At 41.8% G+C, this 64,802-nt stretch overlaps 1 protein-coding gene and 1 non-coding gene across 2 annotated transcripts; both read left to right on the top strand.

The window, feature by feature from the left end:
- The first annotated feature begins 20,128 nt into the window (after positions 1-20,128).
- FAS (Fas cell surface death receptor) lies at positions 20,129-48,753 on the top strand. The gene is made up of 9 exons (XM_006096645.3): positions 20,129-20,614; positions 34,200-34,365; positions 39,690-39,827; positions 40,906-41,014; positions 43,030-43,088; positions 43,243-43,314; positions 44,749-44,810; positions 45,975-45,999; positions 46,752-48,753. The coding sequence occupies exons 1-9, from the start codon at positions 20,585-20,587 to the stop codon at positions 47,087-47,089; spliced, it is 999 nt and encodes a 332-aa protein (XP_006096707.2). The 5' UTR covers positions 20,129-20,584; the 3' UTR covers positions 47,090-48,753.
- Positions 48,754-64,601: 15,848 nt separating this feature from the next.
- On the top strand, positions 64,602-64,728 carry LOC111827553. Its single transcript, XR_002831178.1, has one exon. It is a non-coding gene; the product is annotated as a U4atac minor spliceosomal RNA (small nuclear RNA).
- The last annotated feature ends 74 nt before the right edge of the window (positions 64,729-64,802 follow it).

The following is a 64,802-nucleotide window of genomic DNA, read 5'->3' as shown; positions in this document are numbered from 1 at the left end:
CTGCAGCTGAGTGGCTGGCAAGTGAGCGGGGAACGTGGGAGTCACAGCAGCAAGCTCATGCTCGCTTCAGTGCCTGGCTGCGGCGCCATCTTGGCTGACAGTTAATTTGCATATACTCACTGATTAGCCAATGAAAAGGGTAGCGGTCGTACGCTAATTACCATGTTTCTCTTTTATTAGTGTAGATATATATATATTATCCTAGAGGCCTGATGCACTAAATTCAAGCAAGTGTAGGCCTTCCTTCCCCTGGCTTCCAGCTCCGGCTTCCCTCTGGCACCCGGGACCCAGGCTTCCCTCCGGCCGCCAGCAGGCACCCAGGACCCGGGCTTCCCTTGCAGCCCCGGCTTCCTCCGGAAGGTTGTCCCTAAGGATGTCCAGTCTAATTAACATATTATGCTTTTATTATTATAGATTATTATAGATATAGGTATTTGTATTTAACATGTATGTTGTATATTATGTTTGTAAACATACAACTCAGATATGTTAGATTTAGTAACTCTCATTTATCCAGAACATCTGACTAACCATGGTATGTATGTTTTTGTACTGGCACATCTATGCATTTAATGAACTTCCTTATTTTGCAGCAATGTTCTTTTATGTAATATAGGTAATTTCTCTTAGGTACAAAAACTCAGCAAACTACATGTAGGGTCTCTGGTCACCTAGGGCTTAAAATTCATAACAGAATTAAAAACATGTTTGTTATCCTGTATCTATGACAACAAGAACTCTAATCAAAAACCAGCTGTGGATGCTGGTAACTGGGCACGCCACTGGCCTGAAAGAATGCGGGCAAGGTCTGTACTGCACACACATATTTGTCCATGGAGGACTTTTTTTGGTAGAGAGGAACAGAAAATCCTGGCTTCTTCAGAGAACTGGTGTGGGCAATCCCTCCTCCAAAAGTAGTCAAAATACCACTCCAGAGAACCTTGACTTTATAAGGGAAGGCAGCTTCTGAGTCACAGAAAGCCTGTTCCTGCCTAATCCTCACTGGCTAGCCTGGAAGGAGGCTCTGCTAAAAATGTTTCAGGCGACTGTTGACTTAGGAATTTCTGTCCTCTTTTCTAGTAACAGATTGTGAACATGCTGTGGAGATTCTGCAGGTCCCTGGACCTCACTCACCCCTTTTAGAGTCTCCTTCTTGGAAAATGCATGTGGATGGAAAAGTTCCCAGACTTTGAGAAGGCAACGTTTCAGTTTGTCAGAATTTTGTGTAGGTTTGGTATTTGGGGTACAACATTACATTATTTTGTTTGTCCCCAGACTACATACAGATGGATTCTGAGTAGATTTTTCTCAATCAAGAGAAACATCCCAGAAAATATCAAGTGTTTAGAGTTTGGAAAGCTGTTATCCATCTTGTAATAGGACTTTATTTTTTTTCTCCTCCCACATTGAATAGTACTCTAGACAATGTTAGAGGTTGGATCTTGATTGTTGAGCCAGGACGTACAATCCCAATTGGTGGGAGTTGGGGAAATTGGAACACATTGTTGTTTTCATCAGATTGAAATAGATATTTCTAATGCTCCATTCGACTTGCCACTTCTTTCACTCTCCCACCCATAAATTCGTTGACTTCAGTGTCAATATTCCATCCTTAAGACAACTGCTTTGGAAGAAATGAGTATTCCACATTCTTAGGCTGTGCCTGAGCCCATGCTGTGATCTGAGAGGTCTCTGATGTCTCCACTAGAAAGGAGAACACATGCCCAGAATGGCATATTGCCTGTCCTGTAAAGGACTCTCAGATTTTGCCTTTGCCTATTGTGCTCATTTTTTAGCTGTTTTACTCCTGCTCAGACTTTTCAGACCTCTAAATAATTTCTGAAGGAAGCCTTCCCTGAGCACCACACACCCTCTGAGCTGGATCTTGTTATTTTAATAGCACTCCACTTTCCCCTCGTAGTACTCATCAGTGTTTGTAATAGTATGTTTACATATGATTATTTCATTACCATCTGCCTTTCTCACTAGGCGAGGGCAGGGATCTGATTGCTCACCACTGCATAGGGCAAAACAGGAGCTCAGTAACTACCCCATATGTGGATGCTGATAAATGACAAACTCTTCTTGGACCATAATTTATGATGAATAAAGGCCTCTAGTTGTTCAGGAAATAGGCATTGTTTGAAAAATACACTACCAGCATCTTCTCACTCACAGGCAAAGTCATCACTCCATCTAAGTATTTCTCCAATAAGCACCTCTCCAGTCTCCTCCTCCTATTCTACTTTCAGGAAACACCTCGAAACCCCAGTAGTCCTGTTGGCCTGCTTTCTCTTGCCTTTGAGTTCCCTTGGGTTTCCTGGGAGCTCAGACCCCTGCTCATCAGAGAAGGCGTTCAGTTAGCAATGCTGGGACCATCTGAACAGATCTAGTTCTAGCTACGCACAGCTCAGACCAGCAGTGAGTACGAGGGGGCAGGAAGGACATAATAGCAGCACATTAAAATTGCATTTGGATCATTCAGAAATTAGACAGTCTAAACAGTTCTAGAATTCCTCATTTGATATTGATGAATCCAAAATCTGACAAAGAGGTGTATGAGTTTGTGTCTGTCATTAGGATTCCAACACCAAAAGATAGAACATAAAGACAAACTTTGTCTTCCTTCATCAGCATCCTTCAAAGGATATGGAGTAATGGAGTAATGGAGTCTGATTTTCAAGTACTTTCCAGATAACTGTGCATTTGGGCAGGAAAGGGTTTTCCAGAACACCTAAGCTGGAGAAGGTAGACATTTTTCTTACCCTCACTTTCCCTAAAGTTTAAAACTTCAACTGCTTGAATGGGCATCTCATTTCCAAGTAGGTATATTTATTTTGTACCCTGAAATTATTAATTCAGTAAAATAAGTCCAGCTAAGGAAAAATACAAACATAGAATGAGCCAACCCCACGCAGGATACTCAGTCAAGGTTCAATGGGATGGAACCATAAAATTCTGCCTGAGTCTTTGTCCACATGTCCCTTTTAAATTCAAGTTAGGGTCTGAGTGTTTGGGTAAACAGTATAAGCCTAAGAGCGAGTGGGAGACATATGTCCTTAAAGCTCATCTGCTAGAGGTTTAGGTCCAAATCTTGTTATTTGACTAATTCTTTCCTCTCTAGATGATTTGGGTTTGAACTTTTTCAGATGACCTTTCCAGAAGCAGAAGGGACAATGCTAACCACTTGAAGAGTTGTCTGGTGGTTTGTTTTCACTAGTAAGACATTTGTAAAAGCAGAACTATAAAACAGACAGTGCCACAGCATGTAGCATCTTCAGCAATTTGTGCGATCTCTCTCTTCCTGCCCTGCCCTGGCTGCACCATTTTCCCCCTAGAAAATAGCCAAGGAATGAGTGTTCAGAGGGGGGCATTCATATGGTTAGCTGATCTGTAGCTTCTCAACAGTTTATTTTAGCCAGAACTGTAGTTTCTGGAGAACAAAAAAGGTCCTGCCAATGGAACCACTTGTTAATTATCCATTTTTAATTAAATGAAGCAATCTTGTCCATTGCTAACAATTAAGAGGAGAGGATTTTTTAAATTCAGCTATTGACTGGCCTTCAAGCATCAGGAAAATAAAGAATTGGCTACTGTTAATCTATATTAAAAAAAAGGCTAATATGCAAATCGACCGAACTGTAGAACAACCAGTCGCTATGACACGAACTGACCACCAGGGGGCAGACTCTCAATGCAGGAGCTGCCCCCTGGTGTCAAGTGCGCTCGCACAGGGGGAGCGCCGCTCAGCCAGAAGCCAGACTCCATGGCAGCGCTGTGGGGAGCGGGCCCAAGTCATCAGTCAGACATCCCCCTAGGGCTCCCAGACTGCAAGAGGGTGCAGGACAGGCTGACGGGACTCCCCCCCCCCCCCCCCGCCGTGCACAAATTTCATGCACTGGGCCTCTAGTTTTTAATAATGACTGATATCACTATTATTGCTCCGGGATTATAATATACATCTTTACATTTTCAGTCAACTTAGACTTACTATTGTACCATTTCATGGACAATGTTGAAACCTGACAAGTGTGTATTTACTCCTCTCTTTTTTGCAATGTACATTGTAAATTCCATACAATGGTATAAGTTTTGCTCTAATATTCTCTACATTATTTATATTTTAGTATATGTGCTCTCAGAATGAGCATCCTATTATCTTTTGATCTGTTTCCCCAATCATTATTTGCACTGAGAAGCCTAAAGGCAATTTCATATAGCATTCTAGGTATTTTACATGGCAGATGTGATGACTGTGTGTGCGCGCGCCTGAGTGTGCTGAGCTATTGAAAAGAGACATTATAGAATACTAAAGCAGATTGAACCCATATGGAGTTTGTGGTTGTTTTATTTTAATAGCTAACTTTGTACGTCTCTAGTCTTTCCAAAAATAAATTATAACTTCTAAGTTTCATTTTTCTATTTTTATTTTACCTGGACCTTCCCTTCCATCCCCCTCATCCTTTCCTCTGTGTGACCCATAGAGTCAGGAGTTCCTCTGTATTGGGCTAATTCCTGGCACTGTTTTGGAGACAGAGCCCATGAAGATTGACTATGGAGATCCCTACCTAGACCTAATGGATTGCCACCCTTGGGGACCTCCAGGCTATCCTCACCATCCAACAGAACAGCATTAATGGACTCAGGAAGTGGGATATGCTAATACAGAGAGTGATAGGGTAGTCCCACAGATTGGAGGACGGGGGAGAATTAAGAACTCTTTTCATAAAGTTCACAATAAAAAGAACACTTTATTAGAAGTTATCTTACTTTCCCTTATTAGAAATGGTGTCTCTCTCCCCCTTTCTAATCATCCTGGTTCATCAATTTATCAAGAACTCATGGCCCATGGTCAAGGTGGCTGAGCTCAAAGGTCACACAGCCCGGGTCCTAAGTTTGGCCATGAGTCCAGATGGGGCCACGGTGGCATCAGCAGCAGCAGATGAGACCCTACGCATGTGGCGCTGCTTTGAGTTGGACCCTGCATGGCGGCGGGAGCGGGAAAAGGCTAGTGCAACCAAAAGCAGCCTTATCCATCAAGGCATCCGTTGAGGACCGACTCATCACTTCAGTTTTTATGTTTGCTTTTTTTATTTTTCTAATAAAGTCATGTCTCTCTTCTCCTTGGGGAAAAAAAAAAAAAGAACTCATGGATATAAGACAATGAGCCCTGTAGGTCCTATTTAGGATGCAATGCTGTGCTTATTCCCCATTCCCTTACCTCAAAGTCCTCTTTAAAATGGACCATTCTTTCTTCAGGCACCAAGTGCTTAACTGAACGAATCCCAGCTGGTCCTCATTCTTTTATAGACATTTGAACAAAATCTATATTCATTTTTGCAGCTGAACCAAACCCACCTGGCAAACTAGTTTTTGTCAGGCCAAATATAAATAAGTATACATACACTTGCATACATAATTACTTGTTTGTTTTTCAAAGATCTATAAACATACTATCAGAGCTATAAGTTTTTGTTAAATTTTAAAACTAGGACTAAACCAGGCCTTGCGATGAACTGTAAATATAGCCTGACTACAGTGATATTTCATTTGGCTTGAATCTTTACTAAAGAAACTGGCTCCCAAACCCCTATTTAGGAAACCAACAGCAAATAGAAAAATGTTCCTGGTATTTTTCCCAAAATAGATGTCCAAAGAATTTGCCCTTTAAATGGGATGCTTTATGTATTAAATGTGAGATTGAAGCTAAAGCCCTACCCAATTAATTTTTTAAAATGTGAGAAAAGCAATTGTCATAGCATGTAATTTATTAAATGTTGGTGATCTTTTCCAAAATGAATTTCTCTGGTAGTCAGATAGATCCGTTTCTGGTTATTAAGTTAATAAAACTGTTTTCGTGAATTCCACCTGACCATTGACCTTGGCATAGCTTTACTGAAGACTCTGGTAAAATAAATCTTTCTTTTAATTAGGAAGTATTTTAGCGAACCTAATGGTCTATATGTGGAATGTGGCCCCTCTTTTAAATAATATTCTCAGTGATGGGCAGGAGCAAGGCAACGTTCAGGGACAAACAGCAGAGGTTATAAATGGTCTAGAGCTCAGTCTCTAGAGTTAGCTGAGCCAGTTTCAAACCCCAGAGCAGCGACCTGCTGGCTTTGTGGCCCTGGACAATTTACTTCACCTCTCGAATTGCATCTTTAAAGTGGGGAAGATAAGGTTATTTGGGCAATTAAATGAGATAATGCAATTTGTTTAGGGCAATGTCCAGCATGTAATTAATGCTCATGCACTTAGTAGTAACTATTATTACAGATTGTATTAGTATCACGTTAAGTTACCAACTGACGTCAAAGGGAAACAGTGTTGTAAGTCACCCATTATAAAAGACAACTCTCAAGCAAGAGCAAGCAATGACATCGCCTCTGTATTTTCTAAACCTTTGAACATTTGGGGATTTGTGAAGAAGACTTTTTATAAAAAAGGGTGGTGATAAGTCAGAGGCAGAAGAAGCCTCACGCTGCAGTGAGGTACTGGCCCCGTGAAGAGAAATCAGTTAAGGACATAAGTTCTGTGATTTTTATTAAGGAAATTGATAATACACAAGGGTTTGGTTTCTTGTTTGTTACGGATTACAGATAACAAAACCTTTTCTGTCATTCTTCGTTTCCCAGAACTCTGACACGTCGAGCATCTCAGATGGAAAGGCAGGGAGAACATGGATGTTCAGAGAATGGAGTCACTAGGAAACCAATCCGTGGGTTCTGGACTCTGTGAAACTGGGGCCTGGCCTGCTTTCCCCTGGATTGAAAGCTGCATAAAGGTAGGGAATTTATTTTCAGTCCTGCATCTCCATGACATAAAACCGTGCCTGGCACACAGTGGGCTCTCGATAAATATTCTAGGATAAAAGCAAGGACATAAGCTGGCAGATACTGAACTGCCCCAGTCCTCGGAGCCTGCCTTAGGTTTGGAGAATGGCTGGTGTGGTATTAGTGTAGAGATGAGTACTGTAGTCCTAACACTACAGTGTAACACCACAGTACATAGAGCTACAATTCAATGAGTTTAATTTAGAATCAGTATTTGTGACAGAGGCCTCCTCTAGCTCCTTTTCATTAGATTCTCGAATTAATTGTTTCCAAGATCTGTGGTCCCTCTCAAGCATAAGGCCAGAGCCAAATGACCCAGCTGTGAATCTAATGTCCTTTCCAGATTAGGATAGGACTCTTTCATAGATTATGGTTAGGAATTTTATTAATAAATAATTAAAGTAATTATATAGTGTGCAATGATAATATGTAATGAATATATTAATAGATAATATTATTAATATCATATAAATGCCAGAGCAAAGATGAGAGGAGAGTATTTAGTCTCAAAGGGGTTGAATAAGTTTGGGGTCAAGATATTGGTTCATTTTGAGAGTCATGCAAAATGGAGAGCAAATTAATCATATTTAAATATTCCTTCCATTGTACTGATCTAATTCAAATTTTTTTGACTCTCAGATTTTTTGTAATTGTAAAGCTAAAATCCACTTCCTCTTCATATGTGTAAAGAATCCTAAGTATATTAAGCAGCAATTCAGTGATATGATATTGTATGATGTAAAAATACATGCTAAGTATTGAGACTGATTGTAATTTCAAATTAACACAATTGTGTTCTATTGACATTTCAAATTGTGTATTTGTAATTTAAAAGGCTATGATAGTAAGAAAATGTTGACCAGAATTTCTTTAAAATATTTTATTAAATAAAGCAAAATGCAAATGTCCAGGCACTTGAATACAGTTGAGGTTTGAAAATGGAGTAATTCTTTCTTTTATTAAACATGATTAGACCTTACTGTACTGTCTTTGTGCAGGGTGTTTACATTGTCTCGGGTGCTTAACTCTGGTTTAGGGCGTGTTGCCTAGGTCCCCAGATTCCTTTGGATAAACAGCGAAATGTATTCCTATGGATCCCAAAAGAGAAACTTAATCCCTGCATATCTGGCATCTAATGAGTTAATACTTTTGTGGACTGGATTATTTTTAAAGTTTTTTTAAGAAGTTCCTACACTTCCTTTCACATAAATGGTGAAGCTGAGAAAACATAGCTGTCAATGCATTTGTCGTAACGCTACAGATCCTGTTTTCTACAGACCCTGGGAGAGCTACTGCCAAGCCTGCTCTGACCGGTCTGCAAGTGTCAGGAGAAACAAGATACTGTTCTATTGGAAACTAACCGCAAAACAAAGAAGAAATGACAGCCAGCCAGGCTCATGCTGAGAGCTGGGCCCCGTCATTAGCCATGCTCAGTCTGGAGTGTCAGCTCACCTAACTGCCAGGGAACCCAGGGGACCAGCCCGAGGGCGGAGTTTATTAAAGTGTGTCTTCTCTCCCAACTCTGCATGTTAAATTGTCCCAACCCCAGGGACAGCTTCTCCATAAAGCCTTCTGTGACACCTAAAGCTTGACGCAACCCTTCATCCTCGTGTCCCTCATAGCAATTTTGCCTCTCCTACATTAGTAATAAGAACTCATATTCATCAAGAAATTCCTATGTGTCAAATACTGTGCAATACCCTTGCCATGAATTACTGATACCCTCATAACAAGCATATAAAATACATTCTGTTATCATCTTTTTTTATTGATTTCAGAGAGAGGGAGGGAGAGGGAGGGAGAGAAACATCAATGATGAGAGAGAATCATTGATTGGCTGCCTCCTGCACACCCTTACTGGAGATCGAGCCCGTAACCCAGGCATGTTCCCTGACCGGGAATCAAACCATGACCTCCTGGTTCATGGGTCAACACTCAATCACTGAGCCACACCAGCCGGGCTGCTATCATCTTCTTCATACAAATCAGAACACTAGAATATCAGAAAAACTAAGAAACTTCTCCATGCCCACGTAACTAATGTGTATGGAGCCAGAATTTGATTTCCAGAGTCCATGCTGTTAGCCCATAGATTATTCGGGCCTGCCTGAGCTCTTCCAGGGGACAGGGCCCATATCCTGTTCACCTCTGTATCCTAAACCTTCCTTTTCTTCCGTCAATGCAAAGAAAGTGACTTGTCAAAAATTCCATAAATATTTTTGGAAGGAAAGCCTAGAAGCGAATTGCTCTTCAGGCCCATGTCTGGGCCAAGATAGGCTGGTCTGTTATTGCTTCCTCACTGAGGGATATGAAAAGGGCATATAGCAATATGAGCTATTTGGGTACAGAACAGAAGATGAAAAACCATCTTCCTATACCACATACCTTCAGAGTTACCACCAAGTGAAAGCCAAACCGTGGTAACCTAGAATGTTCCTCTTCTCCCTCATCCTGTTTAAGAAACCCAGTCTGTTTTCCATGGCCACCCCACTGTATACACCTAGAATCCTACCATCTTCCATAAGATGACAGTAGAGAAAGATGCATCCATTCAAGTGAGCCTTTAAAAGCAGAGAGGAAGTGTGGCTCCTACAGACGGAAGGCTCAGTCTTTAGAGGATGCTGACCCCTGACAATTTCCCTGTGGAGACATCTGCACAGTTTCCCCCCCTGTCCTGATCTACACCCACACTAAACAAGTCCTTGTGTCTCCTCTGCTTATTGGAGGAAATAATAGGATGGCCAGAGGCAGGAGAAAAAGATAAAGAATAAATGTGCATAAAAAATAGGCATTGGGGGGTGGGGAAGCAATGTCATGTTGTTTTATGTTTAAGAACATGGTCCACTGCTGTTAAGCTGCTTCTAATGGGTTACATTGGTGTGTGTGTGTGTGTGTGTGTGTGTGTGTGTGAGAGAGAGAGAGAGAGAGAGAGAGAGAGAGAGAGAGAGGAAGGGAGGTGAGAGCTGAGATACAGAAAAGAAAAACAAGGTCAGCAAGTTTCCGAGCTCTGCAGAAGGGTGCTGCTCCGGCAGCCCTGGCTCCCACGGAAGCCAGGTCTTATGATTCATCACAGCCCAGACTCTCATTGACTTCAAAGAGAGATGCTCACCAGGAGAAGTTGCCAACAGTCAGGAAGGATGAGAGTCTGGTCAAATAACTGTCAAGAGCCCTTGAAATATATGCTACTCGACTTGGGATGATATTAAACTCTGTTGCAGCAGCAATAACCCTAAAAAGAAGGGGAAAATGAACGTGAAGGTCGAAATGTGTTCATCACTGCGAGGCGAATGGCTCCTTTTGAAGGAACTGCCCACGGCTTTATCCTTCTTCATCATGGTTTATGGACTTTTGCACAACATGGGGAAAAGGTCAAAAATTCTATTTGGGGTGAGGGCCACATTAGTGTCCAAGAAAAGAAAAACAAAATGAAGAGATGCGATCTTCGGGCATGAGGAGGTGCCCAGGGAAGGCAAGAGGGGCATTTTCCAATTCTACTCCATATCTACTGTGTCACTAGAGCCACAGAGAGGTCCTTGGGCAGGGGTGGGAGACATGGTGTCATAGGAAGCGGGAACTGTGAGAGAGGTGGGAAAATCGAGATGGGGAAAAGGGTGGGAAAAGGTGAGGCAAAGTGTTTTAGACCCTTCCAGAAAGCGTCTCGGCCCTTGATAATAAGTATTCTATGCTTCGATGTATGCAAAGTTTCAGATGAAACACCAGGAAAACTGTCTCATTCACCTAAAAAGGCAGGAGATATCAGGATACTTTGCAAAAAACCCAGGCTTTAGAGTCAGACAGACCTGGTTCCCTTACTTGCCTGTTTATTTGAATAAGAAAAGTTATTCTTTAGTTCAAATCCCAGTTCTGGAACTTACTTGCTGTATGAAAAAGACAAGAACCATAACTGCTCAAAGCCTCAGTTATTGCACCTATATAATGGGTATAAGAAGATCTACCTCACAGGATTTTTATGAGCATTAAATGAAACCCTATTTATAAAGCCCTTAGAATAATACCCAGCTCATATTAAGTATTCTAAACCTGTTCGGTATTATTATTAAAAGTTAATCTAAAGCTGCATGTATACTAATAGCTTTTAACATTAAAAAAAAAACCACAATAGATTTTTTAGATGAGAGATCCCACCGAGCTTATTTTTTTTTTTTTTAAGGAGAGGAAAGTTAGACATAAAAGGCAGAGTATGTGGCACAGGACTGGAAGCTACATGGTCCCACGACAGGAATAAAGAAGGCAGAGATTCACTGAGGGGGGAATTCATGGACATTTATGGTCACATTATTCTGATTGGCTGAGGGAATCAGTAGGCTTCTGGCCAGTTTTCCTTCTGTTCACAGAAATAAAATCTCAGTGTGTTTGAAAATGAACTAAGTTTTATTTTTCTCTTTTTTTCTTGACAGGAAGAATTTATTTCTGTAGTCAAGGCAGACTTGTTTCCGCTAAGTGAAAGCTAAATGTGCACTGGATAAAAATGTGTTTATTAAGAGCTGATTTAGTTTGTTGATTTTCCTACATGTCCTACCTACTACCACAGAAGAGATCTGTGAATAAGAATACAACTGGCCACGATGTTAAAAGTAGAGACCGCTAGTGAATCTGTATGCGATCAAACTGCACTGGGGGGTGGTTTCCCTGAGCGTGTTAAACCTTTGCCAACAGAGTGATCTTTCCAGATGTTGCCGTTGGGGACTTGTAGGAAATACAGAATTGCATGCTCTTCTTCAGACCTACTGAAGCAGAATATACATGTTCATAATATCACCCAGTGATTTATCTGCATATTAAGGTTTGGAAAGCACCGAGTTAGCGTTATGGTCACACAATCTTAATGATTGCAATCTTTATCTCAATCCAATTCACATGGGCAAGATTGTTAGAAGGGAGACTGAATATAAACAACAAAGTTTCTTGCTCAATGCAATACAGAATTTCTTTATCTCACAAAACTGCCATCTTAGTAAATAAATAGGATATTTATCCATCCTAGTAAAGCATGTGTTCAACAACACAACAAAACAATGAGGTTTTGTACTTCCTTAGGGCGTTGACGATTTGATCATAAGGTCACTGATGCAACTGTTTTGAAGGGGAAGCGGATTCAGCCCAGACTTCAGAAATGCACTTCCGTCACCTAACACCTACGTGACTTTGGGTAAGTCGCTCCACAGTTCTCCTCTGTCCAATGAGATGGGAACAGGACTTACTTCATGAGGCAGTTAAGAGGCTTAGATGAGCTAACAGGTATGAAAGAATTCACGAAGTCCCCCAGCACTATGTAGCATTAGTTATTATTATAAATGGTACTATATTGTTGTTTGATCTGACCATTCTATCTCCTTAAATGATTCCTCCCGACATATTTTCATAGTTTAAGTAAAAGTAAATTTGAAGAAAATTTTATGAAAGAATTTTGATAAACTCCATGGATACCTTGGAAATTCCAAGGGGATTTCAAAGCCAGAGTGGGAGAGGGGATTCCTGCTTCATGCCTTTCCTGGGTGTGAAGGTTGCTTAAAAAGTTTCAATTCCCCCCAGTTTACTATGATTAGTCAGGCTGACTCACTATTCTTGTTGCCTGGCTTAAAAATAACTCGGGGGGGGGGGGGCGGGTAAGAGATCAACCAAAGGACTTGTATGCATGCATATAAGCATAACCAATGGACACAAGACACTCAGGGGTGGGGTAGGGGAGGCCGGGGGAAGGTCAAGGGGGGAGGGGGGAAGGAGACATATGTAATACTCTTTGTAATACTTTAAGCAATAAAAAAAATTTAAAAAAAATAACTCTTAAGACACATGCTTGTGAAGGGCTATGGGGAGGTTTCTGATGGCAAAAATGCCTTTTCCAACCTTGGGTTGAGGGGACATTGACTACTCTCATGTTTCCCACGGGGCTCTTCAGGTCTGTTTATAAGTAGTGTGCTTTGCCTAGTGGATGTTGAACAAACACTTGTCAAACTACAGGAAGTTGTGATATCTGGGAGAACATCTAACCACTGGAAAGTGTTCTGAGATGGAATGAGCCTCCTTGAGAGGCAGTGGGAGCCATTGCTGGAAGGATTCAAGCTAAGGCTGGTGTCTGGCTGGTGGGGCTGTTAGAACAGAGTCTGGTTTAAAGAGGGAGGTGTTGAGCTGGTGGCCCCAAAGGTGTCTCCCACCCCAGGATTCTGCAGCTGTAGGTCAGAGGCTATCAGAAGTGGGTCAGAATGGCTCAGATCTCATACCCCTGAAGGGCCTTAAATATAGATCCTTGCCCTGGCTGGTTTGGCTCAGTGTAGAGAGTGTTGGCCTATGGACTGAAGGGTCCCAGGTTCGATTCCAGTTGAGGGCACATGCCTGGGTTGAGGGCTTGATCCCCAGTGTGGGGTGTGCAGGATGTAGCCGATCAATGATTCTCTCTCATCCTTGATGTTTCTATCTCTCCCTCTCCCTTCCTCTCTGAAACCAACATATATATATATATATATATATATATATATATATATATCCTTGACACTAGCCTCATGTGAGATTTTGCATTGAAGTTTTAAGCATTAAAAGCATCAATTTGCTAAATGGAAACACTTAAGGCATCCCACAGTTTTCATCAACCATTTTAATATTTGTGTTGATTTTTGTTTGGCTTTATTTAATGTACCAGAAGAACTTCAAAACCCAGATCTGCCCAGGTGGTGTGGCTCAGTGGTTGAGCATCGAAGTATGAACGAGGAGGTCATGGTTTAATTCCTGGTCAGGGCACATGCTCAGGTTGCAGGCTCTATCCCCAGTGGAGGGTGCACAGGAGGCAGCCAATCAATGATTCTCTCTAATCATTGATGTTTCTATCTCTCTCTCCCTTCCTCTCTGAAATTAGAGATAGAGATAGAGATAGAGATAGAGATAGAGATAGAGATAGAGATAGAGATAGAGATAGAGGTAGAGATAGAGATAGAGATAGAGATAGAGATAGAGATAGAGATAGAGATAGAGATATGCCAGATCTGGCCCAAGTTCTCTGAACCAGGCCTCTCTCAAGTTCTGGCAGGTCTTGCTCTAAATGTATATTAATTTCCTGTTTCAGCTGTCTCCTCACTCCCTACTTCTGTTGGGCCCCTTCACCCTTCCACAAGAAATGCAGCCCAACCAAGCATATGGTGATTGTCCACAAAGACAAGACCCTTGGAACAGGGCATAACAAAGAGCATTTCTTTGGGAAAACGTTTTTATCACACAGGTCTTTCCCCCAAGTCATTCCTCCTGACCCCACATGGACATCACCTCCCTGGCTCCTGCCTCACCCCATCACTCTTACCCCACCCATATGATCTGCACCCCCAATCTAAGTCTCTGAACCCCTTCTCGTGTGAGGTCATTCTGTTCAGTCCCAGCTGTTCCGTGCCCACAGTGATGTTCAGGAGAATCTTCTAGAGAACCATCCTTCCTAGAAGGCAGTATGTATATAAAAGGAGGGGTGCTTAGAAACTTAAAGCAATTTTAAGTTGTCTATCCAGTTGAGACAATTGAGTCTGAGGGAGGTTAAATATTTCTCATTGTGGTATTGAACAATGCAGTTTGCATTTACTTATTCATGAAATCATTGGGCCTGTCTGAATGACGGAGTCTTTTATGGAGAGAGAGAGAGAGACGGGGGGAGGGGGGAGAGAAAGAGAGAGAGAATCTCCTCCTCACCTTCAGACTAAGAGAGAGAGAGAGAGAGAGAGAGAGAGAGAGAGAGAGAGAGAACCTCCTTCTCACCTTCAGACCACACATGATCAGAGGCAACAAAAGATAATCATGAGAATGAAAAGCCTAATCTAATGATTCCTTTTTAGTTCTTTTCCAGAAAAAATTTTAAAATCCTATTTTCTTTGTGGAGAAGCGAAGATGATGGAGTGCAGGCAATGCTTACACCCTCTAACCTGGTGAAGGAGGAAAACAGTACAGGAAAGTAAAAGGCACTGATGTTGGTAGGTATGGGCAGGGCCCACCTAAATTGTCACTTATAAGAGATGTTGGTGGTCCATGTGGCCTTGAGAGAACCATTTGCAAATTGCAAAAATAAGATAAAATAAACTTCCGAAATGTAAGGCCAACTTCATGGCAAATCATTATTGCTGAAAGGGCTGGTGTTTACCAGTTGAGAAAACTGAGTCTGAGGGAGGTTAAATATTATGCACAGCTTCTCCCAGCTGGTGAAGTAACTGAACTAGGGTTAAAAAGACAAGTGTCTATCCTTCTCACTATTCTGTATTAGTTGACTAAGGTCACCTTCTGTAGAAAACCACCTACTTCTCCCTCCTGTCCAAGTACTCTGTGCTCTAAACGAGCCTCCAACTCCTCTGCTCTCTCTCCTCCAACACCCACTCCACATTCTCTCCTTAGCTCTGCAGGAGCCCTCCCCTCTTCCCCATCCATCATCTGCCTTAAGCTGTCCCTCAGCCTGTTTTAATAGGAAAGGCCGATGTCATGGTAGAGGGCTCCCCTCCCCCTCCAGCCCCCACCAATCTCACTCTTCCAGCACTACATGGGCGTCAGAGACAATGACTACAATGACATCTTCTCTTTTTCTTACACATCACCTCCCTTCTAGTCTCCTGGGAAGGGTCTGAGGACCTGGTTTGTTGGTCTTTTCTCTAATGGTCATTTGGAGGCAGGGAGAAAGGCTAAAATAGAGAACAGGCTACTAGGCCTGAAGTCAACCTTTCCATAACTACTGCCCTTACCACTGGTGGTTCGGGAAACAATTTTAGAGGTATATAGACAAATATTTTGTTTTAATAGTTCTGTATTTATTTTTATGGTTACTTTCTATTTTGGGTAAGGAATGTTGATTATCCATTTGCAGTTATAATGCAATAGTTTAACATAACCTTGGTTAGAAACAAAGTAAGTTTATTTAAAATATATCTATTAGTACCCAAGCTGGTGTGACTCAGTTGGGTGGGCTTAATCCTGCATCATTTCTTTAACCTTGTAAGAAATATGTTCTCTGGGAGATGAAAATGTCTCTGTGATCAGGGTCATGGATTCTCTGTCTATATCAAAGCACTTCCTCCTTTTTCTTCCTTTTCCCAAGAACCTAAATATATTTCTACTAGAGGCCCGGTGCATGAAAATTCGTGCACTTGCGGGGGGGGGGTGTCCCTCAGCCTGGTCTGCACCATCTTGCAGTCCAGGAGCTTTCAAGGGATGTCCACCTGCCGGCTTAGGCCTAATCTAACGATTCCTTTTTAGTTCTTTTCCAGAAAAAATTTTAAAATCCTGTTTTCTTTGTGGAGAATCGAAGATGATGGAGTGCAGGCAATGCTTATGCCCTCTAATCTGGTGAAGGAGGAAAACAGTACAAGAAAGTAAAAGGCACTGATGTTGGTAGGTATGGGCAGGGCCCACCTAAATTGTCACTTATAAAAGCTGTTGGTGGTCCACGTGGCCTTGAGAGGACCATTTGAAAATTGCAAAAATAAGATAAAATAAACTTCTGAGGGGGATCATGCCTAAGCTGGCAGTCAGATATCCCTCTTGCAGTCTGGGAGCCCTCAGGAGATATCCGACTAAGGGCTTAGCTGTTAGTTGGACATCCTTAGTGCTTCCACGGAGGTGGGAGAGGCTCCTACCATCGCTGCACTGGCCAGCCATGAGTCGGCTGCTGGCTGAGTGGCGCTCCCCCTGTGGAAGTGCACTGACCACCGGGGATAGCTCCTGCATTGAGTGTCTGCCTCAGGGGGTCAGTGCATATCATAGCGACGGTCCTTCCTGGCCATTCCACTGTTAGGGTCAATTTGCATATTACCCTTTTATTATATAGGATTAATTGATAGACCTGAAATTATTCAGTTTCCTCCTTACTTGGCTGAGATGGTATCTGGCACCCTCTAGTGATAGAAAAATTCTTTAGTAGAAGGAATGTTCCTAGTTATTTTGCTATTTCCTCAGGCTTGGGTAGACAATTATCTTTACTTAAGGCTGAAATTGTAATAGTTAACTTGGTAACAGGATTTCTTATGCTGACCATAAGCTCTGGTGATATATAAATTAGGACTCTATTAGTTGTAAGAATCGGGGTTAAGCAAAAATTGAAACTGTATGGAGTTGGGTAACTGTGGGAGTCCAGGGTTTGATTTCAAGATGACAGCAGGACTCAGGTGGCACTATCAGGCTTTGCCTCTCAGCACAGTTTCTTCTCAGCCTGGGCTGACTCTGTTCTCAGCGCTGGCAGGCCCACAAGCTTTCTTCACAACCGCATCCATCCCACACTTTACATGGTCCCACTTCAAATCCAGTGGAGAAGGGATCAGGTCCTCCTGTTCCCAGCAAAAGTCACGTTTACTCCCATTGAATATGATGTGCTAGTTGTCTTAACCAAATGGAGTTTTCTGTCCTCCTCATGGTCCTCTTACCTTCATACACACAAAAGCCCTGGATTGGTGTCAATGCTCCTGTGGTGGTTGATCTGACTAGGCCACAGGACCCAAATACGTGGTACTACTTTGGATGTTTCTGTGAAGGTACATATTTTCTTTTGGGATGGGATTAATAATTAAATAAGAGCTCCCCTGAGAGAGAGGGAATTCAGCCAGCAGACTGACTTTGGACTCAAACTGTAACTCTTTCCTGTCTCCAGCCTGCCAGCCTACCTTGCAGTTTGGGACTTGCCAGGTTCCACACTCACATAAGCCAGTTTTTTAAAATCCATCTGTCGATCTAAGCATAATAGATACTTCTATATCTATATCTATTCTAATGGTCCTGTTTTTCTGAAACTGACTTCTACAAAGAGTTAAAAAGAGGGAAGAGGGTCAATTTTCCCAAAGGCAACTTGGAAGTGCTGTTACCAGGAAGAAGGGGGAAAGATGTAGGAAAAACAGTCATAGATGCTCATTACAGTTGTGAATGAACAAAGTCAACTTATTGCGGTAGCAATTTGGTTGACAAACATTTTTTGAACATTAGGTCCATGGAGAAAAGGAATACACTTGGTGGTGAAAAGATATTGAAGGTTTCTTCCCTCAGCTTTTTACATATTTAGATACGTGTTTAAATGTTATTCAGGCAGAAACCGGTTTAGCTCAGTGGATAGAGCGTTGGCCTGTGGACTGAAAGGTCCCGGGTTCGATTCCAGTCAAGGGCATGTGCCTGGGTTGCGGGCACATCCCCAGTGGGAGATGTGCAGGAGGCAGCTGATCGATGTTTCTAACTCTCTATCTCTCTCCCTTCCTCTCTGTAAAAAATCAATAAAATATATTTTAAAAAAAATAAATGTTATTCAGAATGACGTGTTCAATGGCCAGGGTATCTTTAGAATAGAAGCGGCCTTTAACTTATGTGGCACGTTTTGAGTACAATCAGGATGGTTGGGTCCAAAATATCTCCCACATCTGGTAGAATGCCTGAAATTCTACGATTAAAAAATGATTTGTTTATTTGCTCTTGAAGGATTGCAGGTCTTAGGAATGTATAATTAAAGTAAAAATGACCTTGGCCCTGGCTAGGTGGCTCCGTTGGTTGGAATGTCATCATGTACACTACGAATAATAAAAAAAATAAAAAAAAGGTTGTGGGTTTGATTCCCAGCCAGGGCACATACCTAGGTTTGAGTTTGATCCTTGGTACATACATTGATATTTCTCTCTTCCTCTCCCCTCCTCTCTGAAATAAAAAATACAAAAATAAATGAATTAATAAATAAATAAAGTAAAAATGGCCTTTAAAAATGTCCAAACTATTTTCCCCAGAACACCAGCATCCATGAAGTGATCATTCAATAGGTCCTCTTCAAAGGACTCCACAAAGAAGACAAGGAAGTTTGGGGGGAAATTCATATCATAGCCCCCTCTTAGATAGTCAAGATGCATATTAGCATATTAAGAGCTCTTAGAATTTTTGGATTAAGAGGCCCCTTTAAATTAAATTAACCCCATATTTTCTAAAATCATTTGACCATGAAACATCCCCCCCCCAAAGCACTTGTTGAACTTGGGGGAATTAGGTGTGGAAAAGGGGGGTTGGTTAGAAAGGTGAGGGCCTCGGGAGCAAGAATATCAAAGTTTAATTCCCGGCTCTGCTGTTTACCAACTATCCAACTTTGCCAATGTTGCTTCAACTCTTTTGGCTACAATTCTTTATTTGTAAAGTAAGTTTACTAGTCACTCACCTCACTGGGCTAAAATGATAAATATTAAGTACGAAAGAACCATTTTTTAAAGTTGCTGGCTCATAATTCACTCTAAAGAGATGTTGATTTTGTCAATGTCTTCTCTCTTTTCTCTCTTCCCTCCCTTCCTTCTTATACATTTTTTTTTATTTCAATGAACTTTTTATTTTATAAAAGCTTTAGATTTACAGGAAAGTTGCAGAGATAACACACCATCAGCCCTAGCCCCATTCCCTTCCTTTTATGTGTATTCTGTGCTGGGAACTGTAGGAACAGGACTGGCACAGCCATGGTCTTCCTCGCAGCTCTCACTAACCTCCCCGGAAGGCGAGGCAGAGACAAGCACACCAACACCTACAAGACTGGTCACAAGTGCAGCTCAAAACACAAGTCATGTCCTGGCTGGTGTGTCTCAGTGGATAGAGCATCCGCCTGGGAACTGAAAGGTCCTGGGTTCCATTTCAGTCAAGGGCACATGCCTGGGTTGTGGGCTTGATTCCCCAGTAGGGGGCGTACAGGAGGCAACCAATCAATGGTTCTCTCTCATCATTGATGTTTCCATCTCTCTCTCTCCCTCTCCCTTCCTCTCTGAAATCAATAAAAACATATTTTAAACAACTACAAAAAAAACCCCACAAGTCACCATACAAACTTCCCCTCCTGCAAATTCTTGCAAACTACCTAAACAGACAGATCTACTTTTCCAAAATAACTTTGAAAGGTGTTAACCCGAGCACCAAAGAACTACCCCCAACTACCCCCACCCCACCTCTTTTTTTTTTTTTTTTAAGAAAATCGACCAGGAAATGAGTAATAAAGGAGGTGAGGGGAAGTCATTGTAAACCTTAAATACAGCCAGAGCTCGGGGATTTGTCAGGAGTAGGAAGTAAGCTTTGTTCTCCTTTTGAGAAGTAAAAGCCAAGGAGTCCTCCGCCCCTTGCAGAATCCCCGCAGCACAACGCGTGAACCTTCTCGGTGGATCACGGTCGCTGCACACACTCGTCAGGACCCCCGCGACGCCCCCTCTCGCGGCTGAGCGAGGGCGGGTGTTCTCAGCCACCAGCGAAGGCTCCCGCCCCGCGCAGGGCTACTGCGTTCAGAGCTCCCAGTCAGAGCTCAAGTCCTGCCCAACCTTCCCAGTTAGAACTAGTGAGGAGTTCCCATAGGACAGCAACTCGGGGTCCTCATCGGAGCGGGAGGAGGCAAGCGACCGCGGAAATGCCCCCTGAATGGGGAATGCCCATTTGTGCAATAAACCTCACTCTCTCCACCCCCCGCTCTGCGTCCCATCCCCCCCAGACCAGGAGCTGAATCAATTTCGCTCTCCCCAGCCAGGAGTTCCCCGCAGGGCTTCCTCCCCTCCCCACCCCTCCCCCTGGCTCGGGAGGGAGGGGGTGTGCATTTCCTTTGGTCGCTTCAGGGAGCAACGCGTACAGGTGCTCCGAGACACTCTGGAGAGAGAAGTAGGGAGCTGTGAGTCACCCCGCCCTAGTGCTGGGCCCCGGGAGAGGCCGGGCGGGGCTGTCATTTCTCCCCGCGAGCGGTGACCCGAGCTGCCGGGACTTGGAGCAGCTCTTTTACTTCGTCGGATCGCTCCCCAGCGATGCCCCGGATCGGGGTTCTCCTGCTCCTGGTGAGTCCTCCCCGCCGGAGTGGGGCGGGCGCTGCGGCGCGGGAGAATGGGGGGGGGGGTGCTGGAGGGCGGCCGCGCCCCGGGATGGCGATCCACAGCGCCCCCGGGCTGCTAGGAAGCCCGGGAACTCGCTTTTCTTGGGGTTTGAGGCGGGGCAGACCGAGCAGCTCCGGGTGCCGGGACCTGGGGGGTCTGGGGGTCGCTTACCAGGGCAGCCACAGGTCCGCTCCGGGCGGCGGGAGTGCGCGCCCGGCGGTGGGGAACGCGGGCTGGAACTGACATCGCCGGTTTCCCCCCAAAGTTAGGGAATAAGCCCGAGGCGGCGGTTGCACCTGAGGCTTCTGGCCGCGCCGTTTCTTTTTGCAAAAGTGAACTTGGAGCTGCAGGCGCCTTGTTTACTCTCTTGTCACCAGGCAGAAAAAGAAACTGTTTTTGTTTGCTCCCGGAAATGCCTCCTCTCCTCAGGACTGCAAGTCAGTCACTGTCTCTGTGTTGTTGTTTTTTTCCTTCCTGCTTTTCATTTTCTCCTTGGAATCTTTCTTAGCGTGCACTCCCACGCGGGTTTGTGAACTCGGGGCCGGGGGCAATCTCGGCCTCAGCGCTGTGCTGCCGGCTCGCGCCGCTCACGCGCCCTGGCGTCTGCACTTGACGTGTTTTGGAATCCGCTTCTCAGCTCGCCGGTGGCTAATAGAATAATCGTGGCCTCAGCAGGCTCAATGACGTCTCGAAGCCTCTGAAAGCCAATGGATTCTTATTTTATTGGGTCCCCCCGAAGTTCCAGGCACTGTGTTAGGAGTGTTAATAAACATGGTCTCAATCAATTCTCCCAGCAGCTGTGTAGCGAGGAGGATGTCCTCATGTCCGTTTTACAGATGGCAAAATGGGGTTTGGAAAATTTTTCAACCAAGATCGCACAGCTAATAGGTGACAAGGCCGGGATTTAATTTAATTCCAAAGTCCAGGGAGTTTGTTGATTGCACCCATTTCCAAAAATGAAACAAAAACATAAGTTGAAAGAAAATCAAACACAATAATGTCTGGCACCATCTTATGATTTGGGGGGGGGGAAATTCTCCCTGATTGGAAAAATTAATTCTCCCTGGTTTCTTCAGAAATAAGGTGCAATATTTGGGGCCTTTAGAAACTTCCTTAGAGAAAATTTAAGAATAAAAATTGAGAAATCATTTATAGTCTCAAATCACATCCTTCTTGCCCTGGTGGGTAGTTCGGTTACACCCAGGGTGTGCGTTTGAGCCCCTGACAAGGCATATAAGAATTAACCAATGAATGCACAAATAAGTGGAACAACGAATAAGTGGAACAACAAGTCGATGTTTCTCTCTCTCTCTAAAAATCAATCAATAAATTAAAAAACCCACATCCTTTCTCTTCCTTATAATTAATGACTACATTATTGCAATGTTGTTTGCTTTGGAAATGTCTCCTAGTTCAGGGAGAGCAATACTAGTACATGTAGCAACATTATCAAAGCCGGGAGCTATACTTACTTAACTTTATACTATAGCATCTTTACCAGAGGTGCATATTTAAAGCACAAAGGAAACCTTGCTTTTCTGAAAGAATGCATGCACACACATTCATCTATATACATACATTTATTTACATATTCACATTATTATGCTATCTATAATATCATAAATTAAATACAATTTGTTTATTATATAAGGTGTTCCAAAAAATGTATACTTTAACAGCTTTTAGTTTAATTTTGAAAATGAAATGTATTTTAATAAACACGGCCTTTATAATTATTCAAAGTGTAGTTATATATTTTTGGGACACCCTTTATTTATAGGATATGTGGCCTAGAAAATTAAGATTTATTAAATATAATTTATAAATGCAGATGAGTAAAAAGAAAAAAAACTGACATAACCCTGTCACCTAGATAATTGTTGTTTACATTCTGTAGTCTGTCCTCCATTTCTCCCTCCTAAAGTGACTCTTTTAAATTTAGTTACACAGAGGCCTGCCTTGCACCCACACTTGCCTAATATCACACCTCTATTCTGAAGTTTCTTTTTTTTTAAATTGAATTTATTGGAGTGGCATTGGTTAGTAAAATTATATAGGTTTTACATGTATAATTCTATACTACCTCATCTGTTCATCGTATTATGTGTTTACCACTCCAAATTCAGTCTCCTTCCATTGTCATTTATCCCCTCTATGCCCTCTTTCACCTCCAACTACCTCTTTGTGTTCATCTTGTTTGGGACTCTGCACTTCCTGGACTTGTGTCTTTTTTCTTCACCAGGTTAGGGAAGTTTTTGGTCATTATTTCTTCAAATAGGTTCTCAATCCCTTGCACTCTCCCTCCTTCTGGTACCCCTATAATGCAAATGTTATGCTTCATGTTGTCCCAAAGGTCCCTTAAACTATCCTCATTTTTTAGAATTATTCTTCCTTCTTGCTGCTCTGATTGGGTATTTTCTGCTACCTTGTCTTCCTGATTCGATCCTCTGCTTCATCTAATCTACTGTTTATTCTTTTCTAGTGTATTCTTTATTTCAGATATTGTATTCTTTATCTTTTGTATGCATTCTATGTCATTTTTCATGCTGTTGAAGTTCTCACTAGGTTTCTTGAGTATCCTTTTAACCACTTTTTTGAACTCTATTTCTGGTAATTGCTTACTTCCATTTCATTTAGCTCTTTTTCTGGAGGTCTCCTATTCTTTTATTTGGAGTTTATTTCTTTGTCTCCCCAGTTTGGCTGCCTCTTTATGTTTGTTTCTATGTATTAGATCAGTGGTTCCCAAACTTATTTGGCCTACCGCCCCCTTTCCAGAAAAAATATTACTCAGCGCCCCCTGGAAATTAATTTTTTTTAATTTTAATAGCAATTAAACAGAAAGATATATGTATTAATGTTTCTACCTTTTTCGTAAAATATAGTAAAGAAAGGTGTAAATTAGAAACATTGAAGTTTGAAATTATGAAACTATTTATTGAACTCAGAATAGAAAGGTAATACAAAAAAAGTTAAAACAAATGCACCTGTGGCCATCACCGCCCCCCCCTGGATCGCTGCAGCGCCCACCAGGGGGCGGTAGCGCCCACTTTGGGAATCACTGTATTAGATAGATCTGCTATATCTCTTAGCCTTTGTATAGTGGCCTTATGTAGTAGGTGTCCTGGGGGACCAGTGGCACAGTCTCCTTGATCAGTTGGGTTGGGTGCTCCAGGAATGTCCCTTGTTGGGTTATGTGGCCCCTCCTGTTGTAAATGAATCTTGATTGTTAATTGCCCCATTCATGCACGAGGCCATCCCTCAGGCTGGGTGACTGTGAGGATTGACCCTGACTGCAGTGTACAAGCTGCTGTGTAGGTGTTGACCACAGGAGGCAGATTACACCTCAGCAGGGTCTGGTACCACTTTTGAAGCTAATTGGATCCTGCTCTGATGCTGTCTGAGGCTGGCCACTGTTCAGTGTCAGGCCAGCAGTTTATCAGGTCCAAAGAGACCAAGATTTGGCCGTGTGAAGGGAGGGGTCTGCACCAGTCTGGCATGTGAGGGGGAAAATGGCTCTTGTCCTAGAGCCATGCAACTCAGTGTTTCCAGATTCTGTCAGGAGTTCAGTCTCAGCAGGGTGGGGACATATGGAGTCAGGAGGATGGGGCTAGTGGATCTCCCAGGAGGGAGAGGTATCCGTCAGGCTTGGGGGATGGGGGGTAGTGGCTCCCACCCCTGAGTCACACAACTCAGTTTTGCCTGGATTCTGCCCAGACCTCGGCAGGGTGGAGCCACTAGCAGTCAGGAGGTTGCATTTGCCAGGATCCCCAAGCATGGTGACAGCAGATTTTTCATGGTGGGGAGGCATTGCAGGTCAAGTTCATGAGAAATTAGAGGGCATGTCCCCCATCCCAAAGCCACACAATGTAGTCATTGACATCCCCTGAGTCTGCCTACACCCCAGCCCAGGCAGCTGACTGCTCAATAAGGCATAAGCTCCACAGGGAGGGACAGCAGGGAGTCCAGGGGAGGCTATTGCATTCCCCCAGGCTGATGCCATCTGCAGGGGAGTGCTCCACCCAAGAAAGATGAGGTCTGTGGTATGGGAGAATGACTCCTCACAGGAATCCTGGTGGATGGTCCTTCAGCTCTCTCTTCAGAGTCACAAACCCCAGTCTCTTTCTCAAGTGACTCTAACCCACTCTACCAGATCCCAGGGTGAGTGGCTGTGAGTGAGATTTTGTGACCCTTTAGGAGGGTACCTGTGTCTCTAGCAGACTTTCATTTCTCCCTGGTGGGCAGAATTCCCACTGATATTCATAGCCAGATGTTTTGTGGGCACCTGTTCCCAGCTCTGGTGCTCTAAGCTGGAGAGCTTGGTTTGGGGTTGAGACCCAACACTTCTCGCTTTGTGGCTGAGGTATCCCTCCGGCAAAGAGGGTGCTGTTTCTGAGTAAATCTCTTTGGGACACTAGTAATTTCCTTCTAAATAGTTCTCATAGTGGAAGCATCAATATTTCGAAGGAATCTCTCTGAAGGCCACAAGAATGCTTTAGGGCAGCTGGATCACTATAGAACAGCTGTCAGTTGGAGAGAATAACTGTTTTCTAAGAAATGATCAAAAACCTGAATAAGGAAAATACCTTTTGGCAAATTATCTTGGGTTTCAAAAGTCCCTTAATGAGTCCCATGTTTTCTAATAGGTCTTTAGTACCTATTAGAAAAAATAATTAAAAAAATGATTTAAAAAATTAAAAAAAATAATAAAAGTACATAATTTCAAATTTGATCCATAAGATAAAAAGCAAGTTAACCCAAATTAGGACAGTGACTCCATCTCTTTCTTCTTTTTTAAATAGGTAAATATAGAGACATTGATCATATGATGTAAAACAAAAAGTAATTCTTGAAAAAGAAAAGTCATTCATTATTTCACCACCTAATACAAGTGTTTTTTATTTTACTTACAGCCTCCCTGGCCTTGTATACACATGTACAAAATTGCATATGCATTCAGTGCTTTTTATAGACTGCCTCTTGTCAGTTTGTGTATTCATCAATCTTTTTCTATTTTTACATAATTTTCATATCATAATATTTATTGGATGCATTATAGAGAGAGCATTTATTAAATGACCTTACATTACTATAATTCTTATCACATTATTTTATTACTTATAATCCTATATAATAAAGTGACAATATGCAAATTGACCATCACACCCTCGCAGTGGCAGCAGCAGAGGTGTGTTGGGGGCATCGCCTTCCCCTGATCACTGGGTCATCTCTCACCCCTGAGGACTCCTGGACTGTGAGAGGGGGCAGGCCGGGCTGAGGGACACACCACCCCCACCGCCAGTGCATGAATTTTCATGCACCGGGCCTTTAGTTTACTATAAAGGAAACATTTTTTAAATGTACTGGGATATATATATATATATACACACATATATGCATATATACATATATATATATTTATTATTACCAAAGCCATATATATATATATATATATATATATGTATATATGTGTGTTTATTTATATATATATATATATATATATATATATATAATTACCTAAAAATTATTTTAGAACTATTGTAAGTACCTTACAAAAGGTTTCTGGATCCAGTAGACTGTTTTTTCACATGAGTATAGATTTAGGCCTGTTAAAAAACTGGCCCTTCACTGCCCCAGTCTCTGTTTTGTTTAGCCCATGTATTATTGATACATACATTATGTATGTATTGTACTTTTTGTGCTGTGTGTGTATGCATCCATTCACAAAAGTGGGAAAACAGCATTTAACTACCTCATAAGTTATAATCATTTCCTGGAAAACCCTGGCTTTAAAAAGAAAAAGAAAGTGTTTTTAGCTTTTTATGTTGTTGGATTCCCAACACCAAGCAAGTATCTTTAATCCTTATTGTTTTTTACTTTTATTTTATTTTGATAAATTATTTTGTTAAATTTTTTGAAGTGAGAACGTGGGTAGTAAAGCCCAAATTAGAAAGTTGATTGTTGTAAGATTGGTGACTCCATCTTCCATAGAAGGAAATGAACAAGATGTCCCCTTTGATCACAGCTCTGTTCTTGATTTGGAATGAACTTTTGTGCAACCATGCCAGTCCCACCTATGGCATTTAGAATCAGCATTCACAGCAATATTTGACAACTAGCACATGTTCCATTAAGTGGCTGTGACAGTGAATTTAGTATGAAGTTACGCATTTCGAGCAAGGAAATCTTATAAATGTGCAAATCTTACTACAAATCCAACTGGTGGGTATGCTCAGCCCAGCAAAGTGAGCAAGCCTACTGCAGGTTTTGTTAAGCTGTGGACTGGAATAAATTTGCATATTTACAATAAACTCAGCATTGGATTCATTAACAACAGGTTGTCCTTTCGTTAAAACTTGAAGCATTATAGATTTACTCCCCTCTGTGTTCTGGGAGGCCATGAAAATATAAGATGTGAGAAAGGTCAATGTTGATTTCTGAGGGCAAAGATCTTGGAGGTGGTGGGGGAGGGGAGAGAGAGAGGAGGGAGAGAGAGAGAGAGAGAAAGAGAAAGAGAAAGAATGAATTTAGAGCAAGTGGGTTAAGGTTCTTGCCCCTGGCTGAAAATTGAGCTTTGGTTTCTAGCCATCCTCACAAAAGGTGTCTAGATCCTAGTACCATAGACTGTTTTTTTCATGTAAGTGTCTGTATGGATTTAGGCCTAATTTCAAAAGTTGGGCCTACACTGCCCCAGACTGTTTTATTTAGACTGCATGGTATTAACACACAGACTATGTATGTATGTGTATGTATATACTTTTAATATTAGTTGACACCATTTAAATGTTGGAAGATTTTGGTTTCTCTTAGAAAGATGTGGGCCCACACGCCATGTGGCTCTTACTCTGAACCAAATGGCATCCCCTCTAGACAAGCCCTTCCTACTCATTCTTTTCTGCTCCCCCTGAATGCTTTACTCTTTCTGTGCTCCCACTGTGGCTTCTCTGGGCATCAGGACTATAGGGCTTTAGTTTAGGATTTTATAGCCCTTCCTTTATCCTTTTCTTCCACCAAAGATGACCTGTTTTATTCAGGCTTATTTTTAGAAGGGTCATGATTTCTCCATGAAAAGTCAAATTCTGAGTTGCAAGTGCAGAACACTTACAAATGTTGTTAATCTATAAAGCTCTTACGTCCTCACATGTAAGTGTGACTTACAACCTTTATTTTGCTTCCCTTTTTTAAAAAATAATATTTTTTATTGATTTCAGAGAGGAAGGGAGAGACAGAGAGAGAGAAAGAGAGAAACATCAATGATGAGAGAGAACCATCAATCGGCTGCTTCCTGCATGCCCCACACCAGGGACTGAGCCCACAACCCAGGCATATGCCCTGACCTGGAATCAAACAGTAACCTTCTGCTTCATAGGTTGACGCTCAACTACTGAGTCACCCCAGTCACCCAGAGCCCAGTTGTTCTCCACTGCAGTGAATATCACAATAACTGGGGTGCTTGTTGAAGATAATCACAAGGAGAGCCTCATTCTCAGAGATCCTGAATCTTTGGGTCTGTAGTGGGACCTAAGCACATTTTTTTTAAGCATCACTACTTGATTCTGATGTCCATCAGGGTTTTGAGAACTATTTTTCAAATGCTAGCACTAAACTCAAAATCTAATCCCAGACGGAACTTTCTAGGTTCCTCATTTTATTTTATGTATTGCTTGATTGGTCAGGGGCCTAACCTGCCTCAACTATCTCGCTCCTGGTCTTCCCAGAAACTGATCTTAAGGAAGAAAGAAGACATTATTAGGATAAGATTACCTGGTATTTTTACTTATATGTTTTTTTTAAAAAGAATGCATAGAATCTTCACTTGCCTTTTTCATGTAGAAAATTTATCTATTTTTATGACAGTTTTTCAATAATGTACCTACCTCAAAATGTCATTACTGTTTCCTTATTTTTTACACAAATATGTTAGAGGTGCATTATATAATTGGAAATAGTGAACTATTCATGGTATCTTTATTTTTATTTTCATGGTATCTTTAGAATTTCTTTTTCTGCTAGTGTTGATAAGTAACTAAAAGTCTAGAAAGCAAGTGAGCAGAATTAATCAGCTGAGCTTCATGTATCTTTCCATTTGTGTTCTCGGTGGCAGAGGACAATGAAATGTCAACCCACCTAGTCGGTCCTGGAAGTCTGGGAGGAAGAGGTTTGGGCTCTTATCAGCCCCTGATGATACCGGTTTTAAAAACCATTTGAAATCTTTTGTTTATTTAGCTCAGTGTTCGTGCAAGATGAGAAATGCTTGTGCTCAGCTATGAGGAATCCCAAGTGCTTGTGTACCATGACATCCTTCAGGTTCAGAATCTGAGGGAATCAAGAGGCTGTATTGATTTCTTAGGGCTGCACCACACGTACCACAGACTGGGTGGCTGAAACAACAGACTTTCGTTTTCTCGCAGTTCTGGAGGCTAGACATCTGCAGTCAAGTTGCTGACCAGGTTGGACCCTTTCAAAGGCCATGAGGAAAGGCCCTGTCCCAAGCCTCTCTGCTTAGCTTATGAATGCCCTTCTCCCTGTCTTTATACCTTCTTCCCTTTGTGTCCATGGCCAAATTTCCTCTTCTTCCTTATAGGGACACTAGTTCCTATGAGTTAGGGCATACTCTACAGACCTCACTTTTAACTTAATTATCTCTTTAAAGACCTTATCTCTAAATATGGTGATACCTGGGGGTACAGGGGGTTAGGACTTCAACCTAAGAATTTAGAGGTGGGGTAGATGTGATTCAGGCCATAAGAGTCCTGACTCTCTTGAGGTAGCAGTATGCCGTGGACCAATCTCTACACGAGTTTGGGGGCGCAGCTTCCTCTGAGGGGCTTGAATTGGGTCATCTCTAAAACCCTTTCTGCTCTAAAGTGGTAAATAAAGTGAAATACCAATTTTCAGGTTATATGACTAACATCTTAGGAATTAGCTAGAGACTGCTGGTGTCAACACTTTTTTAAAAAATATATATTTTATTGATTTCAGAGAGGAAGTGAGAGGGAAAGAGAGATAGACACATCAATGATGAGAAAGAACCACTGATCGGCTGCTTCCTGCATGCCCCCCACTGGAGGTCGAGCCCACAACCCCAGCATGTGCCCCCGACTGGAATCGAACCTGGGACCCCTCAGCCCACAGGCCGACGCTTTATCCACTGAGCCAAACCACCCAGCACAACACTTTAAAAAAAAAAATCTCACTTTCTCTTTCTACCATCCTCACAAGTAACCCTTGCCTTCTGTTACCTCTTAGCTGAATTTTGAAAGAGAGTTTGCATGGTAGGTAGAGGGGGACTCTTTTCCCTGGAACCCCGTCATCCACCTACTCTCATCATTCTGTTGGAAGTTCCCCACGAGGAGTTAAAATGTCCACTTTCAATTTGAGATATCTAACTTTTAAGTCACTTTATTAACATGCATTTTTAAATGACTAATAATTTTATTTTATTTTACTGGATAATAACACTCGTTTAAGGAAATATATCCGATTAAAGGTGAATGGTTATGATGTTGGATTTAGTAAAATTATAGGACTACTATTGAAACCTAAAACAGCAAAAGATAGAAAATTTATATGAAGGATAAAGTGCTAATAATTAAATGCAAATAATTTAGAATATTTTCCACCTTCAAAATACTAGGCTGCTGTTATAGATTCACTACTGTTATTATTCAGATTGTCTAATCTTATTAAAAAAGAATAGCACAAATGATAAATCAAGTATCTTTAAGTTTAACGCAATCCTGCTACCTCTACAGTTGTCCCTTTTTATTTTATTTTTTATTATACAACTAACACTTGTCTCGTATAGAAAAACATGTGTTAAAGCAAAAACACACACACACATACACACCCACAACCACAACAACTCACTCATAGTCTTGCCAACTAGAAATAAACACTCAACATTTTGTTGTGTTAAAATAATTTTCTGCTGAAACATTTCTTTATTATTGAAATGTTCCCTCTGTTCCTCCTTCTTTCTATTTTCTTAACCCCTGACCTTCCAGCACTGAACCCTCTCCATGATCGCTATATTCCTTGGTGAACACAGCATTTTCCTGCAGTATCTGAGCACAATGATTGTCTTGAATAAACTCCCTTCTGGGCTTTGGTTAGAAGTAGACCACTTACCTGTAAACTCTTTGAGAGTAGAATCTTTATCTGTTTGCTGCCGTACTCCAAGGTATCTGTCTGGCACTTAGTAGGTATTCAACAAAGTATTTGCTTAATTATTCATTGATTAATGGAATAGCTAATATTATTATTCCCAGAAGAATATACAATTGAGTTTTCTCTGATTTTTAATCTTTGTTTTGACAGAGATTTAAAATTATTTCGATTCCTCTTTTCCCCCCATTTGTTCATTACTTGCTTTAGTTTATTCACATTTCAGAGTTTGATTTAACTTATTTTTACACCTTTTTAAAAGATTTTTCTGATTAAAAAATTTTTGAGCACTCAGCTTATTTACTTCTTTGTGGGTTTCCTGCCTTGTCACAGTCAAAATGCCTCAGCTTCTGCCTGGAAAGTTTGGGTTACATCTTTGCATACTGCAATCTTGAGCTAAATGCAAAAACTTTTTAAAAATACAAGCTATATGGAGCCCTGCTTACATCTCATCATGCAGCAGTCACAACATACTCTTCAAACCTAGCTTTCTTTTTCATTCTTGACATAATTTTTTGATGCTGAACTAAAGAAATGTTTCCAGAGATTCAACTCTGTGAAGCAGGTGTGAGCAAATAAATATGAGTGAGGTTGGTATCGGTGCTTCATGGCCAGGATATTTGTGTCTCTTCAGTGCTCTACTTCAGATTGCACATTGCTCCAATTCTGAATGTACTTTGCACAGTAGATTTTGATTTCCAATCAAGAACTTGAAAGCTAAAACAAAATGAATTAGGTAGTTTCTTCTAGACAGTTCCAGAAAGCTGAGTATATGCAGTTTTCCAGAAATAGCACTAATGCAACACTCCATAAATATAAAATGTGCTGTGTCCCTGAGCATTTGATCATTTAAACCAAGGATTGTGGGCCTGGTCATAATATAGCCTCATGAATATTAGGTAAAATTAGCATACCAAGAGGGATAGGGTCCTCTAGCCATTGGACACACACACACAATTGGGTATCAACTCTGGATGCTTTCATGTGCTGGCAATATCTGGAATGTTAAATGGTTAGTATATTTAATTCCAGGCTATCACATAGAACAATGAGGTAATAATGGAATAAGGATCGTAAAAATTTGAAAGATTTCTTGTGAAAGCCCTTTCCATTAAACATTTTGGTATGCTTTCAATTGCATTATTATTTTCTATAGTGCCCAATTCAATTGCTATTTATTAGCTGTAAATTCTCTGATCTAGAAGAAGAATTGATATTAACAGGAAGGCAGGATGACTTGTAGAGAAAGTAAGAAGTAGGGAACTGTCCTGAAAAGATAAATTGATGCTAATACATTTTTTTATTCAAAGCTGTATGAAAAGATCATAGATTCAAATGTGTTTTAAAAAGTAAGAGTCATGCAAATATTAAGGGTAAAACATCCCCAAGTTATCAATCTATTATATATCACATGCTCATGTGCAAATCTGCTTCTGGAAACTAAACATTCACTTTTTATTACAATCAATGTTTTTAGTCCCAGAACCTGACTCAAGAAATGTCTGTTGGATTGAAGACTCAGTAGCTAGATAGTAAAGACAGCATATTCAGACATAATTCCTCTGATCTGTGTCTTAGTTGTTCTCTAGATAGAGTTGTTCTCATATAGAAAGTAAGCTGTATTCTCTGGTAAGTTCACCTCCTCTTGGGTGGAAGGGAAACAACATGTAATAGGCGTTAAGAGACTTAGACAAGTCCTAGCTCTTTATCTTTTGCTAACGAGTGACCTTGAACAAGTCAGATATTTTCTTGCTATTTTGGTATTATTTTCCCTCCTGGAAGACTAGATATTAGTAATGCATTTTTAAATACATTCATCTGAGGAAGAAAAGTGGAAAGCCATATCTTCCTTCTTCCTTCTTTGGAGGTCCCATGGTATCCTGTGACCTGAAGGGGATACAGGCTTGGTGACCACAGGGGGGAGGGCTAAAAGGGAAGAGATAGGGATTCCTGTGGCAGTGATTGATCTGTGTAGCACATTTAGTTCTCATGACTCAGAAGATGTCAGTATTATCGCTATATCATAAAATACAAAAAATATATATGCCATGAAAACTATGAAAAATGACCATGAGAAAAAAATCCCCAGAACTAATAGTTTAAATTTTTTGATGCTTGGCAATAGAATGTACATTTTACACATAAGATGAGAGATTATTTGAATTCATGTTTAGAGAAATAAAAATAAATAAATAGTAGGAAACCTGGGGGAAAAACAGTACCCCCAAGTGTTTCCAAACATTTTTTAAATCCTCACCTGAGAATATGTTTCTTGATTTTAGAGAGAGAGGGAGTGAGGGGAGGAGAAGAGGGAGAAACATCAATGTGAGAAACATTGATTAGTTGCCTCCCATATGTGCCCTGACTGGGGATCGAACCCACAACCTTTTTTGGTGTACAGGATGATGTTTCAACCAGCTGAGCCACCTGCCCAGGGCCCAAACATTTTTCTAGGAACTCTAGTCTATAACAGATAAATTTGATACAACATCACTTGGATGCAACTTTTATCTCCAGAAGACAGGAGCCAAAAATAAATTAAAGATTGGTTCTCTATTAAGTGAAGTTCCTTTTTTTCTGAACAAAGGTGAAGAAAATTCTGTTAGATTTATTGTATGATTTGATAACCAGAAGGATTCATCAAAACTGTTGATTCTATGACAATGTATAAAAGGGGAAGAAATAGAACATGCTATAAGCTACATGCCAGGCTTGGAAGAAAGTAGCACTTTTTACCTTCACAATAACCCTTAACCCTTCAAGACAGGAAGTACAGATCAGGAAATTGAGGACCTGTGAGGTTATAAAACTTGCCTAAAGTCACATGTTGGTGGCAGAGCTGGGATTCAAACAGCAGTCATTTTGAAATGTCATGGTTTTTCCTACTTCACTATGCTGCCCCTCAGTGGAACTTTATAATAATGGTAGCAATAATAATTCACAATCATACTGCTTATTGACTATTTATTTATTTTGAGCCAAGAATTGTGCAAAGACCTTTAAGTGCATTATTTTATTCAATTAACAAACCCATGAAGAGGAGATTATTTGCACTTTGTAAATAAAAAAACACAAAGACTCAGAGAACTTAAGTGACTTCACTTAAAGTCACCAGGCTAGTAAGTGGGAGCCAGTGTTTACTTTTGAGCCCAGAGCCCATTCATGATGCTGTTTCTAGGGCAGATTGGAGAACCGACATCTGAACTGTCCTTCAATGGACCTGCTCCTTTTTTGGAGATGGGTCAACACAACAGGAGGGTGGAGGCCCACACTGATTTTGCCTGTGTATGGCGGCAAATACAGCCATTTGGGGCAGTTTATCCTTGCTTACCAAGTTCTTTAGATCAGAAGCCAGTAAAATTCTCTTCATGCTTTTCTTTTGCAGATACTTGCCATTTGCGCTGAATCATCGACTAAAGCTGATAATGCCCAAGTGACTAATACCTACTCTGAGCTGTTGAAATTGAGTAAGAACATTACCAAAAGAGAGTCCGGCTGCCCGGAAGGCCAACAGCGTCACGGCAGTTTCTGCTGTCGGCCATGTCTTCCTGGTATGTCACACACACATGCAGCAATTAGAGTGAGAATCAGGGTGATGAATAGCATATCGTAATGATGAAGAAAATGTTTTTACAGCACTTGGTTCTCCTATATAATTGCATTACTAAGAACAAAAACCAACTAGGAAATTATTTTACCAAGACATGTTTAGCCCTAGCCGGTTTGGCTCAGTGGTTAGAGCGTCAGCCTGCAAACCAAAGGGTCCTGGGTTCGATTCCGGTCAAGGGCATGTACCGTGGTTTCAGGTTCCTCCCTGGCCCAGACCTGGGCTCTCGTGCAGGAGGCAACCAATCAATTGTTTCTCTCACATCGATATTTCTCTCTGTCTTTCCCTCTCTCTTCCACTCTCTCTAAAAATCAATGGAAAAATATCCTCGGGTGAGGATTAAAAGAAAAAAAAGACACGTTTAATTCATCTTTATCACTTGTTGGATGTGAATATAAATAGGTATAATTTATAAATGCTATGTACCTCTGAAATGAGAGGATTTATCTATTTAGCTGCATTTTTCACTAGCAAAAGAAGACTCATTTGTGGGTATTAAAGCTCATCATTTCAGAACGGATTAGTATATTTCATAATAATCGTGGCAATCTGAAAGCAAGTATTTCAGTACTTCTGCACAACTAGAGACACTGAAGCCTGCAAACAGCATTTGCATTTTGCAGCCTAATAACTAGCCAAGCTAGAAAAGCAACAGACAAAAACCAACGGTTTTTAAACATCAGTATTTTGAAATACAAACTAGTTTCAGATCGGAAATCCTTCAAACACCAGCAAATTGGAAGCTAAGCAGAATGCAATTGTGCAAGCCATTTTTCAACATGGAGTAAACTGACGACTATTTCATACAGATATGAATCTCTTCTTGCTGCTTTGTGAAGTAAGACAGGAAGATAAAGGAAAACAACACATGGACATATGTGACAGATTAGCAGAATCATAAAGGATTGTGTAGGGTTTCATGGTTGGCCTCCCAGAATCCCAGCACTCAAGCCGTTTATAAGACTAGAGGCCCGGTGCACAAAATTTGTGAACTGGGAGGGGGTGTCCCTCTGCCCAGCCTGCACCCTCTCCAATCTGGAACCCCTCGGGGGATGTCCGACTGCCAGTTTAGGTCCGATCCCACAATCTGGGACTGCTGGCTCCCAACCACTCATCTGCCTGCCTGCCTGATTGCCCCTAACTGCTTCTGCCTGCCAGCCTGATAGCCTCTTAACTGCTCCCCTGCCAGCCTAATCGACACCTAACTGCTCCCCTGCCGGCCCGGTTGCCCCCAACTGCCCTCCCCTGCCGGCCTGGTCGCTCCTAATTGCCCTCCCCTGCCAGCCCAGTCCCCCTCAACTTCCCTCCCCTGCCGGCCCGGTCACACCTAACTGCCCTCCCCTGCAGGCCTGGTCTCCCCTAACTGCCCTCCCCTGCAGGCCTGGTCCCCCCCAACTGCCCTCCCCCGCAGGCCTGGTCACCCCCAACTGCCTTCCCCACTGGCCTGATTGCCACAACTGCCCTCCCCTGCCAGCCATCTTGTGGCTGTGGGCACCACCATCTTTGAGGGCATGGCAGTCAATTAGCATATTCCCCTCTTAATTGGCTGTGGGTGCCACCATCTTTGTGATGATGTGAGGGTCAATTAGCATATTCCCTCTTTATAAGATAGGATTCTATAAGTCTTCCCTGGCTTTCTCTCCAGGCATTAATAATGCTATAGAAGATCTCCCTTATAACTTAACCCTTTACACTTAAGGCCATTTACTCTTCTCCAAATGGGAAAAAAAGAGTGCCTCTTGACTTTTGATAATTTGCTAAACATATCAACTTGTCCTGTGGATTTAAATCTTTCATTTCTTTTTCTTTTTTATTTTATTATTGATTATTATGTGTCCTTATCCCCTCATTGCCCCCCCAATCATGCCCTCATCCTCACCCTCTGTTGTCTGTGTCCATTGGTTAGGCTTATATGCATACAAGTCCTTTGGTTGATCTCTTACCCTAACCCCACCCTCCCCTACCTTCCCTCTGAGGTTTGAGCACCTAATCGATGCTTCTCTATCTCTGAATCTGTTTTTGTTCATCAGTTTATGTTGTTCATTATAATCCACAAATGAGTGAGATCATGTGATATTTATCTTTCTCTGACTGACTTACTTCACTTAGCATAATGTTCTCCAGCTCCATCCATGCTGTTGCAAATGGTAGGAGTTCCTTCCTTTTTACAGCAGCATAGTATTCCATTGTGTAGATGTACCACAGTTTTTTAATCCACTCATCTGCTGATGGGCACTTAGGCTGTTTCCAAATCTTAGCTATTGTAAATTGTGGTGCTATGAACATAGGGGTGCATATATAAATATTTCATATTTTTAAAATGCAAATAAAAACAAAGGTAATATGCTTTGAATGTCAAATTGTCAAGGATTTTGGTCTTCTTGCTTTTGTTTGGTCTTGCTTTGTTTTTCACATTCATTTAAGGAGTGATTTCAGCCCTGGTGAGTTTGCTTATGAGCTAAGAATGTTTATATACCATTATTTCTTTTTAATTGGAGTACGTGGGTCAAAAACTTAAAGACCTTTTTACCCACTGATACAGAAATCAATTTGTAGGAAAATGTTTTAAGAAAATGGTCAAAATAAAGAAAATTCCGTATGTGTGACATTTCATTATGATACTCAATGATCTGGAATTAAGTAAATTTTGGAGTAGTCAAAAGCTAGAATATTATGGTCAATCAAAGTCTTGGTTTCTGATATATTTCTAATATATTCCTCAATGTACACAAATTCCCTTAAGGGATTTCTTTCTTCTTCTTTTTTAAAATTCTTTATTGTTGAAAGTGTTTCCTTCAGGGATTTCTAACTGATCTGCTGGCTGAATTAACTGGTTCTCTCTGCTCCATTTCTAAAATGTCCTGGATGGCATCCAACACACGCTGAACCCTCCACCCACTTCTAGTCCCTCCTGTTGAATTTTAGGCTTTATTAGTATTCAAATTGCTTCCAAATCTGTGATGTAAATATGATTTTATTAAATATTATATAATCAATGGTATATGAATACAAAGAGAAGACAGATTTTAGTTCTGTGAAAACTACTTTGAATGCTTTGGAGAACTTCAGTAAAGGTGAGCTGCTAAACTGAGTTGATGACTTAGGTGAGGGCAAAATCAATGGAAAAATTATAAAATTATAAAAATCTTGAAAGCTTCTCATACAGATTATTGGTGTCTTTAAATTTTCTCAGGTTTGATGCTGGTCAAGGGCATTCTGGTTGCAGGTTTGATCCCTGGCCCTGGTTGGGGCACATGAAGGAAGCAACCAATCAGTGTGTCTCTCTCACATCACTGTTTCTCGCTCTCTCTGTCTCTCCCTCTCCCTTCCACTCTCTAAAAAAAAATGTCCATGGCAAAAAGGATTTGGGAGGATTCAGGTGAAGATTAACAAAAACAAACATTATTTTTTTAGTGATTTTCTATCATAAAAGTCCTTGCCACATACCATATCCAATAAGAATTTTACAGTGTACTATATCATATACAGATATGATATACATATTACATATACATATACACACATGTATATACGTATACATTGGTATTATAAGAGTGCACCAAAATGATAAAAATGGTTATCTCAGGCTAATTAATATATTGGTGCTATTTGTACTTTCCTGCCTTTTCCAAACTTTCTACAATGAGCATATGTACAATTATACTCAGAAGAAAAATGTATTATTTTCAAGAAAACAGCTACTCATTTTTATATTTTGATAAATTTAGGTTGTGTACATTGGAGGAAAGAAAGAAACCTGTGATTTATTCTCTCCCTGACATGTTGTAGGCATTGTGCTAGGCACATTCTGCAGGGTTGTTCATCAAAGAGGACAATTCATTTAGAAACTAGGATAATGCCACTGGCAAGCAAATAACATGTACTTTGGCTTGGTTTTCTTTCAAGTATTGCCACAGCATTATAAAGCCCCAGTGCACCGTATTGGAATTCAATTCCAGGTTTCCAGGTTTTTTTCTATTGACAGAATAGTGTCCTTGTTTACGAAAATGTCATATGTTTACATTAATTTGTTTATGTAGTAAGCATTTTGCTTTGTCAAAAGAATGATACGAGGTTGTTGAGAAAGTCATATGCCTAGGAAAGACACCATCAATTATGTTTGCTATACATGTGCGTAGGGCAGATTAGACTTTTCTTGTTCTTCTTAATTATTTATACCATCAGTAATTGGAGTCACTAGTCATGCTTCCTCGTACATTCCCCTTTATATTTTCTGACACTTTCTTTTTCGTTCTCTATCTTTTTTTGCCCTCATCTAGTTTTCCCCATAGCATTTATCACCACTTGATGCCATATATTTATTTGTGTGTTGCCTGCTTTTACCCTGAGAATGTGAGTCTTGGAGACCAAGGCTTTGTTTATTTCCTGTAGTACCTCCAGCTCCTAGGTAGTGCCTGGAACACAAGAGCCTTTAATAAACACTTGTTAAATAAATATATTTTCTATGAAAAGGCATTGTTGTATAATGCTTACTCACAGCAATAAGATGACTTGTTTTATTGTTCAAGTCAATGAAAGCAAATGGGAATATCATTTGAAATTGTGTGCATTAAGATAACAAATCTGATGATAAATTTTATTATAAATATGTTCATCCCTGCCCACCACAACTTACTCTGACCCGTAATGGCAAAGGAATAGAAAGAAGAGGGACTGTGAGCATTTACTAGGCAGGCCCTGTGCAGTTCTGGTAGCAATGCAAGGTATTATCTCCGTCTTATGCGTGAAGAAATGTAGGCTCAGAGAGATGAAGCATCTTGTTAAAGCTCACGGGGCTACTAAAGATTTCACCAAAGTCTTTAGAACCTCAAATGTGCTTTTCCTTACATGTACTCTTATCCGCATCTGTGGACTTTGGAAAGTGAAATGAGAAGCCAGAAAAAAGTGAATGCTTTAGGTCATTTCCGTGGCCAGCAGCAGCCATCTCCTAGCAACCTCTCCCCCCACCAAAAAGTTAATAAGGGCTTTTTTATTTTCTGGTGCATTTGGTCATTCCAGCCTCCCCCTCCCCACTCCGTTTTCTGTCACATGTTACTATTGTTAATCATCCTGCATCACTCTTTCAGCTTTTGTCTTGGGAGACTTTCTGTCTCTTGACATGATTTTTACAATAAGCATCTCCTCTATTGTCTATAGATCATTAGCCAAATTTCCCTGTCTTAGCAGTGTTTTGCTGCCGTACCTGCATACTTTCCAAGCTGTTGCATTCAAGTACTTGCTCCACTTTTCTGTCTCTTGTTTTGGCAGGTGAACGGAAAAAGGATGACTGCAAAGCTGATGGGGACAAACTTGTCTGTGAGCCCTGCTCGGAAGGGAAGGAGTACACAGACAAGGAACATTATTCTCCTACATGCAGAAGATGCGGGATTTGTGATGGAGAGCATGGTACGAGTCTTAAAAAACCATTGGAAGTGACTAATTGTGATGCTCCATGTAGAATCATTCATAATATACCTATAATTGGAATTTGGGACCTACTCTGGTGCTATGTTGGTATACAGGAAGGGGTAGGATGGGGCTGACTGGGGTAAAGCAGGGTCAGGGACTGAACTAATCACTGGGCTAGACGCTTATGAGCCAAGTCTGGGCAGTCTCCCAGATGAGGAGACAGACTAAATATGAACCCTATGAACAGAGTTCATTAACTCCAATCAAAAATGCAGAAACTTTTTTTCCTGCCTTGATTAATGCATGTGCAATGGCTCTTGTTCATGGCCAGAGGGCGCTCAGAAACCTTCAAATGCAAGGACAGAAGATCCTGAGAGGTGGGTGGGATGCTTCACCTTCTTTGGGGATCTAGTTTGTCCTGATAATTCCAGTTGGACGCCTGGATTTTCATGACTAGCCCAATCTATTTTGAGGGCCCAGATTAAAATGTAACAGAAGTACTCCCAGTTTTGCTTGACATTAAGAAATCTCTGGACATAAGTTTTTCTTGTCTCCTTTAGAGCCCTAAAGCAATGTTTCTCAACCCTGGCTGTACATTAGAATCACATAGGGAGCTATGAGAAATGCCAATGTTTAGGTCCCACCTTAGACCAATTAAATCAGAATCTCTAAGGGCAGGCTTTGGCATTGGTCTGCTTGCCCAGGTCGGGGTGAGGCTTGACAATTTGCATTTCCAACAAGCTACCAGGTGATGCTGATGCTGTTGGTCCACAAGCCACACTTCGAGTAGCCAGGCTTTAGACTAGAAGAACAGGGGAGCTATTTAAGCAAAGGTAGGGGTTTTCTTGGTTGCTGGATTGTCTATCCATTTAACACTCTGCTAAATGATTTCAACCATTTCAACCTGGGGTTGCCTGTTTTGTGTGTAAACACTAGTTGTATTCCTAACGTCATGATGGTGTGACTGCTCATATAAGCAGCAGATCTCAAAAATCAATGCTGCTCCTGCCCATCATTTCCATAGCCAGTGTATAAGTAGCTGCTATAACTAATTGTCTACAAATTGAATTTCTAGGCTTAGAAGTGGAAAAAAACTGTACCAAGACCCAGAATACCAAGTGCAGATGTAAATCAAACTATTTTTGTAACACTCCTCCATGCGAACACTGTAACCCTTGCAGCACGTAAGTTTTGTTCTTTTACTGATTAAAACACTAGATATACCTTGAGAGATAATGTCTTCCTAGGGGGAAGCAGCACTGGGTTCTAGTCTTGCTTTGCCTCCAAACAACTGGATAACCATTTGTTTATTCAGACATCCAGGCTCCAAACATGTATTGAACCTCCTCTGGGCTGGCCAGTTCTAGCCACTTAAGCTAACCATATGAGCAAGACACATTTCTGGCATCGAAGCTCTCAGGCTAGAGGCAAGGACATTAAAAAAAAGGTGTGGTTATTGAATCAACACCATGTGGCAAGCATCAGAAGAAACTCGTGCCTAGTGTGTTATGAGTTATTTAGAACTTTTCAACCTTGCTGGGGGAGATGCAGTGAAGATATGACACATGGCTTGAGTCTTGAAGGAAGGTGAGCATGGATCTGAAGGACAGTTCAAGCAGGGGACCAGCAGGTGCAGAGAGACAGGGGAAGCTCCAGAGAACAGCGTACCTGGCTGGAGTGTAGGAAAGACTGAAAAGGAGCCAGGGCCAGATCATGAAGGGTCTTGTCTTTCATGCTAAAGAGCTTGGTTTTGACCCACAGTTAGAAAACCTGACTGTGCATGTCACTTTTCTCCTCCTCCTCCTCCTCCTCCTCCTCCTTCACCTTCTCCTCCTCTTTCTGTTAATCCCTACCCAAGGATATTTTTCCATTGATTTTTAAGGAGAGTGGAAGAGGGAGGAAAGGACAGAGAGAAATACTGATGTGAGAGAAACACATCAATTGGTTGCCTCCTGCATGTGCCCCGACCAGGGCCTGGGCTGGGGAGGAACCTGCAACCAAGGTACATGCTCTTGACGGAATGGAACCTGGGACCTTTTGGTCCACTGGCCGACGCTCCACTGAGCTAAACTGGCTAGGACTAAACTTTTCTTCTGATTAACAGAGTAAGTTTAAGCAGACCACTTAACCTCTTTGAGCCTCGGTTTCCTCACATTAAGATGGAGACAATCGTCACTTGTCTTTAGGTCACATATTTGTGAAGATCAGATTGGGTAATATGTATTATAAAAATAGCTTTTACTTTGTAAGACACTGTTTTGCATACATATAAATATCATTAAGATTATATCAATGTACCGCTCCTTAAACTTGTAATCATCTTAGGAGTCACTTAGGAGTTCACCTAGTAGGCTTGAAAAGTAGGAACATTATACTTGATGTCTCTTATTTACTAGAAAAAATTTAAGGTATGTGCACTTAACCTAGCCTCTCCTTTCTAGCCCCAAGTATCTGAGACAGCCCTCATGATGACAGAAGTAGGGATTGGAGTTGGAGGGAGGGACTAATGTAAGTCAAATAATAACAACAATAGCAGTTTTAAATGCGGTGGTTAAGTAACTTGCTCAAACTCACCGAGTTAGGTAATGGACAGAGCCCAGTTTTAAATGCGGTGGTTAAGTAACTTGCTCAAACTCACCGAGTTAGGTAATGGACAGAGCCCACCTTTAATTCAGACTGGATCAGTGTTTGTCTGAAAAAAAAAATAAGGAAACCTCTTGAGTATCCTAATGGCCACTTGGTGTTAAAGAGCGAACCCTCTAAGGCCCAGCGGAGTAGGCTGCCTCAGGAGCATCATGGGTAGTAGCTGTTGTCTGGCCATTTTTATTGTTCGATGGGACTGCTTTGAAATTGCCTTTGGTAGTTTATCATTGTCTCCTAATCTTTTAAGAGCACAGCTTATGACCAATTTTAAGTTTATGTCAGGATCTATTTCATTCTTTTTCTTTTCTGCCAATACTTTATTACCTTCTTTTACCTCTGGGTATTTTAAAACATAGTCATTCTTTGTTCATCCAAACATCCAAATTATGTTACAGATTTTTACCAGCTCTACCATGCTAATCTAGAAATAGTTGAGGGAATATGTTTGCCAGAGATGCAAAAATGACTACAATAACCTAAGATGTATAGTGTGTTGTTGAAAATGATCAAGGAATTAGCCCACCAGGCTTTTTGCCATTTCTCTGTATTTTTTTAGGTGTGAACATGGAATCACTGAGGATTGCACACCAGCCAATTACCACAGATGTAATACAGGTTATTACTTTTTTTAATGAGTAGACTCTCCTTTCTCCTATTCCCACGGTAAAATCTGAAGAAAAGCCCATCCCTTTTGATTCTTTGAGAGTACCTTGTTCAATCTTAAAGACTGCTCATTTTCATGTAAAATGTCCAATGTTCCAACCTACAGGATCCAGATCTCACTTACACTGGCTGTGGTTCCTGTTCCTGGTTCCAGTAGCAGCTGCATTCATATTGTGGCGTAAGTTCTTACTTTGTTCAAGTTGCACATTGAAATAACTTGGAAAGGACTTGTTCAAAGAATTCCCCTCTGTCTCCAACCTATAAGAAAGCTTCCACCAGGTAGGTAGCTAGCCCTGGTATATTTTTAATTCCTGCCACCAAATGCACACATGAACACTGAAAGAATAGATTCTATTTATATTATCCCTCAGCTACAGTTTTTGAGCAATAATTTTGGAGCACTGAGTGGCTATTCCCATCCTCACTGTGTTTTCATCCTGGCAGCAGCAAGTTTGCCAAGAATCAAAAGTAATCTTTCACCGTCCATTGAGATGGTCCTGTGCATTAAGATAACACATTAAGAAGCAAGGGCCTTGCTGGGAAAGGCATTGCAGGGGAGACTTGGTAAATTCGTCCCTCTCTGCGCCTCCTCACCCTTGCTCAAACTCCATGATTTTATTATTTCTCCATCATAATTTAAAATATTGTGCAATACATTTTATGCAAGGGTTACCTAGGAAATCAGCAGATAAGCCAAATAAGCCCAAATTGAGGGTAATCATAATTACACTAGAAAAATCCCTTTTAATCATTTCTAAAACACAGGGTGATGCAGTTTTCAATCACTCTGAAGCATCCAATTGGAATAGGCTCTGTTTCTTCATTTTAGCTGAAGGTAAAGAGGTTGCTCAGCTAAAAATACATACAGTATTCTATGTTTAAATACCATAACCATGCTTGCAGACTTACACATTCCTTTCTCCCATCTCATACTGACTTCAAGGCAGACATTCATTGAGTGTGTATACTTGAGTTATTTGTGAGTGCATGTACTTGAATTTCTGGGCATTAAATGCCACTCCATGGCAAGCTGACGTCAGCTTTCCATATCCTGTGCTTATATGCCCTGCTGTAGCCATGACATGTAGCTCCAGGTTGATGAGAGGAAATAGTGATATCACTCAATAAGTCAAAAGCCAGCTTTAGGCTAGGCCACTGTGAAGTAATTGGATGTCTCAATTAAGGTGTGGCATACTGCCCGCAGGCATGGCTCAGTGGTTAAGCCTCAACCTATAAACCAGGAGGTCATGATTGATTTCCAGTCAGTGCACATGCCTGGGTTGTGGGCTCGATCTGCAATGAGGGGAGTGCAGGAGGCAGCTGATCGATGATTCTCTCTCTCTCTCTCTCTCTCTCTCTCTCTCTCTCTCTCTCTCTCTCCCCCTTCCTCTCTGAAATCAATAAAAATATATATTTTAAAATATGTGGCATATCTCCAGAACACTTGACCTGGTGGGGTGAGATTGTCCAAAATCAGGAGGACAATTGTGTATTTTAGGGTCACTTTACATTTCAATGAATTTCTGCTTTTTCTCACACTTCTCTAGTGTGACAGTAGTATTTCCTCCAAGGCTGAGACCTGAGTCTGATAGAAATTTCTTTCATCTTTTAGCGGTGAAAAGATGGCGCCAGAATAATAATCTCCCTCTCTCTGAACCTACATCTCCAGATACTGTAAGTGTTGAAACATGCATCAGCTTTCTTAAAAACATAGAGAAGGTAGTAATTCAACTTTTTATTCGCCACTTTTTTAACACAAGCATTTATTGTGTCTGTGTGTGCATGGGTTAGAAGGCATCAAAAAGTAATTCAGATAGGAGGCACAGTGTATAAGTAAGCTCCGTACAACGTAAGAGTTAACACAGGACTTAAGTGGGAGGCTGCTCAAGGTGAGTTGGAAAAAGGATGTGGCCAAGCAACATGTCCCACGTCGGTGTTATTCGTGCAGAGAAACTACAGACATCCTTTACCAGAGCATGGATTCGGTATCCAAGCCCGAACAGACAAAGCTCTACAGCCCACTATAGATAGGGCACAGCTCAACTTTCTCCAGCCACTCGTTACCATAGCCCCCACTATATTTCTTTTCCAACATGGAATCAAAGCATTTCAAATAGCAGAAGTTACACAGGGAAGATAAACCAGTTCACTTCATGAATAATGCTTTTTCTCATTTAGGGCTAGGGCTCAGGTGGAGTTATAGTTTTTAAAATCAATATAGTACAAAATAATTTCAATTTAAACCATTTTCTCATGTCAAAAGGAAGAATAGTTACCGTGCCCTAGCCGGCTTGGCTCAGTGGATAGAGCGTCAGCCTGCGGACTGAAGGGTCCCAGGTTTGATTCCAGCCAAGGGCACATGCCTGGGTTGCGGGCTTGATCCCCAGTAGGGGGCGTGCAGGAGGCAGCTGATCAATGATTCTCTCTCATCATTGATGTTTCTATCTCTCTCCTTCTCCCTTCCTCTCTGAAATCAATAAAGAAATATATATTTTAAAAAAGAATAGTTACTATAAAAAGAGTTTTTGAATGATTATGTTTATTATGTTTGTTTTCGTGAGTCTATATGAAACATAACCTCAGTACATTCCATGTTCCTTGAATGTGTAAAAAATAAGCCAATATTCTTTAGTTTCTGGAAATGCTGGAACCTTTCAGAATAAAAATTTTAATGATGAAAGAATCCTTAATCACTTCATCTAGTTAATTTTATATATCAAGCAACTGGTTGTACTTCCTTCAGTATTAAGAAAAAATTTAAAGATTACATTTAGACTATTCTAAGTGTATTTTTATTTTTTTCTCTTTCTGTCCATGTGTTGTTTTTTTTCTGTCCAGGAAATGCCCACAGGGATTTCTCCAGGTAAGGCTTTTATCATTTTATTTCATCGAGCTGGCTTCCATAGGAGTAGCAGGCCAATTTTAGAGTAAGATAATGTTGCTAATTTCAGTGACATATTGTGGGGTCTCGCTATTCCTTGAACTTATAGTTCTTCCCATTCACCATCCAGGGATTTTTAGGCAGTTTGTTTAAATTTATAACTAATATTCCTAGTTAAAAATAAATGAGGTAGCAATAAAACACTATATTCTGAGGCTTTGGAAAATTTTCCTTTTACAAACATTTAGGTGTATTATAGAACTTCTGCCTAAATTGACTTAGAGGTTAATTTAAATTGTAGACTCAGTTATTATTGGTGTGTACCAGCTCTATAACAACAAATTATTATTCTATTCAGTTCTCTTTTTTGAGCTGTGATTCAGAGATAAGATGATCATAAACCCTTTGCCTATCTATTAGGTTTGTAGGTCATTGAACATCAGACCCATAGGGGACCTTAGGGGTGACCTTTTCCAACCTGTTGATAGATGAGAAAAGAAGACATAGAGATGTTATGTATCTTGTTCAGGTCATAGAGCAAATTACTGGGGATATAGGACGTCTTGGGATTAGAAGGCAAGGTTATTTCTGTTTTTACGTTTCCCTATCAGCTCTTTAGATCTCTAGGACTAACCTGTATTCTTAAGTACTATAAGAGGAGAAATAAATGGTTTCCAGTCATGGCAATTTTGTTTACCAGAACCAATTTTCAGAGACTATTCTCTTTTTTTCAGACATTGACTTGACTGATTACATTAGCACTATTGCTGAGCTAATGACAAAAAGTGAAGTTACAGATTTCGTTCGGAAGAATGGTCTCAAAGAAGCCAAAATAGATGAAATCAAGAATGACAATCTCCAAAATACAGCTGAACAGAAGGTCCAGCTGCTCCGTAATTGGTATCAAGTTCACGGGAAGAAAGACGCATTTACCACTTTGATTACAGGTCTCAAAAAAATCAAACTTTGTGCTCATGCAGATAAAATTAAAGATATAGTCCGAAATGACATTAATAGTAAACGTGAAAATACTAACATCACAAATGAAAATGAAAGCCAAAGGTTGGTCTAAAGTAAAAAACAACTAACTCAGTTTTGAGCACAGACAGTAGATAGAAAAATTAGGTAAGTTAGGTGAGGGCTCAAATATTGCTTAACTTTTTACTGAGCATGTTTTCCTTTTTACATTTATTATACTTGCAGGGCTATATATTTATGTGTTTCAAGGACCTCATTATTCTGTCTTCAAGACTATTTAAAATCTAGACATGCCTGATTAAGAATAAATGCAGTGGCATGTTAAGTGTGCACATAGGTGTGTTTGCAAAGACAAAACATTGGGGTCACGTTCTAGTATCTAATACTTTATTAGATTTAAAAAAATTAAAGTTAAAATCATTTTTTGGTATTTCTGGTTATCCTTTTTTGTTAAGACCTTATTTTTTTGTTTGTTTGTTTCCATTTCTCTAACCATGGCTAACTGTAACCTGTTCAGGAGTCTTCAATGCTTTCTTTCATCTCTCAGGGAGTATTTACCTTTTAAACTCCTAATGATTTCCTTCATAGGCCATTACTGCCCTAAAAAAAACCTTCCTCAAAACCACATTATTATTTATCATGTGAGGATTTATTATGACAGCATTATGTGTAAGGCACTGGAAATGTGGATAAGAAAGTAAATATTTCAAAAGGTAGGTTTTATTCATAGGTATGATTCTGTAGATGTGAATATAATTACTGTACAAGAATACAAAGGTCTACCTACAGGCTGACCCCATCCATCAACATAAGCTATGACCTCTTGATGCAGTGTCATAATCACTGAAAAAAGCAACTTTGCCTCTAACCTCCCCAGTTCCTGGAGGATGATTCTAGCGATTTTGCAATAGTATTTGTCAACTTTGTTTGAAACTCAGCATATTCAGGGAAAGCTTGTGTATACCTCTGAATGCAGAATTTAAATAAGGTTCTACTTCAAAGATGTTTACATAGATTATTGGCATTTCATTGTGAAAGATTTCAATTTTGGATTCACATAGAAAATGCCAACTCAGTTATGCTTGAAATTTTATATTTGTATGCCAGCGTACTGCATCACAATAATCGACCACTTTCTCAGGTGCCAAAACAGTTCCATCAGGAAGTATTCCTAGAGAATCATCACCTCTTTGTTTTTTTTCTTGATGTGTGTCTTGAGAGCCTCTACACTCCCAAACCTGGAAGCACTATCTATGAAACACGATGAGCCACTGTAAGCTATGCTGCTCTTAGAAACGTCTAGCCTGGTTTGGAGAGATTCACTGTTCTCATAAGAGGTAGCTCTGTGGTAATCACAGACCCATGTTGCCCACCAAAGTTAATGAGGTAGTTTCTTATCTTGCCCTGTCCCACACAAAATGTTCAATGACTCCCATTTATTCTCTTGCTACAAATTCAGCTTACACCCAGGTTTTAGGACTTGTTATTTCTTGCAGCATCTTAGACAAACAAGCCCCTCTCCCCACTGCCACTTCCTCACTTCTACATTTAGACACTTTAAAAATGTAAGTTAATGTGAATTTTAATAAATAGTATTTATATTTGTATAGATGTAAACTGAAGATAGTTATAAACTGAAACAGATATCTCAAAATACCTAAACAGCTTCCACTGAAGGAAAATTTTCCCCCTTATGTTCAGAAATGTAAAATGTAGATAAAAATGTTTAATTAAAATCATTTTTTGGTATTTCTGGTTTTTGTTAAGACCTTGTTTTTTTTTGTTTGTTTGTTTCCATTTCTCTAACCACGGCTAACTGTAACCTGTTCAGGAGTCTTCAATGCTTTCTTTCATCTCTCAGGGAGTATTTACCTTTTAAACTCCTAATAATTTCCTTCATAGGCCATTACTGCCAAAAAAACCTTCCCCAAAACCACATTATTATTTATCATGTGAGGATTTATTATGACAGCATTATGTGTAAGGCACTGGAAATGTGGATAAGAAAGTAAATATTTCAAAAGGTAGGTTTTATTCATAAAAAAGCTCAATAGGGATTTTGAAATATTCTTTCCTGCATACTTTCCATTGTGGTTACTTGGTGACCACTGGACTATCTCTTTTTAAAAATTTAATTTTAATAATATATTTTATTTAACCCGTTATGCCCAAAGTATCATTTCAACATGTAATCAGTATAAAACCATTAATGAGATCGTTTGCATTTTTTTTTACACTAAAGTCTTCAACATCTGGATTGTATTTTATTTATACTCACAAGCACATCTCAGTTTAGCCACATTTCAAAGGTTCAATAGCCTCATGTGGCTGGTGGCCAGCACATTAGATGGTACAGGTCTGTATCTTTGTCAGGACAGGTTCAGCAGCCTTGACTCTGTGCTGGCCTGTCAGGCCTGCTCCTTCCTAGGCCTGTTCAATGAGGTCTCTTCACTCTGGTTGGTGGGAAAGTCAATACCTCTCACCGACGGTGCCTTACGGTTCTGTGCCTGGCTCTTGGTGTCCTCCCTGTGCATGTCCACAGGGTATTCAGTCAGAGGCTCCAGGGAATCCCTGTACAGATTCCTGGATCTCTCGCTCTGCAGAGCATCCTCCTTTTTCAGCTCTCGGTTTCTGAAAAGTCTGGCAGCCTCTGTCTCCTGAACTCAAACCTCTGTGCCTCCACTCAACAAGGTGACAGTGCCCTGCTTAGGGTCCCCTCCTGGGCCAGGGTCTGGAAAGTGCCTCTGGGCAGAAAGTCTGAGTGGTCATCGGGCTCTCCTCATTAGTTTTTCTTCTCTGGAGGGTCACAGTCTGTGCTACCTGCTGACCTGTTTTCTAGCGGTAGACAGCACGGGGCAAGTCTGGCACTGGTTATTCTTCATGGTCAGAAGCAGAAGTCCTACTTTGCAAGGTGAAGTCGAGTTAGAGAACATGATGTGCTCACTCTGTGAGTCCCAGCGAAGAACTTGGGGTTCCTTTGGGAGGAGGGCAGAAGTTGGGAAGGTCCTTGGACTCGGTGATATGGCTCCTTCCCTCATTGTTTCACCTGCGTGGGACTGCTCCCATGTCCACAGTCATAGCCATGTACCTGAGTTTGAGGTTCTTAACTGGCCTTCTATCTTTTTACTCTTGCCCCTCCAATCCGTACTCCAAACAGCAGTCTCCATGATCTTTCCAAATGGCAAACTTCATGGTGTTGCTTCTCTGCTTAAAATCCTCTGGTTTCCCATTGATCTTAGAATAGAGTCTACACTTGGTTTAAGAGGCCCTATGAGCCCTGGGCTTATGTACCTTTCTAGCATCTTCTCTCAACACTTTCCCCTCTCCCACTCTAAAACCAGGTCAAATTACTCTTTGTTCCTCAACACTGCTATCCTGTTCATCCTTGCCTCTGAGTTTTTGCTTTCTTGCTTCTTCCCCCATTTGTCTTGTTATTTCCAATTTATCAGGTCTCAGCTTTAATGCCATTTCCAATGGAATGCCACCCTGATGTCTGAACCATGCACCTCCAATGTGGTCACATATTATGCCATTTTGTATATAGTTGTTTGTCTCTCCCTTGCTAGGCCATAAGCCACCCGAGGGCAGAAGTCATGATTCACAGAATCGATGCTCATTCAATCAGTATTGCTTGAATGAGCCAGTTAATTAAGGAACAAGTGTATGCACTTGTCTTTTTTGTGTTGGTTTGTGACTGCCTTTTGGTAGGAAAGTTAATAGTGAGCGACTGATCACTCATTATATGGGGAGCTTCATCTTTTTCATGAACAATGATCATGTCATTAAATTTATCACATGTATCCAAGGCCTTTCAAGATGTTCGTTTCCTCTCCCTCTGTAGTATTCCAGCCTCTTTTCCCACTGCTTCCTCGATGCCCCACACTCCTTGTTTCTCACACCATTATTCTGAGTCCAGATCTTGTCCTTGGCTACTTGCATCCTGTACTCCCCCTCCCCCCCGAAATTCCACTAAATTCCACTGGCTCCCTCAAGAAGCCATTACCTACTCTCTGAAAGCCTCGAGTCTCTTCTGAAGTTATTTGTGACTATCTTCAGGACCTCCCCTGGAATCATTTCAATAAGCACTCTGTATTATTTGATTTTATTTGGCGGGTGTGTGCGCACGCGCGCGCACACACATTCGCATGTAGTCCCCTTTATATACTCTGTAAGGTCTTTCAAGTGATTAAAAGGGCTGGCTCCAAAAATAGTACATTTGGAGATTTGGGACCTTGCCACCTTGCGGAAATCACTTAACCTCCGTAGGCCTCAGTTTCCTCACTTCTAGAAGAAGGATAATAATAGAAGCTGCTATGTAGAGCTGCTCTGGGGTTAAAGGAGATATCCACCTACAGCATATGGGGTGGTGTTGAATATAGCTTTCCTATGATTACACTCATCTCCAGCATCCCATGGACCCATGAGTGATATTGATAAGTCATCCATGAAATTGGGTGCTTGAAAAGACCACACAAAGAGCTGATGATATTTGGATATACATCAGCTTTTACATAAAGCTCTGGCTTTAGAAATAAACAAACTGATTTCTTAACAGAAACTTTGCAGGCCAGAAGGGAGTGGCAAGGAATATCCAAAGTGATAAAAAGCAAGGACCTGCAACCAAGGTTATTCTACCCAGCAAAGCTATCATTTAGAATTGAAGGTCAGATAAAGGGCTCCATAGACAAGAAAAAGCTAAAGGAGTTCATCACCACCAAACCAGTATTATATGAAATGCTGAAGGGGTTCATTACCACCAAATCAGTATTACAAGAAATGTTAAAGGGTCTTCTTGAAAAGAAGAAGAAGGAGGAGGAGGAGGGAGGCAATATGAATAATAAAATAGAAATAAATACATATTTTTCAACAATTGAATCTAAATATCAAAATAACGAACAAGGAATCTAATGAACAAAATAAATTAAATAATGAACAAAATAAAACCAGAGGCATGGGAACATAGAACAGACTGATGAATCTCAGAGGGAAGTGGGGAGGGGAGGGGGAAGAGATTAACCAAAGAACTTATATGCATATACCCATGGACACAGACAATGGGGCAGGCAGGATCCCGGTGGAGGAAGGCAATGGGGGGAGGAAGGGGGCACATCTGTAATGCTTTCAATAGTAAAGATATAAAAGAAAACATGATAAAGTGGCACCATGATGCATTAAGTGTACATTTGATAATAACTTTATAAAAATACCCCCCCTCCCAAAGAAGTAAACATGATGCTGCAGTAGAATGCAGGAAATGGCCACAAGAGGGCAGTCAAACACTATGACGGATGACATGGTACCAAGTAAAAGGTTAAGACTGCTCTCATTTCATGCTTTCATTCTCTTCTCAATGAAGATGCTATGGTAAAAGGAATGAGATTGTTTCCACACTAGTCAATGCCGGCCAATAAGATAACAGGAACATTTTGAAGAAGGGCCATCAGTTCTGTGCACTGAAGTGAGTAGCCAGAAAGTGTTTCTTTTCTGGGTGGCAACCTTCCACCACCTGTCACAAATCCCGCTGTCTGAAGCATACAGCTCAGATTATGGATTGCAAGGATTTAGATTTGTCTCCTAAACCTGGCACTCAAAGCCCTCTCTTCAGTGGGCTCCCAGTCAAGCACATCTCATTTGAAAGTCTCCCCAACGATTCTAACAAATGGTCCAGCCACCAGATTTAACGATTGCCTCTGCTCTGCACCTTCTCTTGGATTACTTTTGACCTGGAATTCTCTTCTCTCCGTCAACAAAGGTCAAATGCCAACCTCTTTCCAGGCTTAGCTGAAGGCTACCTCTTGTACAAGTATGAAGCCTTCTCTAGTATCACAGGCCAAAGACACCTTTCTTAAGCATTTGTGGAGCATATCAGGCACCTGTTTGTGTAAAGTGGTACCCAATACTCGTTTGGGTAGCAGGGCTCATGTGCCCCCTCCACTTGTGTAGTGTGGATTAGAGATGAGCGTGTTTGTGTGAACTAGCACAGTGCCTGGTTCACACAAACATGGAACCTGTTACTGTGTCATAATTATCACTCTCATTGCAATTAGTTATATATGAAGCTTATTGCCCTAAAAGCAGAGGGTAGGAGGTATGTTGGAATCATCTTGCATGTGTAAGCATTCATGAAAAGTTTGCTACACGAATCACAAAAACTAGTGAGCTAGTCAATTCCTAACTCATTCCTGAAACAACATTGGGAGCATATGACTCCCTGTGTTTTTGTGGTTGTGATTCTCAAGTACAACCCAGCAAATACATTAATTATAAAGCCAATACATAGCCATTTAGAAAATTCAAACAATACAGAAAGGTTTAAGGAATAAAGTGTCAAGTAAACCAGTCTCACAGTCTCACAGAACAGAGGTAACCACACTCATGAATTTCTAGGTACTCATTACACACACACACACACACACACACACACACACAGTTAAATAAAAGTGATCACACCAAATTATATGCTTATAATCTGCTTTTTACTCAACAATGGGTTACAGGTGCTTTTCCATATTAATAAACAAACATAGATAATTCCTTTTAAATATTCTTTTACAATATAATATCCTATTTGGATGGATAGTGTTCCACTATTCTGAGCTATCATGCTTTATTAAAATACAAATGCTATCATTTATTTTGCTAAAATATAAACGTTACACAGGAATGTGAAGACATTTAACCACTATGGCCATTGACACTTCAGTTTTTACTAGACTTGTTTAACCTTAAACTGAAGACTTGGTGGGGAAGTTCAAGGAAGCAATGGCCCAGAACCTGGGCACTGCCTGGGTGCGGGCCCAGGTAAGCATGGTGCCTAGAGGTGGCTGAGGAATGGGGTGACCCTGGACTAGGACTAAAGGAGAACAGGTTTCTAAGTAGACACATTCAGGTCAGCCCTGCCTGACGTTTCGGGCCTCTCTCGCTCTCACTCTCAACCCCCAATACAAGACTTAGCCAAGTTCAAAGCTGCCAAACCTGGAGCTGCTCGGAGCAGGAGATTGTTTCCTTATTACTCAACGCAGGTCAATAAGTTAATGAGGAAGTTACAAGAAGGAAAAAAAAATATAGAGAGGGAGGCACTAACTTGATTGAGTGCGTGCTATGAATCATGCTCTATGCTTATGAAGTACAGCATTTGACAAAATTCCACATCTATTCCTGATGAAATTTTCACCTGGCAAGGATGTCTGGGAAAAACCCATGACACTTAATGGGAAACATTTAAATGTAGGTTATCTGGTGACTCCTTCCAATGGCCCTTTTCCAGATGAAGGAGATCAGGGTTGATAAGGTTGATAAACTCATTCGAAGTCACACAAGCAATAAGAGCCAGAATGTTCTAAGAAATTACCAGGCTGCTGTCAAGCAGAATTGTCATCTCTCAAGGTCTTGTGAGGACTCTCAAATCGTGTCTAACCTCTCCTGACCTGGAAATTTGGATTTAGTAGACAGGGTTTAGCAGCAACTTTGAGATATTTGGCAGCAATCTCACAAAGACAGTTTAGGAGATATGATTTGAGGAGATTTAGGGTGATATTATTGGACCAGGATTAACCTCAATTATATGTTCATTCATTTATTGTTCATTCAATAAATGCTTATTGCTCATCTACTTAGTGCCAGGCACTGTGCTAGGCCCTGGCCTACAAACACTTACCTCCTGGAAGCTTCAGTCTAGATGCAGACATCAATGGGATAGTGACACAGGCAAGTGTTACATGACAACTTAGATGCCATTAGAAGAAAAAGTTAAAGGGGTAGCAGAATAGGAGGCTTTGACCTAGTGTGTAAGGTCAGAAAAACAACTGATGATTTGAAATCTGAAGGAAGGACTAGCGTGCTAAAGGCTCCAGTGACTAAGAGTGGGCAAGAGAAGTGGAGAGATTGAAGGAAGAGCAGTTGTAGAGCAGGGGGACCAAGAGAGGCCTGGAGCTGGGGGATGGGCAGAGGGGTTGCCGACCATGGTTCTACCATGCAGCAGCTGGGGAAGTTTGCCTTATGGGACAGGGGATGCACTTGTGTGGGTTTCTAAAACTGAGGGCTCAGCTGTAACTGACAATTTGCATGGATGGCTGGGATGGCTTACGCAGATCTTTGGTTATCTGGGAGGCTGATTGTTTCATATCTACCTGACCAGATAACACTAGCTGTCTGGGGGCTGTCCAGATAGTTCTGTGGTCTGTATAATGTAGCTGCCCCGTGACAGCCCTGTGATGATTTCCATAGGAGTTTGCAGAGGTCAGGATGCTGGAGTTCAAGGGAGGAGAAGAGTATGGGGTGAGGGTGCTACTCCCCAACGCTGAGATCACACTTTGGTTTCGTCAGGAAGATTTTGTGACCATAGAAAAAAAATCTTTAAAAATTAAAGTTTAAAAATAAAAAGACTAAGGATCTAGAGATCTAGAATAGATTGGCTCCAGAAAGTATTTCAGCAGGTCCTTTGGGTCTGTTAGCTATTTTATGGCACTAAGGATCTTGTGGTCTGGTCCCTGACCTAGATGAGTAAATTAACATCAGCTCGGAAAGAATCTCAGCTACAAAACCGAAGTCCAAAGCTAAAGGACCAGTCACCCGCACCAGTGGAGACTGAGGATGGCTCCACACAAATCCATTCACGAAAGAGGCACCAAGGTGAGGCAAGCGGAAATGGGTCCTGTTCAGAAACAAGGCTACACTTTGCTTTCAGGGGGCCACAAGGTGGCAGTGTTTCTCCTGCTTGTGTTAAACTTGTCCCCATGGCACTATATCCCTGTCAAATATATTCACATTTCTTTTCTTTTCTTTTCTTTTCTTTTCTTTTCTTTTCTTTTCTTTTCTCTTCTTTTCTTTTTTTTCCTAGCAGAGGAGCAGCACAGTGTGGGGTAGGTCAAGGATTGGATCTAGAATCATGCAAATCCTGGTTCAAATTCTAGCTCCGCTGCAATTTTGAACTGTATGGCCTTGGATTTCACATCTCTTAAATTTGGTTTCCCCTATAAACAATGAAGACACATGTCACCTGCCTCTTCTTATAACTGTGAAGAAAAAGAAAAAATACCAGTGCCAGTGTAATAGATTATAATGCATCATGACATTGGTCCTTAACCACTACTGTGTGCAAGACTCGCCCGAGGACATTTTTAAAATGCATGTCCCCAGGTCCTGCTCCTTGAGATGTTTCAGGAAGTCTAGCACTATGTATGCCTTGGACTCTACATGTTACCAAGCAGTCTTGATAACTGTCTTGCTGAAGGCCCTTGGATCACAATTTAAGAGCAAATGCATTTCACTGGAAGGAGAGAGGTTAAAGCACAGAAGTGATTCTTAGCTTCCCTTATATTAGAATTTATCATATTCTCTTTTGAATAAAAATTTTACAAAATTTCCTCTATTCTTTTTTTTCATTAGAGATAGAGTGGAGGGGATGGAGGGAGAAGTAGGAGAGAGAGAAAGAGAGAGAGAGAGAGAGAGAGAGAGAGAGAGAGAGAGAGAGAGAGAGATGAGAGCGACACATTGATTGTTTGCCTCCTGCACTCACTCATCTGGGCTGAGGAACAAATCTACAACCAAGGTATGTGCCCTTGATCGAGAATCAAACCCACGACCCTTCGGTGCGCTGACCGATGCTCTGCCACTCAGCCACACTGGCCAGGGCTCCATTACTCTTAATTAATTAAGAGGACAGAAATCTGTATTCTGGTCACCCTCTTCATTCACAGCAAGTACTTGGAAATATTTCTTGGGTGACAGCCAGAGCCGGGACAGTCTGCAGAGCATTTCCAGGCGTTTCACCTCATTTATGGGTATGTTTGGGCAATAGGACTTGGCAGACTCGACAGAATTGTTCTGAGGTTTGCCTTTGTACCTCAATGAGCTCATTTTTTCTACCAAATAAGTGACCTCGTGCCTTCTGGCAATGACTGAGTCACGGGCTTCGGCCTTCTAAGACAGGTGGCTGTGCAGGGTTAGCAAGGAAAGTGCATGAACCCTCAGGAGCTCTCTGTCATTATGGCTTTCGCAGACCACCAGGAGTTTTTGACCAGTACTGGCAGGGTTTTTACAATTTCTAAGCAAAGACTCAGCCCCCCTACTTCTCAGAGGATGTTTCCCGACCGGGCTGTTTCACCAGCAGAAAAAGTCAGATTCAAAGAGTCAATATAGCAGCAGAGATACCCAGTCCGGCCCCTTCGGCTCATGGCCGGGGTACAAGAGGCTGGTTGTGATAACCCCAGCACCTGGACGTGGGAGTTCTGCTCTCATTAGGTAACAGCAGACAGTGCTGTTAGCAAAGCTTTCAGAAACGGCTGCGGAAACTTGCTTCGCTTGGACTGTGTTCAAACGTCACACTAATAGAGAAAGGAAGCTGTTTAAAGGGAATTGCAGGATTATCAGTCTTTCAGCAAACATTTATTGAACAACTGCTATTTTTGGAGCCAGACACCCTCCTAGGTTTTCTTCTGAAATGTTAATAAAACATCCAAAAGCTGCTCTTTATGAAACGGAGAGTCTAGCATCAGGAAACAGACAATAAACAATCCATGGACTTAACTGCTCTTTGGAGGGTCTACAAGGCCATTGGTTGAATTAGCTGAACTCTGAGTCAGTGGGGGGGGGGGGGGGGAGGCAGGGGGGGGGGGGGGGGGGGGGTCTGCCGAGTCCTTTCTTGTAAACCCACTCTGCCGAGTCCTTCCTGTGCAGAGCACATCTGCCCCTGGGCTTTCTCTCCATCTGCCAGCCCTGACTTTTCCAGGGATGGACCTACTCGTATGCATCACACCTTACTCATCCTTTCACTGAGGACGGACTTTCTTAAGCACTTGGGATTTGGAAAGTCCCTTTCTCCGCTGCTCCCTGTGTGGTTTGAATGGACACATGATTTACACAAAGTGCAGGATTCAGTGGTTTAATAGACTGACAACATTGCACAATCAGCATCTCTACCTAGTTCCAAACATTTTCCTCACTCCCAACGTCAACCCAGTTTCCATGAGCAGTCACTTCTCCCTCTCCTCTCCCTCCAGCCCCAGGAATCTTCTCCCGGTCTCTGTAGGTGTAACTATTTTAACCCTTTGGGTGCCAACCAGTATCCTAGGAACTATGCTAAAATTGCCAAGGCATTTTTGCTGATTTTACAGCAGTTTAGGAAAAAAATTATGAATCGCAAGTAAATGAAGTTACACATTCAAAAACTTAAGGAAACCTTTACTACATTTATTTTCATCTCTGACATATATTGCTTGCTGATGTATTATAAAATACTAGTAGAAAAAAATAATAAAAGCAGACTTAGAACTGGACGCCATTTCGAAGCTTTAGGGCTACAAAATCTGAGTAAACATAAAAATCGAAGTACCTGTAAAAAATTAGGCAGATAAATGCCAGGGGTCAATTTTAGAACTACAAACATTCGGCATCATAAGTAATCTGCACTTAGGTGCCATCTGTCAATAAAAAGTGAACTACTAGCATCTAATAGTGACACTGCAGGAGGAGCGCGATAGCTGTCCCGGCACTTTTGGCGAAAGACAGGAGGAGCGAGATCCTGCTCCCTGGCACTCCAGGGGTTAAATATCTCATCTAAATGGAACCACATAACACGTGGTTTTCTATGCCTGGCTTCTTTCGTGAAAGCACATTTCTTAGTACTAAGATCATTCAAGTGACGCCGCTGATTTAATTATTGCACAGGCAGAAAAGGAAGTGCCATCAAAGGCTTTTCTGACTTCTTCAGCTCTGGGGGTTGATAGGAGGAACTCTCTCACAATTTGATGAGCTGTCAAAACTTTGCAGAGTGGCCTCACCACTTCACATTTCCAGCAGCAGCGAAGGCAAGTTCCAATTCCTGCACATTCTCCCTAACACTTGTTACTGTCTGTCTTTTTCATTACAGTCATCCTAAGTGGATGTGACATGATAGCTCATGGTGGTTTTGATTTGCATCTTCCCAATGACTGATGATGTTGGACATCTTTTTATGTGCTTATGGGCCATTTGTGCATCTTCTTTGGAGAAATGTCTATTCAAATCCAGTGCTCATATTTTAATTGACTTATATGTATTTTTATTATTGAACTGGAGGGGTTGGGTGGAGAGATTAGGGGCGCTAGACGGGAATGACCCGCCACATGGACGTCACGGTGGGAGGCTGGTCGTGAACATCCCATGACCCTCCTGTGGAGCTCAAACCAAGATCTACTAGTAGGTTTTACAGTCAGACCCTCAAAACGGAGGGGATCTGACCCCAGGTCCCCCACAGTCAGCTGCCAGGGACCCTGCCTTCCCAGGGGCCGAGCTGAGCATGGGGCCTCCTCACCCCTCCACCCCAACATCGTTCTTCACACTCTGCCTTCCCTCCTGCACACCCCAAAGCCGCCACCTCGGCTGTCACAGTCTCCACCTTCTCCGCATCGCCCTCGAGGAGGGTGCTGTCGCCTCCTGCTGTCTCCCTGCTTCCTTGTCCCCTCAGTCTGCTCCTGACACAGAAGCCAGCGGGTCCTCACCTACAGCCCCACACCTCCCCCTGCACTCAGGGGACGCCAGGTTCTCACGGGCCATCGTTCCCTGCAGGATGTGCCCCCGACCCAGTCTCGACCCCCTTCCACTCGGACTCTTGCTCATCCGGCTGCCCTTCCGTGGGCTGTCCCCGATGCCCGATGCCCTTCTCCAGGCGTCCACCTGGCTCTCCTCCACCCGTCCACTGTCCCTCAGCGAGCCCCTACGTGGCTTCATTCCCATGCTTTCATGGTGCCCGTGCCCTCTAACGGCTGCACCTCATGACTGTCCAGGCTGTTTCCTCCCCGCACCCTGTCCTCTCCTGGCGGAACCCACGCTCTCTGAGACAGGGCAGCTGGCTCTCTGCTGCTCCGCGAGCATCCCCTGGGGCACCACCTGGGACACCGCGGGTGCTCAGTCAGTGATTCCGGTTGCGTAAGGTGTTCAGGCAGCGGCACTAGGTGTAAAGGCCATTGGAAGGCAGACTCACTAGTTGCCGAGGGCCGGTGAGCTCTCGGCACAGCGTTCAGGGCGGGCCGTGGGAGCCAGGTATTCGTTCTCCAGCAAGAAGGCGGGGCAAAGAGAATGAAAAAGGAGCAGTGTGTGTTTTCCCTCAACTACTTAAAAGCTGATGATCTCAATTCATTCTTAGAGCTATGAATAGAAACCCTTAGATCAACCGTGTGAGGCGGGTTCTGGGATTATCTGAGATTCAGTGGGGAGTACACAGGCTCTGCCAGCCACAAGGACGGTTCTTAGTAACCACCAGCTTTTAGTCTTGTGATTCGTGCACTGGTAGGGGGGTGTAGCTTGTGGGGCTCATCCCAGTCAGCACCCACTGTGGAAGCCACTGACTACCAGGGGGCAGCTCCTGCACTGAGCATCTGCCCCCTGGTGGTCAGTGTGCATCATAGCGACTGGTCGACCTGTCATTCTGGTCCTTCTGCCATTCGGTTGCTGGGCTTTTATTATATAGGATATATCTAGTCCATCCTATATAATGAAACGCTAATATGCAAATAGGCCAAATGGCGGAACAACCGAACAACTGGTCACTATGACATGCACTGACCACCAGGAGATGCATGCAGAACATGGTGGGCATGGGCAGCAGGCGGCAGAGCATGGAACATGGCGGGCATCGGCCATGGAGGGATGGTGGAGCAGGTGAGTGGGGGTGCCAGACCAAGGCAGGGCACAGTCTCTGTCATTGGGGTGAGCCTCTGGTTGTTACTGAAAATTCTTTGCTCCCATGCACTGCGGTCCCGCCCGGCACTCGCACCTGCTGCCAGTGCCGGCCCTGCTCGCACCCGCAGCTGGCACTGGAGCCACTGTTTGCACCTACTGCCGGCCCCCCCTTCCAGTCCCAATCATTTGGCACTGTCAGCAGGTGTGAATGGTGGCTGCCAGCCCCAATTGCCCCTGAGGGGTTCTCCACCTCCCCCTTTTTCTGATGGGTGATCAGGGAAGCAGCTGCTGCTCACACCCACTGATGGCACTGGCCCCATTCGCACCTGTGCTGTCAGCAGGTGCAAGTGGCACTGGTGCCATCAGCACATGGGAGCAGCGGCAGTGGGAGCGCAGCTGCTGGCAGATAGGGGACTGGGAGCCACGGTGGGAGGGTTTGGGTGGGGGCACAGAAGATGGGCTGAGACCTGCCCCTGTGCCCACTACAGCCTCACTGCCCACAGCTCCTTTCAAGGTGCTTTGAATTCATGCACTGGGCCCCTAGTAGAAATATAATACAACATTATAGAATATGACACAATAAAACATCCTTGTATTCACTGTCCAAGTATCAAATATCATCAGTTTGTCATATGTGTTTCAGATATTTTAATAAAAGAAAACATGTTAAATATACACCCAGAACAAAAGCCCTACAAAAATATTCACACCAAAAAATTGCATCCTAAGAATTTTTCATTGTACCTTGAATCAAGGAGGAAGCTAAGATGCACAGCCTTAGGAAAAGAAAACTAAAATAATTATAGTACAAAGCTCTGAGAAACAGGAAATTAAGAAAAATCTGTACTCTTAAGAGGAGGGGAAAATATCATGAGTTTCCTCTTATAGTGGCAGGAAGTAATTTACTTCAAAAAAAATAAGGAAAGGCTAAACCACACCTCTAGTCTATGTTTCCTGGAAAAATACAATCATACATACGCACTTGCTAATCTGCCCGAGTGTTTTTTTCTTCATGGAATTTCCAAAATCACTGAGAGGCCAAATTTACGTTGCTTCTGATTTCTTTGGCTCTTACTATCTAAACCACCGTCACCTTATCATTTGCTATTATATTCCTTTTCTTAGATGGTTGAATAGCCTATTACATAACTCCTTAGTTCTGTTAAGTCTTATCACTAAATATTTATAATTCCATATCTTATCCCTTCAACTGGGTTGTAAATTTTCTATTAAGACCTGGGTGTTAGTGTGATTTCAGAGCCCCAGTGCTCACTGAATGGAGATGTTGTACACATTGTAAATCTCAATAAATACATGTTGCTTGATTGGGTAAACTGGTATTTTCAATGTTTGTAATTAAGGATTTTTTTTGCATTTTTCAACTTTCTGTATTAACTCAGAGTAAATGCCTTCTCTTCCCGAGACCATCACTAAATTCTATTAATTTTAAAAGCCCATCTCAAGCCCATGCTTCTGAAAGAAGGCTTTCAGCCCTCCAATCCACAGACATTGACATTTTTAATTCATACAGTTCATTTGGAAAGTTTGGAGATAACTCATATTTTCCTTTATGTAGTGCATTGTGCTTACATAGTAAATAATAATACAAGAATAAGCTCTGTGTTTTGCTTACTCACAGCTGTGAACTTTCTTTCGCCCCAACCTGTATGAGCAATTTGGCAGCAGAGATCACAGAAAGTCTGCATCCTGAAATGTTTCTGAAGTAAATGAATAAATAACTTACACCCTCCTACTCTCAGTTTCTTTGTCTATTACACAGGTGTAATTGAATCTAACCGAGAGGAATATTGTGAGGACTAAATGATGCCACGTGTTAAACATGATCATATCTATATAATAAAAGCCTAAGTGACTGTTATGGCAGACAACCAGTCGCTATGATGCACAGACATCCCCCGAGGGGTCCCAGGCTGTGAGAGGGTGCAGGCTGGGCTGAGGGACCCCCTACCCCCCCAGTGCATGAATTTCATGCACCGGGCCTCTAGTATAATATAAAATGCTTATTTCAGGACATATTGGCATATGCCTGCCTTTTTGTTTCTCCCATATTTAGTGTTTTCTTTATTTGGTTTCCCAAGACACCTTTGTCTTTGCCTTTGAAGGAAAATAACCCAAGTCATCTATTCCTTCTCTCCCTGTACCTCATTTATTTCTCTTATGGCACTGAATGTGATGCATACTTTTTGGTGTGTCCATCACTTTACTGTTAGTATCCTTCTCTGGACATCCAAGCTCGTGGTGTGTCATTCATCTCTCTGACCCACGTGCACTCACATTGAGCCTGACAACCCATTTGGACCTTCTTCTGAGGATTATCACATTTGAGCTGCATCCATGTAGGCTGTGCTCCTAAGCCACTTGTGCTAGGCAGCTCAGGACAACAGGAAACAATCTCAGCTCCCACTCCATCCTCATGGTGAGATAATGAGAATGTACGAGGAGGGGTGTTTTCCTCTGAGGGGTGTTGGAGGAAGACTGGCAGGAATAGGTGGGAAATTCCTCCCATGGGCTGGCAAGTGCATCGGCTCCTCGGGGAGGTCTATTAACTCCTTCAGGACAAAAGGGCTCATTTTATAAGGACCTTTTTAAGCAGGAGTTTTCTAATATTTGAGTGCATAAAAATCACAGAATGGGTTGTGTAAAATGCAGATTTCCCAGGCCCCACCTGCTAGGAGACTGATTTGTCATGGGTAGTGCCCAGGAATCTGCATTTAACAGTCATGATTCTCCTCCTCCCCATGATGCTAATGCAGGTGATCCTCTCGCCCTAACTCAGGAAGGATTATGAGGCTACCAAGAATTATTTTCTCTAAATTGGTAGCACCTTCCTTGGCAGAGCCAGGTCAGTCCAAAGCCACAGATAGCATTGATTAAGCTGCTAGGATGATACCTTTACTGCTTTGGCAACCCGAATTCTAGTAGAACCAGAAGCAATAAATAGGTATAGTCATTTAAATCCTCAGCAATAAAATAACATAGATGGACCTGGAGAGTATTATGCTGAGCGAAATAAGGCAGTCAGAGAAAGATAAGTATCTCATGATCTCATATGTGGAATCTAATAAACCCAATAAACTGATGATCAAAAATAGACCCAGAGTCTCACTCATATGTGGGATATAATGATCAACATAAACCAATGAACAAAAATGGATCCAGAGACAAGGTGGCACTGAGCAGACCGTCCAACCTCAGGCAGAAGGCAGGAGAGGGGATGGGGGGTTAGAGAGAAACCAAAGGACTTGTATGCATGCATATTAGCATGACCAATGGACACAGACACTGGGGTGGTGGGGGCTTGCTCTGGGAGTGGTGTTGGGGGATTAGCCGGGGGAAAAAAGAGACATGTAATATTTTAAAAATAAATAAGTAAATAAACTCTGTGCTTCACCTAAGAAAAAAATAGACCCAGAATCATAGAAGTATGAACACACTGTTGAACCTCAGAGGGAAGGCAGGAGAGGGTGGGTGGAAAGAGATCAACCAATGAACTCGTATGCATACTGGTATACTAGTATGCATAACCTGCGGACACAGAAAAGGCGGTGGTGAGGGCTTGGAGAGGGGGAAACAGGAGCGGGCTGTTAATGGGGGGAAAAGGAGGACCTACGTAATACTTTCTCTTTTTTAAAAAAATATATTTTATTGATTTTTTAGAGAGAGGAAGGGAGAGAGATAGAGAGCCAGAAACATCGATGAGAGAGAAACATCGATCAGCCGCCTCCTGCACATCCCCCACTGGGGATGTGCCCGCAACCCAGGTACATGCCCTTGACCGGAATCGAACCTGGGACCTTTCAGTCCGCAGGCCGACGCTCTATCCACTGAGCCAAACCGGTTTCGGCGCTACGTAATACTTTCAACAATAAAGATTTTAGAAAATAAAAAATAAAAAAATAATCCTCAGCAATTTAAAAGATGAACTCATCTTCCTTTTCTTGGGGTTGTGCTACTATCCAATGAAAGCTTAGTGAGGGCAGTACTGTTGATGCCTAAACAACACACTCGCATTGACTAGAACTCTGCTTTACCTGGGTGCAATTTTTTGGAAAAATAAATTTTACAAAAAAAGATGAACTCAAGACCCCCAAATTCTGTCCAATTCTAGATAATGCACTTTTAGAGTG

Source organism: Myotis lucifugus, unplaced genomic scaffold (genome assembly GCF_000147115.1).
Source record: "Myotis lucifugus unplaced genomic scaffold, Myoluc2.0 scaffold_184, whole genome shotgun sequence".
NCBI classification, from domain to species: Eukaryota; Metazoa; Chordata; class Mammalia; order Chiroptera; family Vespertilionidae; genus Myotis; species Myotis lucifugus.
Note: the sequence above shows the minus strand (reverse complement) of the source record. Positions and strands in the feature narration are given on the sequence as shown.

What these genes read in the sequence shown, in the direction of transcription:
- FAS (XM_006096645.3), top strand. Translation starts at nt 20,585, where the DNA reads ATGCCCCGGATCGGGGTTCTCCTGCTCCTG. An exon ending in TCGGGGTTCTCCTGCTCCTG is followed by an intron (nt 20,615 to 34,199) that starts GTGAGTCCTCCC and finishes TTTCTTTTGCAG; the next exon opens with ATACTTGCCATTTGCGCTGA. An exon ending in CACTGTAACCCTTGCAGCAC is followed by an intron (nt 41,015 to 43,029) that starts GTAAGTTTTGTT and finishes GTATTTTTTTAG; the next exon opens with GTGTGAACATGGAATCACTG.